Genomic DNA, 62728 nt, shown 5'->3' with positions numbered 1-62728 from the left:
AAAAACTGCAACCAACTTCAGATTGCTGTCATTTCTAAGCCACTCGTCCGACATCGGTTAAAATTATTCCAGTGACAGCTCATTATATGCTTTACAAGTGTACAATAGCATCTTGGTGAGAATTTTCCACAAAAAAAGTTATTCGTCATGGAATTCAAGCGTGATAGTGTGATTTCTTTATATTTGGCTGGAAAACCACAAGTGGCTATCATTAGAGCACTCCAGCATTTAAATGTGAATAATCTTTTGTGGTCTCGTGCCATTGCTCGTTATCGTAATACTGGTAGCGTAGCCCGACGTCAAGGAAGTGGCGGAAGAAAACAGCAACATCAGCAGAAATGGTTCGAAAGTAAAGAAGCGACTTTATCGAAACCCGCGTCGCAGTGGCCGAAAAAATGGCTCGTGAGCTGAATATATCGCAATATTCCATTTGTCAAATATTGAAAAATGAGCTCGGGGTAACGCCATTGAAATTCCAAAAAGTGCAAGAACTTACACCGCAACAGAAAGAAAATAGACTAAAAAGAGCTAAAGAGTTGTTTCGCTTGGCCGAAAGTGGTGAACTGTCGAATTTGGTTTTTCTCCGATGAGAAACATTCGTGTCTAGCAGTTTGTAAACAAACAAAATGATCGTGCTTACTTGCCGAAGAGGTCAGCTGAAAATGTGCACCTTCGGTTGGCCACCAGAACCTAAGCGCCGGCCATGGTGATGGCGTGGGCCGCCATAACAACCGATGGTCGCTCTCCGCTCGTATTAATTTACCGTGGTATCAAAATAAATGCCGAATTTTATCGCGAAAATATTCTGGAGGGTGTATTAAAGCCTTGGGCACGCAAACATTTTGGCCGCAAACCTTGGACATTCCAACAGGACTCAGCACCATCGCACTCAGTACGCGCCAACCAAGAATGGTTGGTTACAAAATGAGGTTGCTCGCTGAATTTCCAGCGCACAATGGCCATCAAAATCTCCGGATACCAATCTGTTGGACTATTGTGTCTGGAGTAATTTGGAAATTCAAGATTGGCACCAAAAAGTGTCGATCACCCCAAGCAAGCGCTTCGCCGGGAAGGGGCCAAAATACCGCAGAGCAACATTCGGGCAGCGTGTGACGGTATCATTGGCCGTTTGAAGGCCATAATTCGTGCCAAAGCTGACCAATTCGAATAAATCTAAACTTATTCTAAAATTTCATTTTCATTCAAAAAAAAAAAAATAAAATAAAATAAAAAAAATGTAAAAATTATGGCGTTTGACTTTGTTGCAGTTTTTTATCTCACCCTACATTGTTGTCTTTAACGTCATTCTCCTAAAGTTATGCGTTGAAGGAGTATTTTGCATAAACTTATATGAAGCACGTCTTTAAATCTTAAATGTGTTTCTTTTTTAATTTTTATGAATTTCTTGCGTTTAGAAAAGACTTAGAGGTTTGACATACTCTGAGGAATATAACAAACAATTTTGAGGTATATGACAAAGGGATTAAAAACTAATAATTTTTTTAAAAACCAAGAAGACCCCTTTGCCTTATTAACATACCTAATACCTAAAATATAAGTATTTGAAGAAGTTTTTATCCAAACATTGTAGATGAGGGGGAACTTGCACTTTGCGATGTAAACTTTCAAAACGCCGATATAAGTGTATTCTTTTTTAACTCTACATTCATAATCTACTGCATGTTTTCATGTAATTATGGAAACAATTGAATTTTGCGCAAAGTGTAATTGGATTTTCACAGCAGCGATGAGAATACTCTCTCTGGGATGTCCTTTCAATAAGTATAAACAAAATTGTGGCTTTGAAAGCTCCCTTCCTCATAAATAATAGAGAGTGATCCTAATATTTTTTTTATTTTTTTTAGCCAAATAAGCGTTTCTTAAAGACTAAATAAGAAGAATTTGCAAAGACCTACAAAAAAACTTAACGCCAGGAAGACAGTTACAGGGACAAATAATTTTACAATATTATAACTTTCCACATACATCCAACATTCCTTCTATTTCCTTCCTATATATTTTTCTTTATATTCTATTTTCCTGTCTCTATTCTCTCTATTTAATCAACTTAGCTTAAGTTTATGAGTGAAAGTTAAACTTAGCCACTAATCCACTTACCCAACACATCCACTTGCTGTCGACATCCGCCCGCAAATTTACTCATTACTTCCGCAAACTTATCATCCTCACATTGTGGCACTTTGTTATTTTGTAAATCGGTTTCTAGATTTTTAACGGCTGAATTCATTTGTCGCATCGATTTTTGTATTGTATCCAAATTGACTCGAGACGCTTTATCGACATGTGACATATCATCGTAGAATGTCAGGGCATCGGGGAATTTCTTTTCCACCACATCGACCAAATAGTGTAGCAGTGTGTGTTATTTTCGGTATCCTTGGTGTTTGTCAATTTTGTCAGATAGGAAATTTCAAAACCGTACGCCAATTCATTCTTGAGCCCGAATTCATGTAATTGCCCATGAGCAGTATTAGTTCTAGAATTTGGAGAATTTCTTGCTATTGCGCACCTCTTCACAGGCCGCGGTGCCGGCCACAATGTCTGGCTTGATGTCTTGGACCATGTCGTTAAAGGTTAGCTTAAAGTTGAGATTATGCAAACGTGGCGAGAGACGTTTAATTTCACCTGAAAAATAAAGAGATCAATAAATTAACATTGACTTCAGCTGTTATTGAAGTGGAATGAATGCCTCACCTATTGTCGCTGCAAACTGTTCGATGGGCGTAGTGGTTCTCCCTTGGCCTTGATTTCTTGCAAACGTTTCAATTGCTCTGGAGGCGGTAGATATTGTATCAATTGTTGCAGAATATTGGAAGACAAAATATCGGTATCACAGCGTAAAAGACATATCTTGATTTGTTCATAGGACAAATGCTTGAGGGAGCCACCCAAAAGAATCAACAAATTCTGGGCCGATTTACCATCCAAAACACGCAAATCAATTGTCTTCTTGGTCAGCGTAGATGGCTTATCGACGCTATCCTTTTGATCCTTTTTGATGGGTTTGGAGGAGAATTTAATAGCAAGTTCGGCAAGCAAATCATCGGAGGCCAGTTTATCCTCTTCACACTTGACCCAAAATGATTTGTCCGACATCTTTTGTGGGACAATGGCTTTCCAATTGGCACGTTTCATGGGATTCTTTACTTCCCATTTCTTTTTGGGTTTAAGGCCATGTGGCAAGACTGGCGCCATGGGCATCATCATTGGTGGTGGTCGCGGACCTCCGGCCATACCCGGCATGGGAGGTGGAGGAGGACCACCCATGCCAGGCATAGGTGGCGGTGGTGGACCACGTATACCACCCATACCGGGCATTGGTGGTGGCGGAGGTGGTGGACCGCCCGGACCCCCTCCCATACCCGGTGGAGGAGGTGGTGGTGGCGGTGCTGGCATTCTTGCTCCTCCTGGCGGCGGTGGTGGCATGGGAATATTCACCTTCGGCAGTTTACTTGGCGATGGAGCCGCAATACCATTCTTCTCCATATCTTTGATTTTCTCCTCCAACAGCGCAACCTTGGCTTCAGCCTCCTGTTTGGCATTTTCCAATTGCTCGATTTTCTTCTCATACTCTTCGGCACGTTGCGACTCTTTGGCCTTCGTCTTTTCCACGATATCATCCAACAGCAATGAGGTATCGATATTGAAATTTCGATTTTCGAAATTCGGATCACAGTAACCTTTGTGAAAGACAATTTGCGATATGCACTCCTCGATCAATTGATAATAGGCTGGCCGGTAGTAGAAGTCATCGCGAATGTACAGCAAATGCTGCATTATCGACAGGAAGTAGGGTTCTGCAGGTGTATCGGTAACTAAATTCTTCACAACCTCAAAGCAGTCCGTCACATCATCCATATTATAGATGACATTGTCGAATCGCTGGATAAACTCCTCGAAATCGTCCTCACGTATCTCATTGAAAATCTTAAAATGTTGTTTCAGCGAGTCATTGTTGCTCGCCTCCACCATGTTCTTGAAGTCGTCGAATTTCGCGTACAGACCCATACGCATGATTTCACAGCGCAGATGGAGGCGGAAATTTAAGTCGCTGGGGGTGTTTGTGAGGGTATTGATGAAAATCAAACTGTGACAGGCCAACTCACGACGCGGATCATATTTTTCCGATATGAACAGCGAGTCGACAATGGGCCGAAGCGTTCACTTGATTTGTACGATGTTGAGGCTGCCGTTGTAATGGCCCTCAGAACCTTGTCATAGCCGTTGCGTTCGGGTACCAAACAGAATGAGGCCAATAGCTTTACAGCCTCACACATTGTGGTCACCTTGCGGGGATCAAGCGATTGTGCCAGTAGCAATACAACCGTATGTTGATCTGGCGTTAGGACCAAATTTAATCCCCATGTATTATTCATTATGGCCTTGAGGCAACGTATGCATTCCAGTTCGATGCGATCCAAGGTTCGTTCCTTTTTACAGCGTCGCATCAAATTGATAATCTCATCGATGCCATCCTCTCCGAATTCCTTAATCCACGACAGTGGATTATTTGTGAGTGCAACACGTAAACTTTCCAGGCAGGCATAGATTTTTGGTTCACTGTGTTCGCCATTTCGCAGGTACTCAATGTAGTCGAGAGGTTTTTCGAATTTCGAATTGGCACGATGTTCGAGGGAATTTTTACCTACGGGAAAAAGATTGAAAAACGTTAGTAAAGTTGAAGTGGGAGATAAAAATATATATTTTCCATGAACTGATGATATCGATGTTGTTTTTAGGTGGACTTAGTATATAATAATTTTAATATCTTTATTCAGAAATACAAAACTGATCAAAAATTTGAGTTGGTCACAATTTCACGGTGGATCATATCCTTGATTTATTTTTTAATTTTTGACAAAAAAAAAACTCCTTAATGGAATCCACTATATTTGTATTTTTACGTTCTGGTGTGAAAAGGATTAGCCCACCGGAAAGGCAAGTCCAGGTCCAACCTGATGTGCTTCTCTTGATGGGATTACTCAATCAAAGTAATATAGTCAAGTTCGACCATTCAATATTCTTCTGAATATATCTAATATATTTCAAATTTCTGAGAGACCTTCATGATACATGAATGGCGGATATCTTCTGTATCTATACATACAGGGTGAGATGAAAAACTGCTACCAACTTCAGACTGCTTTAATTTCTAAGCCACTCGTCCGACAGCTGTTAAAATTATTCCAGTTACAGCTCATTATATTGTTTACAAGCGTACAAAAGCATTTTGGTGAGAATTTTCCAGAAAAAATGTTATTCGTAATGGAAATCAAGCGTGATATCGTTATATTTGGCTGGAAAACCACAAGTGGCTATCGTTAGAGCACTCCAGAATTCTTTTGTGTCTCGTACTATCGCTCATTACCGTGATACTGGTAGCGTATCCCGACGTCAAGGAAGTGGACGGAAGAAAACAGCAACATCAGCAGAAATGGTTCGAAAAGTAAACAAGCGACTTGATAGAAATCCGCATCGCAGTGGCCGAAAAATGGCTCGTGAGCTGAACATATCGCATTATTCCATTCCGCTAATAATGAAAAATGAGCTCGGGGTAAAGCCATTTAAATTCCAAAAAGTGCAAGAACTTACATCGCAACAGAAAAAAATTAGACTCAAAAGAGCTAAAGAGTTGCTTCGCTTGGCCGAAAGTGGTGAACTGCCGAATTTGGTTTTCTCCGATGAGAAAACATTCGTTGTCCAGCTGTTTGTAAACAAACAAAACGATCGTGTTTACTTGACAAAGAGGTCAGCTGAGAATGTGCACCTTCGGTTGGTCACCAGAACTCAAGCGCCGGCCATGGTAATGGAGATGGTGTGGGCCGCCATAACAGCCGATGGTCAGAATAAATGACGAATATTATCGCGAAAATATTCTGGAGGGTGTAATAAAGCCTTGTGCACGCAAACCTTGAATACAATAAATAAATTAATAAATAATTACAACTCTTATAAAATGTGATGTAAAAGTACGATTATCTTCAAATTGTACACATCTCAATATTTTTTTTTTACCCAAGGTCTGGTGTGAAAATAAAATTTATCCGTCCACTCCCTCTGGTACCTCCCACACAAAATGTCGAAATTTCCAAAAATATATATATTTTCTACACAGAAAGACAAAAGATAATCCGATTTTACTCCAACTTTGCAAATCCTAATATTTGCGTCAGTGCTACGTCAGGTGCGAAAATGGACAATGTCGGTCCACTCCATCAAGTACCTCCACCACAAAAAATAATTGTCTTGAAATTTCACACACCACAATATTTTTATCAACCCAAGGTCTGGTGTTAGGGTGCAGTATATCGGTCCGTTCCTTCTGGTACCTCTCCCACAAAGGGTCGAAATTTTCAAAAAATATTTTGCACCGAAAAAGAAACGATAGTCCGATTTTGCTTCAACTTTGCAAATCCTAATATTACTATCAGTGCTACATCAGGTGCGAAAATGGACAATATCGGCCCACTCCATCAAGTACCTCTTCCACAAAGAGTCAAAATTTCTGCACAGAAAGAGAAGCAATAATCCGATTTTGCTCCAACTTTGCATTTCATAATATTTGCGTCAGTTCTAGGTCAGGTGCAAAAATGAAAAATATCGGTCCACTCCATCAAGTCCTTCTGGTACCTGGTACCCCACAAAGGGTCAAATTTGTGAATAGCCAAAACGTTTATAAAATCCGAAATAAGCATCAGGTTTTCTTTATATTTCACACATCCCATTATTTTCACTAACAAAAGATCTGTCGTGAAGATGGGTAATATCGGTCCACTCCTTCTGGTACCTCCCCCACAAAGGCTCAAAGAAAGCGAAATAAGCATCCAACTCTTCTCAAATTTCACAAATACAAACATTTTTGCTAATTCAATACCTGTTGTGCAGATTATATATATCTCTGAGCTCCTCATACATGGTACCTCATTCACAAAGGGTCACAATTTTCAATATTTTTATCTGTCATAACTTGCGGAACAAGTCAGCGATTCTTTACAACTTGCTATATCTGAATAAATCTCTCTTTGCCAGAAACCTGAGAGGAATATGGAATTTATGATTTTCAATAAATTGGATATAAATGTTCGATTTTCTTGTAATATTGCTCATACCATTATTTTTATATGTATTAGATGAAGCATGAAAATGGAATGATTCAATCGACTATATCTGGTAGGTCACGCACATTAACATTTTCTAAAAATTATCATATATGTCATGTAGAGAGAAGGAAGTTACTAATATAGTCCAAACCTGGCATGTCGCAATATTTATATCATATTTATTTAGGTCCGATTATATTGGTCCATTCTTTCGGAACCTACTCCATAAGGGGTTAAACATTAGAATAATCATAACAGAAGTCAAAATATTTTAAGTAATCGTACATTGGCTGAAGATATACATCTATCGGCAAAACCGACAAATACTCTTTAACTTGTTTTTGAAAATGTCTACATATTGTGGGGGGAGGTACCAGAAGGAGTGGACCGATATTGCCCATCTCCGAACTCGATGACAATAATATTACAATGGACCAAGTTTGGATTCTCCCTTCGAGAATTATCATACACACCAGGCAGACAGACGGACGGACGAACATCGCTAGATCGACTCCAAATGTCCTGAAAAGGATTTGGTCCAAAAATACCTAGGGTCAAAAATCGTTATTTCGATGAGGCATGTTTTGGCCGTATCAAATGATATATACCCTCTGAGGCTGAGGGTATAAAAATTTTGTCAAAATGAAAAAATTGTGCATTCGAGTACTAAAAAGGCCTAACACGACCTTAAATGTTAAGAGTGGACTTTTCGCTGACGAAGTATTACATATTTTTAATACGAATGGCATTTTCTAACTCGTGATTAACCACAAACAATCGGTTGTTAGAAAAAGGTACAAAGTATAATCGTACCTGTAATTAAATGAGAGATCTTTGAACCGGACAGTTAGAAGAACTTTCTATGTAAGCTAAGTCGCTTATTGGTTCTACAAATAATAGTACCAACGCAGATTGCAATAACGTCACATTTAATAACTTTTATAGATATGAAATTGAAATGATGATGTGTACATATTGTGTGTAAAAACGGAATATTATGACATCACTAGCCATCAATAAGTGTTAACAGGCTTTAAGTGGCACAACAACAGGTAGATATCAGTGAATGCAGTCTTATCGTTTTATACCCCTTCCAAATGGAAAAAAAACGAAAAATGGAAAATACTCAGATTGCAATATTAGTCATATCTTAGGTGGTTTCTGTTTTGGTGTGTGTAAATCTTTGTGTGTGTGTGTGAGATATTGTTTTTTGTTGTTTTTCTGTTTGCTATCTCTGGTTGGTGTCATTTCCATTTTAAGTAAAATTCGAAAATATATTCTTAAAATAGAGATGTTATCAGAAGTGCACTGGTTGCAATTGTATAGACCATATACAGGGTGAGATAAAAAACTGCAACAAAGTCAAACGCCATAATTTTTACTTTTTTTTAAATTTTATTGAATAAAAGCAAAAAATGTCCAAAATAACAAAAATTTTAGAAAAAATTAAATTTTAGAAAAAATATAGAAATAGAATTATGGCCTTTTAAACGGCCAATGAAACCGTCACACGCTGCCCGAATATTTCTCTGCGGTATTTTGGCCCATTCCCGGTGAAGCGCTTGCTTGAGGTGATCTACATTTTGGTATTTTTTAGTGCCAACTTTGCTTTCCAAAATACTCAAGACACAATAGTCCAATGGATTGGTATTCGGAGATTTTGGTGGCCATTTTGCGCTGGAATTGAAGCGAGGAACCTCATTTTGTAACCATTCTTTCATTCTTGGGTGGAGAGTGCTGAGTGCGATGGTGCTGACTCCTGTTGGAATGTCCAAGGTCTGCGGCCAAAATGTTTGCGTGCCCAAGATCTTAATACACCCTCCAGAATATTTTCGCGATAATAGTCGGCATTTATTCTAATGCCACGGTCAATTAATACGAGCGGAGAGCGACCATCGGCTGTTTTGGTGGCCCACACCATCACCATGGCCGCCGCTTGTGTTCTGGTGGCCAACCGAAGGTGCACATTTTCATTTGTTTACAAACTGCTGGACAACGAATATTTTTTCATCGAAGAAAACCATATTCGGCAGTTCACCACTTTTGGCCAAGCGAAGCAACTCTTTAGCTCTTTTGAGTCTATTTTCTTTCTGTTGGGGTGTAAGTTATTGCACTTTTTGGAATTTCAATATCACCCTGTATATTCGGATTTTTGGTGATCTTTGTCATTTTTTATTACGGAATTGTTTCAAATTTGGTATTCGAAATTTGCAATAGATAATCCTTGTGGTACAGACTCCACACAATGGAACCGCCCACTTTATGGCATACGAATGACTTTAACTGTATTATGAAAAATGGACCTCGTTCAAATATTGAATCTCGATACTTTTCTTGTTAAAGATTTTCTTTGCCTCATTAAAATGTCGGCAGAAATTAACTGAACGCTTTTTACTTGTTATACCCTGGCTAGAAAGGGTATATATCATTTGATAGGGCCAAAACATGCCTCATCGAAATAAGGGGTTTAGACCCTATGTCTCTTTTGACCAAATCCGTTTCAGGACATTTAGAATCGAACTAGCAATGTCCGTCCATTCGTATGTCTGCTGGCTGGTGCGCACGATAACTCTCGAAGGGACTATCCGATTTGGTACAAACTTGGTACGTCGTAATATTATTATCAAACTTAGATCGAGTTCGGAGATGGGCAATATCGGTCCACTGAAGGTCGAAATTTTCAAAACATTTATTTTCTGCACAGAAAGAGAAACGTTAATCCGATTTTGCTCCATCTTTCCAAATCCTAATATTTGCGTCAGAGCTAGGACAGGTGCGAAAATTTCGGTCAATTTCGGTCCACTCCATCAAGTACCTCTACCACAAAGGGTGAAAATTTTGAATAATTATAACTCTTATAAAATGTGAAGAGTCTATTTCTCTTTAAATTACACACATCACAATTTATTTATTAACCTAAAGTCTGGTGTAAAGTAAATGTAAATGGAGTATATTGGTCCACTCCTTCTGGCACCTCCCTCACAAAGGGTCAACATTTTGAATATTTATAATGCTCATAAGCGCGAAACTAACATCCGATTCCATTTAGATTTGGCACATCTCAATATTTCTATCAACACAAGATCTGTTATAGAGATGGTAGAGATCGAACCATTTCTTCCGTTACCTCCCCCACAAAGGGTCAACATCTTGAATATCCATGAAACTCATAAAACGCGAAATTAACATTCGATTCCATTCAGACTTGGCACATTCCAATATTTCCATCAATACAAGATCTGTTATAAAGATGGTAGAGATCGAACCTCCCCCACATAGGGTTCAAGATTTTGAAAAACAAAACACTCAAAAAAAGTGAAATAAGCATCCAACTCTCTTCAAATTTCACACATGCAAACATTTTTGCTAACACAAGATCTGTTGTGAAGATGATATGTATCTGCGAACACCTTCTGGTACCTCACCCACACATTTTCAATACTTTTATCTGTCATAACTTGTGTAACAAGTCAGCGATTTTTTACAACTCGCTATATCTAAATATATCTCTTAGACAGAAACCTGAGATGAATGTGGAATTTATGATTTTGCATAAAAATGGGATATAATTGTTCGATTTTCTTGTAATTTTGCCCATAACAATATTTTTATCTGTATTAGATGAAGTATGAAAATGGAATACTTCCGTCGACTATATCTGGTAACCTCACACACTTTTTAACATTCTCTAAAAATTTTCATATATCTCATATAAAGTGAAGGAAGTAGTCGATATAGTCCGAACCTGGCACGTAGCAATATTTATATCATATTTATTTAGATCCGATACGAAATGGACAATATTGGCCCATTCCTTCAGAACCTACTCCACAGAGGGTCAACAATTTGAAAAATCATAACAGAATTCAAAATATATTTAAATAATCGGACTTTGATGAGGATTATACAACTGTCGACAAAACCGACCAATACTTTTTAACTTGCTTTAGCTTTACTTCCACAATCTGCTGGATTTTCCCTGAAATTATTGGAAAAAACTAAATTTTGTTGCACAGTGTTATTATTAAAATAATAAAGAAAATAGGAAGCCTTAATCGCCAATTTTTTTATTTATTTTTTTATTTTATTTTTTTATAAAAAATTACAACAGTTTCCTATAATTTATAATTACGACTGATACACTTTCTCCGTAACTCTGCTATAATCTGCCATAATCTGCTACATTTTTTCTCGTAGTTATGGAAAAATTAAATTTTGTTGCACAGTGTTATTATTAAAATAATAAAGAAAATAGGAAGCCTTAATCGCATTTTTTTATTTATTTTTTTATTTTTATTTATTTATTTTATTTTTTTATAAAAAAAATTACAACAATTTCCAATAATTTATAATTACGACTGATACACATCCTCCTTAACTCTGCTAAAATTCCCAACACACATGTTAACTGGAAAAATGCACAAATTTATTCCACCAAACGTGTACTTATTTCTGCTTTCCATATAACCCGAGAATAATAGAAAAATACCTATTTTAAAATACAACGTAGTTGTCGCTTTCTTGTTGAGCATTCAAATATTTATTCTGATTGCAGAAAACAAAAAGAAATCCATTCAGATATAAATATTTATAGAATTAACACGTTTCATCCATCACATCAAAAAATTATGACTTTCGAGTATATCTCACTTATTAAATTATTTCTCATAATCTCTTCTCTTTCGCCACAATTGCTCTCTTTCCAAGTTTGAGGTTTAAAAATAAATTAAAAAAAAAAAACATACAATTTCGACGATAAAAAGTCAAGGTCATTGAAAATGGCGGTAAACTGTTCGTGTATGAAGAGGGGACGCAATGGCCAACATATGTTTTACATATTCCATTCATATCATTGTCCGCATATGTGTGTACATACATTAGGGTGTAATGTAAAGGTGAAAAATGGTTTGTAACAAGGAAAGGTCAGATAAAATGAGAGACAATTGGCGTTTTAAGAATAAAAAAATATATATGCTATGCTTCTGCTGAGGAATCGAATAGCAATATCTGAACCTACTTTGATCTGCAAGTTAATGACGTGGTTGTGGTTGAAATTTTCTCTGGAGTGACATGAATATATGATGTTTTAACGAAATTTTGTGTGGTTTCCATTCGGTACTCAAGATTTCCTTATTGCTAAGAAGAGATTCGAAAGTATAATTCGCTGAATCCTGTCCAACTTCTGAAGTAATATCTTATTCCATTAAAGGGCATCAATAAATAAAGACATGCTATTGCATTTCCATACGAAATAGTTAAAATTTATAATTAAAAAAAAATTATATTACCCTATTTCGTCAGCGAAAAGTCCACCTTAAAGTTTTTTACACCAAAAAGTCTTCCAAATCATTCATCTTGAAGTTTACCGAGGAGGATATTTGTAAAACCATTGCATAATGGTCACAAATCTTTTCTTCAAAACAATTTCAACGTCTCCACATGTAAACAACAGTGACCTCAATATCAATCAATGCCAGGTACCTACAGAGACCCCATTATCAATAAATTCTATATACCAACCCCATTTTTTTTAGTACGTATTTCCAAATCTACCGCCTAATGCGAAATTTTAGACTTCCAACTCAATCCTTTCACGCAATACCAAATTTGGTACCATTTAGTACTTTTTATTACGTATTTCCAAATCCACCTCCAAATCTTAACCCAACAGTGATCCTAATGCCTAATATCAGATTTCAGGCATATCCGTTTACGCAATACCAAATTTAGTACCTTACGTACGCTTGCTGAACGCATTTCCAAACCCATCTCTTTAGTATAACCCTACCCACCAACAGAGAACCCAATACCAAAAATCTAAATTTCCAGATCAGTCAGTTCAAGCGAAACCAAATTGTACCGAAGTTAGAACCATTTAGATCAGTTGTTACACAAAATACAAATTTTCCAAAAAAACACCTACTTATATCAGCACTAATTCCCAAACTTAATTTTTATGCCAAATGTCAAGGTTGTAGCTGCATCCGTTTACAAAATATCAAATGGTACGAAATGTAGTGCGTTTTAGTACACCTCTAGTCCGAATTTACAAAAACCCAGCCTTGTCTCACCCCTACCCACCAACATTGATCCACATGCAAAATTTCAATAGTCTAGCTTCAGCTGTTTCGTCTGGACGTTGATGAATCAGGCACTCATTATACCCTCAGCCATATGGTTACAGGGGGTATATTCATTTGATACGGCCAAAATGTGCCTCGTTGAAATAACAGGTTTAGACCCTATGTCCTTTTGGACCAAAACCATTTCAGGACATTTGGAGTCGATCTAAGGGTGTTCGTGCGTCTGTCTGTCTGTCTGCCTGGCTGGTGCGCACGTTAACTCTCGAAGGGAGTATCCGATTTGATCCAAACTTCGTACATCGTAATATTATTGTCAAACTTAGATTGAGTTCGGAGATGGACAATAATGGCAGCTGTTAAAATTATTCCAGCGAGAGCTCATTATATTTTTTACAAGCGTACAGAAGCATTTTGGTGAGAATTTCCCAGAAAAAAAGTTATTCGTCATGGAATTCAAACGTGACAGTGTGATTTCTATACATTTGGCTGGAAAACCACAAGTGACTATCGTTAGAGCACTCCAGCATTTAAATGTGAATAAATCTTTTGTGTCTCGTACCATCGCTCGTTACCGTGATACTGGTAGCGTAGTCCGACGTCAAGGAAGTGGACGGAAGAAAACAGCAACATCAGCAGAAATCATTCGAAAAGTAAAGAAGCGACTTGATCGAAACCCACATCGCAGTGGCCGCTGAACGTATCGCAATATTCCATTCGGCAAATATTGAAAAATGAGCTCGGGGTAAAGCCATTGAATTTCCAAAAAGTGCAAGAACTTACACCGCAACACAAAGAAAATAGACTCAAAAGAGCTAAAGAGTTGCTTCGCTTGGCCGAAAGTGGTGAACTGCCGAATTTGGTTTTCTCCGGTGAAAAAAAAAAAACTTTCGTTGTCCAGCAGTTTGTAAACAAACAAAATGATCGTGTTTACTTGCCAAAGAGGTCAGGTGAAAATCTGCACCCTCGGTTGGTCAGCAGAACTCAAGCGCCGGCCATGGTTATGATTTGGGCCGCCATAACAGCCGATGGTCGCTCTCCGCTCTATTAATCGACCGTGGCATCAGAATAAATGCCGAATATTATCGCGAAAATATTCTGGAGGGAGTATTAACGCCTTGGGCACGCAAACATTTTGGCCGCAGACCCTGGACATTTCAACAGGACTCAGCACCATCGCACCAAGAATAGTTACAAAATGAGGTCAATCCCACGGCAGCGGGTTCTACGATACCGGATTGACCCGAAACAACAAGATTCCAGTTTCGGCCAGCGGCTGCCAACCCAGTATGTACATGTTTGTGTTTGTTTATTTTTCTGCATTGGGAGCAGCATATCCCGGAATGCTTGCTCCGGATTTTATTGGTCCGTGCCGGGATTGAGGAAAACCCCGGACCTTGGTTCTGCTCGGTTTGTCAGAACGTCATCCACCACAGATCTGTCTCGGTGCGATGTAATGGATGCAGAGAGTGGGTGCACTTCAAGAACTGTTCCGGATTAAGGCGTTTGCGAGACTACAGCGAAAGGGATTATGTTGCGACTTGCTGCAGTAACGTAGTCCCCAGCGAGTCCTCTTCTTCGTCGTCCTCGTCAGAGACGTCGTCGGAGTATGGCACTCCACCGCAGTCTCCAGAACAGCAACCAACACCGCAGCACCTAACGCCACATGTTGCTGTTCCAACTCCGGATTGTGCGTCATTCTTGCAATTCAATTGCAATGGACTTCGAGGCAAAATAGATGAGATAGTGGAATTTATGAGTCGGAGGAATATTAAGATCGCAGCGGTGCAGGAAACCAAGCTGAATGAAAATTGCAGCCTACAACGTTGTTATGGTTACAACGTACTAAGGAAGGATCGCACCAGAAGTGGAGGTGGGGGATTAGCGTTCCTGTTACACCATTCTGTTCAGTACAGACCTATCTCGCTTGAGCTAGTCTCTAGTGACCCATACATGGAATGTATGGGGGTAGCAGTCAAGTGTGGAACTGCCGAGGTAGATGTGCTTAATGTGTATATCCCGCCGATTAATAGCTGTGAACCACGTTATTTGCCTGATATTAGCCCATTATTGGTAGGCAATAACCGCCTGGTACTAGGGGACTTTAATGCCCACCATGAGTTGTGGCATTCCGTCCTAGGTAATGACCAGAGGGGATCAGCGCTGACAGAGCAGATTGACTGCTCCACATTCTGCACGATTAACGAGGATGCCCCCACCCGAATAAGAGGAGAGTGTCACAGTTCGCCAGACTTAACCATAGTGTCACCCGGTCTGATAAATGACGTGACTTGGCAACCCGTCATTTCTCTTGGCTCAGACCATCTCCCGATAATCGTCTCCATAAGCAGGTCGCCCGATTTCATAACCTCTGAACGCCGCACTTTCCTTAACCATGGGAAAGCTCACTGGCCAGAGTTCAGAGAATTCACCAACCGCCGCTTCAGAGAACTGCCCAACCCTTCTGATGTTCGGGTAGCAGAAAGGATTTTCCGAAACATCATCAGAGCTGCAGCCGCTCGCTATATACCTGCTGGTCGAATACCCGAGATAAGACCAAACTTCCCAGCAGAGGCAGCGGGATTAGCAAACGAGCGTGATGATCTCCGTCGTACCAACCCTACTGATCCTAGAATCAGTGATTTGACAGTGGAAGTCAACCGGTTGGTACAGGAGCATAAGAGGAAAAAGTGGCTAGACCATCTGAAGTGCTGCAACATTGGAACCGATATGAGTAAGCTGTGGGTAACGGTTAAGTCGCTCTCGAACCCTGGAAAAAAGGATGATAGGACCTCAGTCACTTTTAACGACGTAACGGTGACTGATCCGAAGAGGTGCGCGGAATATTTTAACCGACAATTTGTCGAGCACCCCGAGAGTGATAGGGCGAAGCGAAGAGTACTACGTCGTATCAGATCTCTTCCCGCCGAGGAGGAACCACCACAGTTTACGATGGGTGATGTTGCAAATGTCATCCGTAACGCTAAGTCATCCAAAGCGTTGGGCCCGGACGGAATCTCAATGGTAATGTTGAAGCAGCTGGATACGCCGGGAGTCGAGTACTTAACGAAAGTTCTCAATTTGTCGCTAGCCACCCACATAGTGCCCGAAACCTGGAAAATGGGCCGGGTGGTCCCGCTACTGAAGCCAGGCAAGGATGCCAGCAAAGGCGAATCGTACAGGCCGATTTCGCTCTTGTCGCCAGTAGCAAAGACTCTTGAGGCTTTACTCCTCCCCAGCATTAGAGGAAGCTATACAGTTGCCAACCACCAGCATGGATTCCGTCCACAACATAGTACCACAACAGCATTGCACGCCATTTCCACACATATTAGTAGAGGACTAAACCAGAACAGGCCGTGTGACAGAACAGTGTTGGTAGCCCTTGACCTATCAAAGGCATTTGATACGGTCAATCATGCCACACTGTTTGAGGACGTACAGAGAACTACCCTCCGGCCAAGTTTGAAACGTTGGATAATCAACTATATGTGTGGACGCCAGTCGTACGTGGAATTCCGGAACAAGAAGTCCAAAGCCCGTAGAGTGAAACAGGGAGTTCCCCAAGGTGGGGTGATATCTCCGGAACTGTTTAACCTCTACCTTTCCGGAATTCCTCGCCCTCCAGACGGCATTGAGATCGTAACGTATGCGGATGATTGTACGATCATGGCGTCGGGTCCAGTGGTCGATGACATATGCGAAAGGTTGAACCCCTATCTCGCGGAGCTTGCCGCATACTTCCACGCGAGGAATATGAAAATATCCGCCACGAAATCAACGGCCACACTCTTTACCACATGGTCTGCGGAGATGAGAACACAGCTGAATGTTCAGCTCGAGGGGAATTTAATACCGACCACGAACTACCCCAAGATTCTTGGGGTAACGTTCGACAGCATGTTCAAGTCGTCCGCGCAAGCCACAGCTATCTGCGACAAGATGAAAAGTAGGAACAAGGTCCTCAAGGCGCTAGCCGGCAGCTCTTGGGGTGCGGACAAAGAAACCTTGTTGACCTCTTATAACGCGATAGGTCGGTCTGTGGTCAACTATGCGGCTCCAGTGTGGTCTGCGAATACTAGTGCTACGCAGTGGAAGAATATCCAGACCTGCCAGAACGCTGCCCTGAGAACTGCGACAGGGTGCCTCCTCATGACACCAGTGGACCATCTACATGAGGAGGCGAAAGTCCTTCTCTTACGTCAGCATAATCATATGCTTTCGTTGCAGTACCTGCTTGGGTGTTACCGTGAGAGCCATCCCAACCATCATATGGTGGATAACTCTCCCCCACCCAGGCGTGTCAGGAAGGACATACATGATCTAGAGAGGGAGGTCCAGCGCTACAAGAGAGAACCTCTAGATCAAGAAGCCTATCAGGCAGGTCTGAGTGGCATTCACACCGATGCAGTCGCGGATGCTATTAGCAGTTATAAAGTGAATGCCGTCCTCGGAGTCCACCCCCCATCCATTGCAGCCGAAGAACGTCAGCTGCCTAGACAAACCAGGGTAGTTTTGGCGCAATTACGTTCAGGATGGTGTAGTCGCCTCAATTCGTATTGGGCACGAATTGATGAAGATGTGCGTGACGCCTGCCCGGCGTGCGATACAGGCCCGCACAATACGCTACACCTTTTTAATTGCTCAGCCAAACCTACCCAACTCACTCCAGAGGATCTCTGGCTACAGCCCGTTAAAGTAGCCGAATTTCTAAACCTGGAGCTGGAACCAGATTAGCAGAACACAAACTCACACATGTACTACTGCTACAACAACAACAACAAAATGAGGTTCCTCGCTTCATTTCCAGCGCACAATGGCCACCAAAATCTCCGGATACCAATCCGTTGGACTATTGTGTCTGGAGTATTTTGGAAAGCAAAGTTGGCACCAAAAAATACCAAAGTGTCGATCACCTCAAGCAAGCGCTTCGCCGGGAATGGGCCGAATTAGCGCAGAGCAACATTCGGCGCAGGGTGTTACGGTTTCATTGGCCATTTGAAGGCCATAATTCGTGCCAAAGGTGACCAATTCGTACAAATCTAAATTTATTCTAAAATTTTGTTGTTGCAAAATGGTCTGGCTTTATCCCTTTATTGTTGTTTTTTATAAAAACAACGTTTGTTTATTAGTGGAGAACGATGGTAATGTTTACCAGGGGGTAAGGCAGGGAATACCTAGGTTTCGGAAAGAGCCACCAATCCTCATCAGTTCCCTTGTTTTTGTCTGGGATATTCTCCCCAGAAGTTATTTTAAAAATAACTTCTATGACAAAAACATTTTTTTACCCAAGTGACGAGATCGTAAGCTCAATAGAAGAGGAACCAAAGAATTAAATAAAACTAAAATTCTCTTGGAAAGTCTTCTAAATCTTACAACCGCACTTATAAACATTTACATCTTTCTCCACTTGTTATGCTTTCGTTCAGCCTGAACGAAGTAGCATAACCATGTAAGTTGGTTTTGTCTGTTACAACAAAAACCCCTTCGTCGACCGTGCCTTGTCTATTAATAGAACAGTGTGGCTTGTTTGTTCGGGATACCGTAGTATTTTGTTGTTGCAAAATGGTCTGGCTTTATCCCTTTATTGTTGTTTTTTATAAAAACAACGTTTGTTTATTAGTGTTCTTTGGTTCCTCTTCTATTGAGCTTACGATCTCGTCACTTGGGTAAAAAAATGTTTTTGTCATAGAAGTTATTTTTAAAATAACTTCTGGGGAGAATATCCCAGACAAAAACAAGGGAACTGATGAGGATTGGTGGCTCTTTCCGAAACCTAGGTATTCCCTGCCTTACCCCCTGGTAAACATTACCATCGTTCTCCACTAATAAACAAACGTTGTTTTTATAAAAAACAATAATAAAGGGATAAAGCCAGACCATTTTGCAACAACAAAATACTACGGTATCCCGAACAAACAAGCCACACTGTTCTTTTATACTAAAATTTTAAGCTATTTCCGACATTTTCTGCTTTCATTCAATGAAAAAAACAGTAAAGAAAGTCTTAAAGTCGGGCGGGGCGGTGCCTACACCACTTTGCTAATTTAGTAGAGCTGCGCATAACAATTAAAAGTTTTTTATGGGAGAATTCAATCATAAACGCTATGATTATAATTATAATTTAATGTTCAAAGGACTAACTATGCCGAAGCATTTGTATCTTTTAAATTCGGACTTGTGTTGCCCATTTGGTGCACAATTAATTTGAAATCGGATAAAAATATATATGGGAGCTATATCCAAATCGGAAACGATCTTGATAAAATTTGGCAAAGATATTTCTGAGCTGTATTTGATATATTTCCCTGAATATCGTTGTTACGGAGTGCATATTACGGCTGTGGGTAACAAATATGACAAATCGGATGAACAGTATATATGGGAGCTATAGCTATATCTGAACCGATCTTCACCAAATTTGACATACTAGCTTCTAGACTCAATTCGGTCGTAAGTGCCAAATTTCATCCAATTTGGGCAAATATTAGACGTTTGGTGCACAATCAAAGGTAAATCGGACGAAGTAATATATGGGAGCTATATCCAAATCTGAACCGATCTCGATAAAATTTAGCAAATGTATTTCTGAGCTGTATTTGATATATTTCCCCAAATATTGTTGTTACAGAATGCATATTGCGGCTGCGGAGGACAAAAATAACAAATCGGATGAACAATATATATGGGAGCTATAGCTATATCTGAACCGATTTCGATCAAATTTGGCATACTAATTTCCAGGCCTAATTTGGTTGTGTGTGCAAAATTCTATACTATTCGGGCTGATATTATACGTTTGGTGCACAATAAAAGGCAAATCGGACGAAGATATATGTGGGAGCTATATCTAAATTTTGACCAATTATCTCCAATTTCAATAGGGTTCGTTCTTGGGCCAAACAAATGATTTGTGCAAAATTTCATCTGGATAGGGCAATAAATGCGAACTGTACTTTGTTTACAAAAATACATGGGCAGACGGACGGACGGACGGACATGCATAAATCGACTCAGAATGTGATTCTATGTAGATCATCAAAAGGATCTATAGGTCTATCTCGTTTCCTTTTGCCTGTTACAAATGCAAAAATGCACAAAGACATAATACCCTGACCACCTTGTGGTGTAGTGTATAAAAATAACAAGTAAAAAAGCTGTAAGTTCGGCCGGGCCGAACTTTTAATACCCTCCACCATTTGGTACAAATTTGGCAATTTCCAAAAAAAAAAACCGTTAAAAATTCTGTTAAAATCTTAAAAATACCGAATGCTTATACGACGACGTGGGCCTGAATAGGCAACTTTTGTCATAAATTATTACAATATTTAAATGCGAAACTTGAAGAAAAATCTGTTTATAATGTAGCTAAAATCGTCAAAATACCGAATATGGGGGGGTACCGTTATATGGGGGCTATACGAAGACGTGGACCTGCACAGACAATTTTCTGGCATGGGCTGAAGTATCCATTACGAACTTCACATGCGAAATTTGAAAGAATCCCTGTAAATAATGTCGCTAAAATCATTAAAATACCGAATATCGGGGGGTACCGTTATATGGGGGCTATATGAAGACGTGGACCTACATGGCTCATTTTTTGGCTTTGGATGAAGTATCCATTACGAACTTCAAATACAAAATTTGAAACGATTCCGGTAAACAATGTCGCTAAAATCATCAAAATACCGAATATCGGGGGGTACCGTTATATGGGGGCTATATGAAGACGTGGACCTACATGGCTCATTTTTTGACTTTGGATGAAGTATCTATCACGAACTTCAAATACAAAATTTGAAGCGATTCCGGTAAACAATGTCGCTAAAATCATCAAAATACCGAATATCGGGGGGTACCGTTATATGGGGGCTATATGAAGACGTGGACCTGCACAGATAATTTTCTGTCTTACACTGTAGTATCCATTACGAACTTCAAATACCAAATTTGAAATAATTCCGGTGAATAATGTCGCTAAAATCATCAAAATACCGAATATCGGGAGGTACCGTTATATGGGGGCTATATGATAACTTGGACCTACATGGCTCATTTACGAACTTAACCTGCCTACTGGGAAAATATACATGTGTGCAAAATTTTAGCCTTCTATCTCAATTTGTTCGAAAGATATCGTCATTACAACAGACAGACAGACAGACGGACATGGCTAAATCGTCTTAGAATTTTACGCTGATCAAGAATATATATACTTTGTTGGGTCTGACATGAATATTTCGAGGAGTTACAAACGGAATGACAAAATTAATATACCCTCCATAGTATGGTGGAGGGTATAAAAATTATGGCGTTTAACTTTGTTGCAGTTTTTGTTACACTACGTCTTTGACACACAAATCCGCCACATGCATACAGATAATTCAAAATACCTATTTGAAACTGAAAGTTTTGAGTTCTCAATAAATGTCTCAATTTGGCACCTCAAAAAAAACGATTAAAATTTAAACAAATTGGTTTTCTTTAATTGGAGAATATCCATTTCAATTAACATCAAATCAAAGAAAAGTATTGATTCTATTATGTGTTTAAATTAGGGTTTCCAAATACGGACTTCCTTTTTGTACGGAATTTCAAAATTTTGTATCCGTTATATTTTTGTGTCTGTGTTTTCGAAAAGCCCACATCAACCTGTGACAAATCCCAAAACGCTATTTAAACGTGGAAGCAAAACAAATAATTAATATTTGTTTCGTGATGTCTAGCTTCCAGCAGTTTGTCGTTAAACGTCTTCCTAATAACGACTGTTTGCCAGTCCCCTACCTCCCTCCCTTTGAAATGCGTGTGTGTGAGCGCTCGTGTGAAATAAGGTAAAATAAAAAATATTATAAAAATGCAATAAAATATTAAAATAATGCCAAGACGTTAATAGAATATTAAATTGGAAATGCTGTTTTGTTTTGTTTATTTTTCTTTTTAGCAATCATTTGTCTTGGCATTCATTCATTGCTCATTATTTTGAGTGTTCGTTGACAAAGTAAACAATGAACAAAAAACGCAAAAAGTTAATATATAATATTGTTTTATTTATATTTATTATTATATATATATTTTTTTAAGTGTCTGGAGATGACATTGTTTATATATAGATATTCTTCATATCTGATATATAGGAAAATAAAAAAAAAACATTTCGTGAGTTCATCACCGTGAGGTGTGAATTAACTTAATTCGGAACAAGGCAACACAAAAGTGAAAAAGAACAAATTGAGAATACTTGACGACGACATTTATTTATTTATCAGCAATTAATTTTAGAATAATGTTTTCATAGCGATTTTTTTTCAACGACTGGCAATGACATCGCAGCAAGGTGAACGTTTTTTTTAACTAAGTGGAAAAATAAGATAATGTCTTATTGCTATCAGCTACTAATAATAATGATAAAAAAAGTTTGTTTCTAAAAAAATTAAAAAGAAAAAGTAATATTTTTGATAAGATTTTCCAATGCTGCCGACTGAATCAAAATTTTGCACGAAGGTAAGTCTTAGTGCGTCGGCGTGTGATAGCCAGGGTATTATTTAATTATTTTATTTTTATTTTCGGAACAAGTTAAATGGAATCAGTCGATATTGCCGACAACTACATGCCCTCAGCCAATATTCCGTTATCTAAATATTGACCCTTCATAGGAGAGGTTCCGAAGGAATGGACAAATATTTTCCATTTCGTATCTGACAGAGGTGTGATAAAAAATGTTAAAACGTATCACATTCGGATTTTTCATCCACTACCCGATTCACTTTATATGGGATGTAATTATAATTATAAATTATTTAAAATTTTGACCCGTTGTGGGGAAGGTACCGGGGTCCGATATTGTCCATCTTCTTAACACATCTTGTATTATTAGAAGTATTGGAATGTACCGAGTTTGAAAGTAATCCGAAGCTCATTTCATTATTCCAAATTTTGCCCCTTAGTGGGGGAGGTACTAAAAAGAGTGTTCCTATCAATCCGATATTCATATGGAACTCTTTTTTTCAAATTTTATAAACGTTATATTTGCTCAAAATTATGACCCTTTGTGGGGGAGGTACCAGAAGGAGTGGTCCAATATCTACCATCTTTACACCAGATCTGGCTTAAGTAGAAGTATTGGGATGTATGCAATTTTAAAAGAATCGTATATAGTTGTTGCAAAATGGTCAGGCTTTATCCCTTTATTGTTGTTTTTATAAAAACAACGTTTGTTTATTAGTGGAGAACGATGGTAATGTTTATATATTTGGCGTTTTACGAGCTTCAAAATTTTGACCCGTTGAGGGGGAGGTACAAGAAGGAGTATGCCGATATAATCCATCTTCACACTAGATCTTTTGTTGACAAAGATATTGGGATGTGTGAAATTTGAAAACAATCGGACGAAATTTTGACCGCTTGTGGGGGAGGTACTTGATGGAGTGGACCAATATTTTCCATTTTGTGCACAAAATCGAACGTTATTTTCTCTTTCGATGAGGTAAACTATTTTCTTTTAAAATTTCGATATTTTGTGGGGAGGTACCAGAACGAGTGGACCGATATTGCCCATGTCCGAAATCGATCTCATCGATCTATTACGATGTACCATGATTGGACCAAATTGGATACTCTCTTCGAGAGTTATCGTGCGCACCAGCCGGACAGACAGACGGACGGGAGAACGGACGACCACATTTTAGAACACGTTTAGATTTGCTCGAATTGGTCACCTTTGGCACGAATTATGGCCCTCAAACGGCCAATGAAACCATCACACGCTGCCCGAATGTTGCTCTGCGGCATTTTGGCCCATTCCCGTCGAAGCGCTTGCTTGAGGTGATCGATACTTTGGTATTTTTTAGTGCCAACCTTGCTTTCCAAAATTCTCCAGACGCAATAGTCCAACGGATTGGTATCCGGAGATTTTGGTGGCCATTGTGCGCTGGAAATGAAGCGAGAAACCTCATTTTGTAACCATTCTTGGGTGGCGCGTGCTGAGTCCTGTTGGAATGTGCAAGGTCTGCGGCCAAAATGTTTGCGTGCCCAAGACTTTAATACACCCTCCAGAATATTTTCGCGATAATATTCACTATTTTTTCTGATGCCACACTAGATTAATACGAGCGGAGAGCGACCATCGACTGTTATGGCGGCCCACATCATCACCATGGCCGGCGCTTGAGTTCTGGTGACCAACCGAAGGTGCACATTCTCAGCTGACCTCTTTGTCAAGTAAACACGGTCATTTTGTTGGTTTACAAACTGCTGGGCAACGAATGTTTTCTCATCGGAGAAAACCAAATTCCGCAGTTCACCACTTTTGGCCAAGCGAAGCAACTCTTTAGCTCTTTTGAATCTATTTTCTTTCTGTTGCGGTGTAATTTCTTGCACTTTTTGGAATTTCAATGGCTTTACCCCGATATCATTTTTCAATATTTGCCGAATGGAATATTGCGATATGTTCAGCTCATGAGCAATTTTTCGGCCACTGCGACGCGTGTTTCGATCAAGTCGCTTTCTTACTTTTCTTCCGTCCACTTCCTTGACGTCGGGCTACGCTACCAGTATCACGGTAACGAGCGATGGTACGAGACAGAAAAGATTTATTCCCATTTAAATGCTGGAGTGCTCTAACGATGGCCACTTGTGGTTTTCCAGCCAAATATAAAGAAATCACACCATCACGCTTGAATTCCATCACGAATAACTTTTTTTCTGGAAAATTCTCACCGAAATGCTTTTGTACTCTTGTAAACAACATAATGAGCTGTCACTGGAATAATTTTAACAGCTGTCGGACGAGTGACTTGGAAATGACAGCAGTCTGAAGTTGGTTGCAGTTTTTTCATCTCACCTGTATACGCTCTCTAGCCTTATGACTGAGGATATAAAACATATCAGAGTCAAAAGGTAAGTCTACATGCGTCGGCGTATGATAAGCCTGCGTGTTTTTGGAAAAGAACACAAAAAGTACTAAAATATACTACAAAACAAAATCATTACTTTGTATTGGACAAACGGAAAGAGCTAGAGTTCTGAAATTAAGATTGAGAGTCACTGATGAAGTTCAGGATAAGATATACCTCTATCCTGCACTCCATCAATCAGTGACTCTCAATCTAAATTTCAGAACTCTAGGTTGAAGGGACGAAGCTAGAATTTTGAAATTTTGTGATAAAGAGGTGGGGTCGGAAATGGTTATATATTTAGTATTGGGTGAAGGGACAGAAGTAAAAATTCTGAAATTTGATATTTAGTTTGTGGTTTAAAATGCGTCCCATACTTGTATGAATAGTACTATATGGTACTAAATTCGAAGAAACAGGGCTAGAATCCTCAAATTTGATATAGAGGCCTCGGTTGGTATTTGGGATTGAGATATGTTGGTGGTTTTGGAAATGCATACTAAAATTGTACGAAGAGTACTAAATGGTACCAAATTTGGTATTGGGTGAAGAAATGGAATTGGAATTGATATTGAGGTCACTGTTGGTTTCTTTGGTGAAGATATAGAGGTGGGTCTGGATATACAGTCTCTGATGTTTTGGAAATGTGTACTGAAAATTTAACGAAAAGTACTGAATGGGACTATACTCGATACAGGAAAAAAGGATAGAGTAGAAATTCTGATATCTAGATTACTGAGGCTATCTGTAATTGAGTTTTGGCGATGGTTTGAAACTGCGTCCTATATTTGTACGAAAAGTACTAAATGGTACTCAATTTGGTATTTAGTAACGGCATAGTGCTAGAATCCTCAAATTTGATATTTAGATCTCTGCTGGTATTAGGGATTGAGATATTGAAAGTACTAAATAGTACTAAACCTGGTATTAGATTAAGGAATAGACCTCAAATTTGATAGAGAGGCCTCTGTCGGTGTCTGTGTTTGAGATATGGAAGCGGGTTTGTTATGTATACTAAAATTTTGCGAAAAGTACTAAACCGTACTAAATTTGGTATTGGTTGAAGGAATAGAGTAGAAATCTTGAAATTTGATATTGAGGTCACTGTTAGTATCTGGCAATGAGATGTGGAGGTGGTTTTGGAAATTCGTACTATATTTGTACGAAAAGTACTAAATGTTACTAAATTTGGTATTGAGTGCAGGGATAGGGCTGATTTTGATATTAAGGTATCTGATGATATGTAGGTGATTTTGGAAATGTGTACCAAATTTTAACGAAAAGTACTGAATTGTACTAAATTTGGTATTGAGTGAAGGCATAAGGTTGAAATCCTCAAATTTTGGTATTGAGAACTCTGTTGGTATCTGATGTTGATATCTGGTGGTGGTTTTTCAAATGAGTACTATAAATGTTTTGTGAAGTACTAAATGGTATTAATATATAGCGTGGAGAGATATAAATTATTTTGGATAGACGTACTAAATGTTTCTTAATTTTGATATTGAATGAAGGGATAGAGCTGAAATTCTGAAAATTCATATTGAGGTCACATATGGAAGGAGACATGGAAACAGTTTTGGGCAGAAAAATTGGGTGTGGGTCTATTGTGCAATAATTTAACTAATATCCTCCTCGCTAAAATTTAAAATGAAAGATTTTGAAAAAAATTTTTGGTGTAAAAGGCAAACAACTTGAATAATATATAAAACCTTGAAAGTTTGAGAATGAAGAGAAACGATGTATGCAGTTTTGAGTAAAAAATCCTCAAACTGAAGAGAATGTGCATTTTGAGTACCAAACAAGTTAAAAAGCAGTAAGTTCGGACGGGCTGAACTTTGAATACCCTCCACGAACGAATTTGGAAATTTTCAAAAAAAAATCCGTTAAAAATTCTGTTAAAATCTTAAAAAACCGAATATAGCCGTTATATTGGGGTCTCTACGACGTGAACCTACATAGGCTTTGTTTGGCATAAGCCATTGCCATATTCAAATTCCAAACTTGAAATAAACGGTGAATAATGTAGTTAAAATCATCAAAATACCGTATATAGGGAGGTACTGTTATATCGGAGCTATACGTAGACCTGGACCTGCATAGACAATTTTCTCTCACAGGCTGTAGCATCCATTACGAATTTCAAATACGATATCTCACACAATTTCTGTGAGTATTGTACCTAAAATCATCAAAATACCGAATATAGGGAGGTACTGATATATGGGGCCTATACAAAGACCTGGACCTGCATATACAATTTTCTGTCACAGACTGTAGTTTTCATTACGAACTCTAAATACGTAATTTGAAACTACTCCGGTGAATAATGACGCTAAAATCGTCAAAATACCGAATATTAGTAGGTACCGTTATATGGAGGCTATACGAAGACGTGGACCTGCACAGACAATTTTCTGTCGTAAGCTGTAGTATCCATTACGAACTTCAAATTCCAAATTTGAAACAATTCCATTGAATAATGTCGCTAAAATCATCAAAATACCGAATATCGGGAGGTACCGTTATATGGGGGCTATATGAAAACGTGGACCTACATGACCCATTGACTTAACCTGCCTACTGGCAAAATAAACATGTGTGCAAAATTTTAGCCTTCTATCTCAATTAGTTCGAAAGATAGCGTGATTACAACAGACAGACGGACAGACAGACGGACATCGCTAAATCGACTTAGAATTTTACGTTGATCAAGAATATATATACTTTGTGTCTGACATGAGTATTTCGAGGAGTTACAAACGGAATGAAAAAGTTAATGTACCCTCCATAGTATGGTGGAGGGTATAAAAAAGGCATAACATGAAGTCTTGGAACGAATCTAAAATTTTAAATTGGAATTTTCGCCGACGAAGTAGCGGACATCTTTAGTCTAGACTCCAGAGTAACTGGATGAAGAAATTTGATTAAATCACTCGTGGCCTTAAATACAATGAAGTCATATGCATGCTTATTTTCTACTAATAAATTTGAAAAAAACGTTTATCATAGAAAATTGCGATAAGAAAAACACAACATTTTGCGACAAATGGCCTCTAGACATTATAACCTTTCCCCGCTGGCGTACATTAAACCTTAAATTTTATTTGTATTTATTTAGAGTTTAAAAACAAAATTCAAAACATTTTGTTGACACCACCTAACGCCATGGCCATATTCGATAAACAACAATTTTGAAAATCATGTTTATGCAAAGTGTTTGTTCTATCGAACAACAACGGCGGACATTTAGCACATGATTTGAGTGGACTCGAAAAACGTTTGAATCCCACATGAGTTTACGACATGAACCCTCTACTCAACTACAAACTCTGGACGGGATGTATATTCTTATCAAAATTTTGTTAGTTTAACCACACATTTTTTTTTCTTAAATAAAAATAAACAACATTTGTTTTGAATAAACTTTTAAAGCCAAAAGACAAATTGAAATGGCAAGCGGTTTCTTATCGTGACAGATAAAACTATGAAGTATTGCATAGAATTAACTTTTTTAGCTTAAATAAATTTCGGATGTTTCTTCCAAAAATGAAACAGCACACATTCAAATGGAATTTGGAATATTTTAAATTTAATTAAAAATATTGCATTTGAAAATAAAAATATCAAAATATTTACAATTTTTCTCAAAACGTAGACATTCTTAACAAGTAAAAAACATTAATTTCGGCCGAGCTGAACTATTAATTTCTCCACCTTTGGGTAAAGGAATTCCTTGCCTTACCCCCTGGTAAACATTACCATCGTTCTCCACTAATAAACAAACGTTGTTTTTATAAAAACAACAATAAAGGGATTAAGCCTGACCATTTTGCGACAACAAAATACTATGGTATCCCGAACAAACAAGCCAACACTGTCTTGGAAACTTTTTTATATAAAAGTATCTGAATTCGAGGGTGTTCCACTTTAAACTTCAGATATCAGTAAGGACGTTTGGCTAATGCAGTTAAACTTATCAAAAAAACCATATAGTGAGTGAGGCAGATATATGGAGGCCATACCAAAACGGGTACCTATATAGACAACTTTAACAGGGTGAGATGAAAAAAAAAACTGCAACCAATTTCAGACTGCTATCATTTCTAAGCCACTGGTCCGACAGCTGTTAAAATTATTCCAGTGGCAGTTCATCACATTGCCTACAAGCGTACAAAAGCATTTTGGTGAGAATTTTCCCGAAAAAAGTTATTCGTGATGGAATTCAAGCGTGATAGTGTGATTTCTTTATATTTGGCCATCGTACCATCGCTCGTTATCGTGATACTGGTACTACGTAGCCCGACTTCAAGGAAGTAAACGGAAGAAAACAGCAACATCAGCAGAAATGGTTCGAAAAGTAAAGAAGCGACTTGACCGAAACCCGCATCGAAAATGGCTCGTGAGCTGAACATATCGCAATATGCCATTCGGCAGATTTTGAAAAATAAGCTCGGGGTGAAGCAATTGAAATTCCAAAAAGTGCAAGAACTTACACCGCAACAGAAATAAAATAGACTCAAATGAGCTAAAGAGTTGCTTCGCTTGGCCGAAAGTGGTGAACTGCCGAATTTGATTTTCTCCGATGAGAAAATATTCGTTGTCCAGCAGTTTGTAAGCAAAGAAAATGATTGTGTTTACTTGCCAAAGAGGTCAGCTGGTCGGTTGGTCACCAGAACTCAAGCGCCGACCATGGTGATGGTGTGGGCCGCCATAACAGCCGATGGTCGCTCTCCGCTCGTATTAATCGACCGTGGCATCTGAATAAATGCCGAATATTATCGCAAAAATATTCTAGAGGGTGTATTAAAGCCTTGGGCACGCAAAAATTTTGGCCGCAGACCTTGGACATTCCAACAGGACTCAGCACCAAAATGAGGTTCCTCACTTCATTTCCAGCGTACAATGGCCACCAAAATCTCCGGACTATAAATCCGTTGGACTATTGTGTCTGGAGTATTTTGAAAAGCTAGGTTGGCACTAAAAAATACCAAAGTGTTGATCACCTCAAGCAAGCGTTTCGCCGGTAATGGGACAAAATACCGCAGAACAACATTCGGGCAGCGTGTGACGGTTTCATTGGTCGTTTGAAGGCCATAATTCGTGCCAAAGGTGATCAATTCGAACAAATCTAAACTTATTCTAAAATTTGATGCTATTTCTGTCATTTTTTTGCTTTTATTCAATAAAATTTCAAAAAAAAATGCCGTTTTGACTTTGTAGCAGCTTTTTATCTCACCCTATATATATCTAAAATGCAAGGATTCCAAGAAATCTTAGTTAATTTTGAAATATTTGAAAGAAGAGGGAAATCTACTATTTTATACCCTCCACCTTGAAAAGTAGGAAAATTGGCAAGCACGATAGAGTCCACATTATTTGAAGTAGAGCTTCAAAATTTGGCAGAACAATTTTTATTGTCTAGGATGAAATGAGCCGCCATATATCGGTACCTCCCGATATTCGGTAATTTGATGACATTCGTCACTTTTTTCCATGGATTTGTCTAAAAATTGGTGTATGTAGTTTGCAATGGGTTCTAGCTTCGGTGGCGAAACATTGTATATAAGGGTTTTGGTATAGCCCCCATATAACGGTACCTCCCGATATTCTGTATTTTAATAATTTTTGCCACATTTTTCCACGAATTTGTCCAAAAATTGTTATTTGTAGTTCGCAAAGGGTTTTAGCCTCGGTGGTGGAATATAGTATATATATGTAGGTCCATAACGGCACCTCCCGATATTCGGTATTTTGATGATTTTTGCCACATTTTTTTACGACTTTGTCCAAAAATTAGTATTTGTAATTCATAATGGATTCTAGCTGTGGCGGCAGAACATTCAAAATTTAGGTCCATGTTTTCCTACAGCGCACATATAACGATACCCACCGATACTCGGTATTTTGATAATCCTAATCACATTTACCCACGAAATTGTTTCAGATTTGGTATTTAAGAAGATTTGGTAGATGACAATCCTTGAAGTATAAAATTGTCTATGGAAGGTCCCGTTTTGGTATGGCCCCCATATAACGGCCTCATCCACTTTATAGTTTTTTGAAAAGTTTAACAGCATTTTCCAAACTGTCTTACTGGTATTTTTAGTTTAAAGCGGAACACGTTTGAATTCAGATACTATTATATAAAAATGTTTTCTTTACCCAATAGTCGGTGGAGGGTATTAAAGTTCGACCCGGCCGAACTTAAAGTTTTTTTTTTACTTTTTAGTTCTACTTTCAGAATCTTCTTGAGTTTTCCTGTAATTTTACAGCTAAAAATTACAGCTGCATTAAAGTTTTTATTCTTTGTGACCAGGTATGAACAGCAGATGGCCGATATTATCCATTTTATAGTAGCTTATAATTTTGATCATGAAGTTATACAGACTTTGGTATTATGATATTTGACAACTCCTTTTTATACCCCAATGGGTAATCTAAGTCAATCTTATGTGACATTGGAATGGTGTTAAGGGGTATAATCTTAAAGATTGATTTCCGTGATCCGTGATCCGTGCATTGTAGTATGGGATATTCCAATATGCAACAAGTTTCAAAAAATTACAACCTTTACGAATTAATCTCTTCATTGCAATATGAATTCCAGGCGGACAAAATGAATCATACATTTTTTTTTTCCAATTACACACTTCTCATTAAGCGCCAACAGTATTAACAAAAAAGAAACACTTGTTTCAGTTTCAGCAAAGTGACGAAATTTTTTTTGTTGAATTCTCATAATCTTATCTATGGAATGCGAAATAACAACGAAATGAAGTGAAACATCAGCAATGTTTATGAAGATATGATAAAAAAAAATAAACTTTTTTCTGTTTAACTTACCTTTCAAATGCATGAAAATCATTTTCTGACGTTCTGTTATCGATTTCGATAGCAGTGGCCCCCGTTTATCCTTGGGTATATTCATATCTTCCAGAATTTCCATAAATTTGGCATCCACTTCGGAGTCGCTCAGAGCCCGTATGGTCTTTTCCAGTTCTTGTATATCGAAGGCAACCTCGCCATCTGTAGATGTGGGTCGTCCCGACAGCGTACCGGTACTGTAGTTGTTGCCTTTGGCTTTTGGGCGGCCAAACCAGCTTTCCAAGAGGCCGCCGCCCGATTTGTTTTTGTCATTTTTCGACATTCTAAAAGCAAAAATGTGCATTCTGTTAGTTTGGATTGTCTTTGATTTTAAAAATAATTAATTTAATTAAATATTTTTTTATATTTTTTGGGATGGCTCTTTTTTGGTAAAACAGCAAAATAAGTCTTGGCCGGCAATTTTTTGTTATTTATTGTGACAGACTGACTTGCTGTCTGGCCGGTGGGTGGATGTATTTGCATGAGTGTGTGTGTTTGGTTGGAGAAAAATTCCCAGCTGATATGTAAACCGTAACAGTCATATGTCTAGCCGCACTCTCTTTGACATTTGTTTTCATTTTTGTATTTTTTCGTTCTTTTTAATTTCCCTCCATAATATCATTTGGTTTGGGTTAGCTGTAGATTTGTTTATGTTGGCCGCCATTCAGGACCCCATATGCTGCCACTGTTTCGTTAGTTCTCTTTTTTCTTTTCTTTTTTTTACGTAAACACTGAACCAATGCTATGTTGCCGCAATTTGTGTTTCATTTTTCCTTTTCTTTTTATCACTACTCTTTATTCCGCAGTTTTGCTATGACAGGGCATCTGGAGCTGACTGAATGGCTGGCTGTCTGGCTGGTTGGCTAGTTGCTTGGTTGCATGATGGGGTTTGGAGCAGCGAATGCAAAAAATAAGCCAAATCGAGAAGATAAAAATACACATCTTTGTTTACATTTGTACAGTGTTGCCCTATCAATGTAAATGGAAATGTGGGGAAATTTTGATGGAATTATTGAATACATCATTTAATTTTAGAAAGTCCTTGGAGAAATTTTCTTTAAAAATTATGGAAGTTTTATGGGAGAACAAAAATTCTAAATCAGAGAGTTTTTCTGGGAACATTCTAAATGAAATCATTTTTTGAAACTCGGAAAGATCTAGAATTGACCCTAGAATATACCCCTGAGTAATCCGCGGTTAGAGATAATTGAGAAACCCTAAAGAAATATTCTTGAAAAATCAATGATTACACTGTGCGACAAAATAAAATGTTATCCATAACTACAGGAAGCGCTCGGTAGATTTTGAAAGTAGAGCAAATAACTCTTCGCGTCAAAGGTATATTTTTTTCAATAATTACAGAGAAAATCCGGCAGATTATGAATGTAGAGCTAAAAATAGTATCGGCGTTTTGAATGTTTACACCGCAATGTAACCTAAATTGAGGAGGCAAGTTCTCAACATTTCTTTTTATACCCTCAGCCATATAGCTAGAGAGGATATATATCATTTGACACGGTCAAAACGTGCCTAGTCGAAATAACGGTTTTAGACCCTAGGTCTCTTTGGACCAAATCCGTTTCAGGACATTTGGAGTCGATCTAACGATGTCCTTCCGTCCGTCTGTCAGTTTGTCTGGCTGGCTGGTGCGCACGATAACTCTAGAAGGGAGTAACCGATTTGGTCCAAACTTGGTATATCGTAATATTTTTGTCAAACTTAGATCGAGTTCGAATATGGGCAATATAGGTCCACTCCTTCTGGTACCTCCCCCACAAAGGGTCAACATTTTGAATATCCATAATATGCGAAATTAACATACGATTCCGTACAGACTTGGCACATCTCAATATTTCCATCAACACAATATCTGTTGTAAATGGATGGTAGAGATCGGACCACTCCTTCTGGTACCTACCTCACAAAGGGGTTAAAGTTTTGAATATCCAAAACGACTATAAAATTTGGAATAAGCCTCCAGTCCTCTTAATATTTCGCACATCCCATTATATATACTAATACAAGATATGCTATGAAGATGGAACATATCGGTCCACTCCTTCAGGTACCTCCCTCACTAAAGGTCGAAATTTTAAAAACAAAATATTTTACTGCACGGAGAGAGAAACGATAATCCGATTTTGCTCCAACGTTGTAAATCCTAATATTTGCATCAGTGCTAGGTCAGGTGCTAGAATGGACAATATTGAGACAACTTATCAAGTACCTCCCCCACAAAGGGTCAAAATTTTGAATAATTATAACTCTTATAAAATGCGATTGTCTTCAAATTAAACACAACACAATATTTTTATTAATCCAAGGTTTGGTGTAAATATGGAGTATATTGGTCCACTCCACAAAGGGTCAAAAATTTTGAATAACAAAAACGATTATAAAATCTGAAAAAAAAAACATCCGGCTCTTTTCATATTTCACAAATCCCATTATTTCTACTAACAAAAGATCTGCTGCGAAGATGGGATATTTGGTCCAATCTTCTGGTACTCCCACACAAAAGGTTAAAATTTTGAAAATAAATGAAACTCACAAAACGCGAAATTAACATACGATTCCATTCAGACTTGCCACATCTCAATATTTTCATCAGCACAAGGTCTGTTATAAATATGGTAGAGATCTGAAAATTCCTTCCGGTAACTCCCCTACAAAGGGTGAAAATTTTGAATATCCATGAAGCACATAAAACGCGAAATTAACATCCGATTCCATGCAGACTTGGTACATCTCAATATATCTACCAACACAAGATCTTTTATAATGATGGTAGATCATTTCTTCTGGTATCTCATCTGGTATGAATAACCAAAACGTTTATAAAATCCGAAATAAGCATCAGGTTCTCTTTATATTTCACAAATCCCATTATTTTCACTAACAAAATATCTGTTGTGAAGAAGTGATATATCGATCCACTCTTTCTGGTACCTCCCCCACAAAGGCTCAAAATTTTGAATATCCATGAAGTTCATAAAAAGCGAAATTAACATTCGATTCCATTCAAGACTTGGCACATCTCAAAATTTCCATCAACACAAGTTCTGTTATAAAGATGGTAGAGATCGGTCACTTTTTTGTTGCTACCTGTGCCACATATCAAGTTTTTGAAAAACAAAACGCTCAAAGAATTCAAATTTCACACATACAAACATTTTTTCTAATACAATATCTGTTGTGCAGATAATATATATCTGTGAACCCCTTCTGGTACCTCACTCATAAAGGGTCACAATTTTCAATACTTTTATCTGTCATAACTTGCGAAACAATTTAGTGATTCTTTACAGCTTCCTTTATCTAAATATTTCTCTCCACCAGAAACCTGGGATGAATATGAAATTTATGACTTCGCATGAAATTGGATATAAATGTTCGATTTTCTTGTAATTTTGCCCTTCAAAATATTTTTATCTGTATTAGATGAAATATGAAATGGAATACATCGTTCGACTATACCAGGCACCTCACGCACATTTTAACATTTTCTAAAAATTAACACATATCTTATATAAAGTGAAGGAAGTAACAAATATAGTCCGAACCTGACACGTCGCAATATTTATATCATATTAATTTAGGTCCAATATGAAATGGCCAATATTGGTCCATTCCTTTGGAACCCACTCTATAGAGGGCCAACAATTTGAATAATCATAAAAGAAGTCAAAATAAATTTAAATAATCGAACATTGGCTGAGGGTATATATCTGTCGGAAAAGCCGACTGATACTTTTTAATTTGTTTTTTTTTTTTTATCAAAATTTTAAAATATAAATATCGATGCTCAATTCCGAACAAGGAAAAAATATTCTTAACGTTGAAACTCTGAAAGAATTATATTTAATTTCAATCGTTTTGAGAATCCTTGGAACCGGTTTCTAATGTCTATGGTTATATGCATGGTACAATAAAAAGGTAAGGTAGAGCTACCAGCTGACTACAATTTTTTTCTGAGTGTGCCCGAGTTCTGCCAATTTTGTGTATGCATTTATTGTTTTGAAAAATGAAAACAAAACATGAGGAGGGAATAGCCTCAGAGCTATATTTCTGTAGTTTTACGAAGCTGTTCTACCTCCTTATTGTACCATGGTTATATGTATGTCTAATAAGATGTTGCATTTAGAAATAATCTGGAAATGTACACGGTTATATATCTCGGAGGGTATCCCTTAATTATTTCTTTCTCTCGGTGATACGGAGGTCTTCAGCTAAGGCCTTTTTCCTCTTTGATTCTTTTCCATTTTTTAGTTGCTAATTATAAAAAAATAAATAAAAAAAACCATCGAATATTCCGTTTTAATATCACAATAAATTAATTCACCTAGACCCGCTGATGGATGTGTGGCAGAGCGAGTGCATTAACGTTGCATCAACAATGCAATACAAAAATTATAAGAGCATAACAAATTTCGATGCACATAATTATTTTACCACACATGTGTTGCAACAAGCGCAACAATGCCGTTTTCGGAAGCAATGAATTAATGCCCAACTATCTAGCTACGCTGGCGGCCAGTTAACGTGGAATTGAATATTGAATGTGTGCCGCGGCCCTCACCGCTCATTGCTTACCGAAGCATTACCATCAATCCCTTTCCCCCGCCCCCTTGTAAACTGTAAATAAACAAAGCGGAATTGGCGGATAAAAATTCTAATAAATTATAGCTGAACAAAAAGCAAAACAAAAAAAAAAAACAAAGTGGAAGAGATGTGAAGTGAAAAACAAAACAACTACCCGGTACCTCCTATAGACGGGGAAAGGAAATGTGTTTAAAATCATTTGAATATTTACATGGAAGTGTTGCGGAATTAAGTAATGGTAGAAATTATTATACCATAACTAATATTAATACCATTAGCCATGTGGCTACGGATGGTATATATCATTCGATATGGTCAAAATGCGCCTCGTTCAAATAAAGGTTCAAGGTCCTAGGCCTCTTTAAATGAAATCCATTTAAAGACATTTTGGACTCGATCTTTACGTCTTTCTTTCTTGCGCATGGTCCAGACATGTTAAATCATAATATAATTATCAAAACGTAGATCGAGTTTCGATATGGGCAATATCCGTCCACTTCTTCTGGTACCTCCCCCACAAAAAGTCAAAATTAAAAAAAAAGAAAATAGTAAGGAAAGATCAAAAGTTGGGCGGGGCTGACTATACGGGTATTTAAGTAGATCATACCAACTACGAACCTTATTTGAATACGTATCATGGCTTCAGAGTAGTCACAATTTGGGAACTATATCCAACTCTGAATCGATTTTCAACAAATTTGACGGAGGCTTTTGCACCTCTACTGCCAAATAACATTCTGTATAGTACATGATATGACTTCGATAAGAATTTTATTAAAAAATATTTATTGAAGCAATTAATATACCGGACCGAGTTTCGCGGAATGGAAAAAAATCTGTGGACAATAAAAAAATCGATCCAATTTGGGCTGATAACCATACCAGAAGAAATGGTCCGATCTTGCCATCTTTATAAAGATCTTGTGTTGACAGAAAAATTGAGATGTACCGAGTCTGGAATAGAATCGGATGTTAACTTTGCGTTTTATGGGCTTCATGGATATTCAAAATTTTGACCCTATGTGGGGGATGTACCAGAAGAAATGATCCTATCCATACCATCTTTATAACAGATCTTGTGCTGATGGAGATATTGATAAGTACCAAGTCTAAATGGAATCGGATGTTAATTTTGCATTTTATGAGTTTCATGGAGGTTCAAAACGTTGAACCTTTGTGGGGGAGGTACCAGAAGGTGTATGCCGATATATCCCATCTTAACAGCAGATCTTGTGTTGATGGAAATATTGAGATGTGTGATATATAAAGAAAACCTGATGCTTATTTCCGATTTTATAATCGTTTTGGTTATTCAAAACTTTGACCCTTTGTGGGGGAGCTACCAGAAGAAATGGTCCGATATATGTCATCTTCACAGCGTATCTTGCGTTGATGGAAATATTGAGATATACAAAATCTGAATGTAATTGGATGTTAATTTCGCGTTTTATGAGCTCCATAGATATTCAAAATTTTGGACCCTCTGTGGGGGGAGGTACCACCAAGGAGTGGCCCGATATAGTCCATATTCTAGCCAGACATTGAGTTAGTAGATATAATGGGATATGTCAAATATAAAGAGAACCGAATGCTTATTTCGGATTTTATAATCGGTTTTTTTATTCAAAATGTTGACACTTTGTGGGGGAGGTACCAGAAGGTGTGAACCGATATATCCTATTTTCACAGCGGATCATATGTTAGTAGAAATATTGAGATGTGTCAAGTTTGAATAGAATCGGATGTTAATTTCGCGTTTTATGAGCTCCATAGATATTCAAAATTTTGGACCCTATGTGGGGGGAGGTATCAGAAGGAGTGGAACGATATAGTCCATATTCACATCAGACATTGAGTTATTGTAGATATAATGGGATATGTGAAATATAAAGAGAACCGGATGCTTATTTCGGATTTTATAATCGGTTTGGTTATTCAAAATGTTGACACTTTGTGGGGAAGGTACCAGAAGGTGTGGACCGATATATCGCATTTTCACAGCGGATCATGTGTTAGTAGAAATATTGAGATGTGTCAAGTTTGAATGGAATCGGATGTTAATTTCGTGTTTTATGAGCTTCATGGATATTCAAAATTTTAAACGCTTTGTAGGGGAAGTTTCCAGAAGGAGTAGAGCGATATATTTCATCTTCACACCTGACCTTGGGTTAATAAAACTATAGTGATGTGTGTAATTTGAAGACAATCGGACTCGGACTAATTATTCAAAATGTTACCGTTTTAACCATATTTTCAAAAAAGGACCAAAGAGACCCTTTTGCGATAAAAAAAATAATCCTCCTGTTTTTATTTACAATATTGGCAAAGATACTATGTACCTAAAATCAAGGGATTCCAAGGAATCGTAATCCGAAAATTTCAAAAAACGTGGAAGAGGAAGGAACTTGCCCCCTCTTTTTTTGGTAACTTTACGGTGTAAATTATCAAAAAACGCGATACATGTGTCTTCTATTTTTATCTCTATTTTCATAATCTACTGCATTTTCCCTGTAATTATTTTATGTGTTGCACAGTGTTATCATTTCATTTTGACATTTTTACCTTCAAAGTCGTATTCTCAGAGCGAGTTTTATATTTATTTCTCTTTTACAGCAAATACCATCACGAATACTAATTCTGTCATTATTTTGCAGAGCTACAAACATCTGTTAGATCTCACCCAGAAAAAGTTTTCGAAAAACCGTTAATGTTAATTGTTATATAACCTTATTTGTCTCTTCGGTTAATGTTCTTTTTCAAAATATTAGATGAACCGTATTAAATTTTGTCAGCCATTCCCTTCTGCGCTCCAACATGTCTGAAGCTTTGTATTTCTAAATAAACAAAAAACCCAAAACGTAATATAAACACAAAGCGATAATGAATTTGAAAATACAATGTACAAACGATTCTCGATCCCCTTCCAACCTCTAACATATATATATGCGATTTAAAGAAATCTAAACAATAATAACAACAACAGCGAGAACTTAAGCTAATGATAATGACATCATAATTGTGTGGAAGCGAGAGTATTTTTTTTTTTTTTTGAAAAAAAAAAAAAAAAAAAAAAAAATAAACAAAAGTGCAAATTATATTAGAACAAAATTAGAAAAAAAAACAAAAAAATACTAATACAAATAACCATTGGCATTCAATTATTTCCATTTAAGTAAGTCATGAGGAGCAGCGGCAGCAAAACAGCACATGAATGCAAAGGAAGAAGATGACGTGGTGATGACTATCGCCATCACCATCAACATCTGTTCTTGCCTTGGTTCCCATGGAGATGATCAATTAATCATAAATAGATTCATCGCTACCGCCAGCCGAAGGTGTGAGAAAATGCACTGTAGTCGCCTCTTAACAGCTTATTACAGATATAATCAATTATTGGAAAATTATGTAATGTGAAAAAACATCAATTTTCAACAAGAGCCGATTTTTTAGGAATTTCCTCCAAAAATTTTCCCATTTTTTTTTGTTTTGTAAACTCTTTTGATGTCTACAGCTCACTCACACCTGTTGGAAACTCGTGGTGTCGGAGTTGTTCATACCTCTGTAGACATCAAAAACATGACTACAAACGCTGACAGACACGAGTCTCCACCGACACCTAATCAAAATTTTTTTTGTTTATTATTTTTGAAAGTTGTTTAATTCGCATGATTAATGATCGAATAAAAAAATACAAGCATGTTGTATTCGTAATGAATAAATTTTCATACTTATGTTGTAACCAATTTACAAAAAAAATTGTTGATTTCCAATATAAATTTCGAAATTTTACCTAAAATTGCTTTGCCATTACACACTCTGTGACAAAGTTTTTATACCCTACACCACAAGGTGGTCAGGGTATTATGTCTTTGTGCATTTGTTTTTATACCCTCCACCTTGGAAAGGAGGGTATATTAACTTTGTCATTCCGTTTGTAACATCCTTAAATATTCGTCTTAGACCCCATAAAGTATATATATTCATAATCAGCATAAAATTCTAAGTCGATTTAACGATGTCCGTCTGTCTGTCTGTCTATCCGTCTGTCTGTCTGTCTGTCTGTTGAAATCACGATACAGCCCACATTATTTGACGTAGAGCTCCAAAATTTAGCAGAGCTATTTGCATTGTGTCTAGGATGGTTGGTATTGAAAATGAGATATATCGGTCCACGTCCTGGTATAGTCCCCATATAACGGTACCTCCCGATATTCGGTATTTTGATGATTTATGCCACGTTTTTTCAGGAATTTGTCTTAAAATTGGTATTTGTAGGTCATAGCAGGTCCCTGAGCGTGTGGCAAAACATTGCATGTATGGGTCCAAAATTTGGTATAGCCCCCATATAACGGTACCTCCAGATATTCGGTAATTTGATGATTTTTGCAACATTTTTTCACTGATTTGTCTGAAAATCGGAATTTGTTGGTCATAATGGGTTCCAGCTCCGGTGGCGAAACATTGCATGTATGGGTCCATGATTTGGTATAGCCCTCATATAACGGTACCTCCCGATATTCGGTATTTTGATGGTTTTTGCCACATTTTTTCACTGATTTGCCTAAAAATTGGTATTTGTGGGTCATAATGGGTCCTAGTTCGTGTGGCGAAACATTGTAATTATAGGTCCACGTTTTGAAATAGCCCCCATATAACGGGACCTCCCGATATTCGGTAATTTGATGATTTTTGCCACATTTTTTTCACGGATTTGTCTGAAATTTGGTATTTGTTGGTCATAATTGGTTCCAGCTTCGGTAGCGAAACATTGCATGCATGGGTCCATTATTTGATATAGCCCCCATATAACGGGACCTCCCGATATTCGGTAATTTGATGATTTTTGCCACATTTCTTCTAATGTTTATTTTACCCTAAGGTGGAGGGTATTAAAAGTTTGGCCCGGCCGAATTTAATGTTTTTTTACTTGTTTAACAGATAAAAGGAAACTAGATATAGACCTATAGTTCCTTTTTATGATCTGCATAGAATCATATTCTGAGTCGATTTATGCATGTTCGTCCGTCCGTCCGTCTGTCTGTCTGTCCATGTATTTTTGTAAACAAAGTGCAGTTCGCATTTATTGCCCGATCCAGATGAAATTTTGCACAAATCATTTGTTTGGCCCAAGGACGAACCCTATTGAAATTGGAGATAATCGGTAAAAATTTAGATATAGCTCCCATATATATCTTAGTCCGATGTGCCTCTTATTGTGCACCAAATGTGTAATATCAGCCCGAATAGTATGGAAATTTGCACACACAACCAAATTAGGCCTGAAAAAAGTATGCCAAATTTGATCGAAATCGGATATAGCTATAGCTCCCATATAAAATGTTCATCCGATTTGTTATTTTTGTCCTCCGCAGCCGTAATATGCACTCCGTAAAAACAATATTTTGGGGAAATATAGCAAATACAGCTCAGAAATACATTTGCTAAATTCTATCGAGATCGGTTCAGATTTGGATATAGCTCCCATATACAACTTCGTCCGATTTACTTTTTATTGTGCACCAAACGTCTAATATTTGCCCAAATGGGATGGAATTTGGCGAACGAATTGAGTTTAGAAGCTAGTATGCCAAATTTGGTGAAGATCGCTTCAGATATGGCTATAGCTTCCATATATATTGTTCATCCGATTTGTTGTATTTGTTAGCCACAGCCGTAATATGCACTCTGTAAAAACGGTATTAGGGAAATATCTCAAATACAGCTCAGAAATATCTTTGCCAAATTTTATCGAGATCGGATCTTTATCTGATTTCAAATAAATTTTGCACCAAATGGGCAATACAAGTCCGAATTTAAAAGATACAAATGCTACGGCATATTTAGTCCTTTGAACTTTAAATTATAATTATAATCATAGCGTGTATGATTGAATTATCCCATAAAAACTTTTAATTGTTATGCGGAGCTCTACTAAATTAGCAAAGTGGTGTAGGGTATCATAAAGTCGGCCCGCCCGACTTTAGGACTTTCTTTAATGTTTTTTTTTTTTTTTTTTTATTTTGAATTGTCCATATAATTTAAGGTTTGAGGATTCTTTCATGTATTTGTAAATTGCGACCGCTCCTAAAAGGGTCCATCTGCTTTGTCCAATTTTCACGAATAAATGCTTCAACGTTGTCTTCGAATGTATCAATTGAAGCAGCCTCGTCTGTATAGACATGAGCTTCAATATAGCCCCACAAAAATATTCTAAAGACCTTAAATTGCACGATCTATGCGGCCAATGGAAGGGTCCAGAACAAGAAATTAAATGTTCACCGAACTCATTACTACGTGTGGCAACGTCTTGCTGAAACCCCATGTCATTCAAGTCAAGCTCTTGCAAAATAAAATTGGATATCATCTCACGATAGAGCTCACAATTCAGTTACCTTAAGATTGGCGGTAACTTTGAAGAACTACGGTCCTATGAGGTCACAAGCCCATAAACGGCACCAAAATGTGACTTTTTATACCCTCCACCATACTATGTCATTCCGTTTGTAACTCCTCGAAATACTCATGTCAGACCCAACAAAGTATATATATTCTTGATCAGCGTAAAATTCTAAGTCGACTTAGCGATGTCTGTCTGTCCGTCTGTAATCACGCTATCTTTCGAACGAATTGAGATAGAAGGCTAAAATTTTGCACACATATTTATTTTTCCAGTAGGCAGGTAAAGTTTGTAAGTGGGCCATGTAGGTCAACGTCTTCGAATAGCCCCCTATATAACGGTACCTCCCTATATTCGGTATTTTGATGATTTTAGCGACATTATTCACCGGAATCGTTTCAAATTTGGTATTTGAAGTTCGTAATAGATACCACAGCCTAAGACAGAAAACTTACTGTGCAGATCCAAGTCTTCGTATAGCCCCCATATAACGGTACCTCCCAATATTCGGTATTTTGATGATTTTATCGTCATTATTCACCGGAATTGTTTCAAATTACGTATTAAGAATTCGTAATGGAATCTACAGTCTGTGACAGAAAATTGTCTATGCAGGTCCAGGTCTTCGTATAGGTCCCATATATCAGTACCTCTCTATATTCGGTATTTTGACGAGTTTAGGTTCAATACCCACCGAAATTGTTTGAGATGTCGTATTTGAACTTTGTAATGAATGCTACAGCCTATGACAGAAAATTGTCTATGCTGGTCCAGGTCTTCGCACAGCTCCGATATAACGGTACCATCCTTTATACGATATTTTGATGATTTTAGCTACATTATTAACCGTTTATTTCAAGTTTAAAATTTAAATATGATAATGACTTATGACAAGCAATACCTATGTAGGTCCACGTCGTATAGACACCAGGATTTTATTTCCAAATTCGTTCCAAATGGTGGAGGGTATTTAGAGTTCGGCCCGGCCGAACTTACTGCTTTTTAACTTGTTCTGTATGCATTGGTAGCTTTTGCAATACTTCGGCCTGATGTTCATTTCAAAAGCAACAATTGTGCTTATTTACGCACGTATTGAGCCAAAATGGAGTTTCGTCGCAGAGCACAGTTTAACGGAAGAAGGGTGCGATGAATTCTCTTAAAAGAGGGCGCATTTTTAAAAAAACACTGTGCGACAAAATTATTTTTCTTTTCAATAATTACAGAGAAAATCCAGCAGATTATGAAAGTAGAGCTAGAAATAGAAGACACATTTACAGGGGTTTTGAAACTTTATATCGCAAAAAAACCCGAATAGACGATGGAAGTTCCCCCTATTAAACAGTTTTTGAAACTTTTGGATTAATATTCCATGGAATCTGTCGATTTTAGGTATACAATGTCTTCGGCACCATTGCATATAACATGACGAGGACGAGGTTTGTCGAAGTATATAACCCTCAAAGGGGTCAACAAGGGGGGCCCTCTCTTTGGGCCAAATCCGTTTCAGGACATTTGGAGTCGATCCATCTGTCTGGTTGTTGCGCACAATAACGATACTCGAAGGGAATATCCGATTTGATCCAAACTTGGTACATCGTAATATTATTATCAAACTTAGATCGAGTCTCGCTCTCCAAAAAAGGTCGAAATTTTCAAAATTTTATTGCACAAAAAGAGAAAGGATAATCCGATTTTGTTCCAAATTTGCAAATCCTAATATTGGCACAGTGCTTTCTGTCTGAAACGAAATTTTATGTCATTTTCAGGCATCAACTCGGAAAAAGGCTGAGGAAAAATGTATCAAAAAATTAGACTACATTTTGGCAGTTTTTGGCAACATTGATAAAGGTGCTTTCTTGATATAGAATAGAAGTAGAGATTTCTTTTCTTTGGTGACATATAGTGAAATTTGATGTGGAATATTTTTGTATTTGACGTCATCCTTATAAAATTATTCTTTGTGGGAGAATTTTGCATAAAGTCACATAATGTGCGGTTTAACCCCAAAATGTGTTTTTAATATTTTTGTATTCCCGACGTTTACGAAAGATTTAGAATTTTGACGTCTTCTAGAAGAAGTAGAATTGGCAAACTAGTAAGTGCCCGCGACTTCGTTAGCGAAATGTCCACCTTAAAATTTTAGATTCGTTCGTGTAAGGCCTTATTAGAACTCAAATACACAAATTGTTCAGTTTAAGAAAATTTTTTAATCAAAACTTCATAGATGTACTGTACATGGTTATAAACCCGTTTAAAATGGGATCCTAGCAAGTCAAAATATTCTACAGAATTATTTGCCATACGATTCTACTATGGGTCCCAGAAGACGTCAAAGGTCTGTGTATGGCCTTTTGATACTTTAGATTGCAAAGTAACCTAAATGGAGGGGGCATGTTTTCCACTCACCCACAATTTTTGAATTTTTTTACATTAAGGTGCTTTAGAATACTTATCACACCAACACGAGCATATTTTGGTAAAAAATTTGAACCCTCTTTTCGATCACTTTTTCCCAATGTGGTTTAAAATTCGCTTTACACGGGATTGTAGCAAGCAAAAATATTCCACAAATGTATTTTCCATAAAATTCTATTATAAGCCCTAGAATACACCAAAATATTCCACAAATTAATTTTCCATAAAATTCTATTATAGGCCGTAGAATACATCAAAAACCTATATGTTTCTTAAACGCCAGGAATTCATATACAGGTTGAGATGAAAAAACTGCAACCAATTTCAGACTGCTGTCATTTCTAAGCCACTCGTCCGACAGCTGTTAAAATTATTCCAGTGACAGCTAATTATATTGTCTATAAGCGTACAAAAGCATTTTGGTTCGAATTTTCCAGAAAAAAAGTTATTCGTGATAGAATTCAAGCGTGATAGTGCGATTTCCTTATATTTGACTGGAAAACCACAAGTGGCTATCGTTAGAGCACTCCAGCATTTAAATGTGAATAAATCTTTTGTGTCTCGTGCCAACCTTCGCCTGGCCAAAAGTGGTGAACTGCCGAATTTGGTTTTCTCCGATCAGAAAACATTTGTTGTCCAGTAGTTTATAAACAAACAAAATTATCGTGTTCGTACTTGCCAAAGGGGTCATCTGAAATGTGCACCTTCGGTTGGTCAGCAGAACTCAAGCGCCAGCCATGGTGATGGTGTGGGCCGCCATAACAGCCGATGGTCGCTCTTCGCTCGTATTATTCGACCGTGGCATCTGAATAAATTCCGAATATTATATTCTGAAGGGTGTATTAAAGGACTCAGCACGCGCCACCCAAGAATGGTTACAAAATGAGGTTCCTCGCTTCATTTCCAGCTCACAATGGCCCCCTAAATCTCCGGATACCAATCCGTTGAACTATTGTGTCTGGAGTATTTTGGAAAGCAAGGTTTGGCACTAAAAAATACCAAAGTGTCGATCAACTCAAGCAAGCGCTTCGCCAGGAATGAGCCAAAATACCGTAGAGCAACATTCGGGCAGCGTGTGACGGTTTCATTGGCCGTTTGAAGGCCGTAATTCGTGCCAAAGGTGACCAATTCGAACAAATCTAAACTTATTCTAAAAGTTGATGCTATTTCCGACATTTTTTGCTTTCATTCAATAAAATTTCAAAAAAAAGTAAAAATTATGGCGTTTGACTTTGTTGCAGTTTTTTTTTATCTCACCCCGTTTATACTTTGTCTAAAATTATTAATTCGATGAGTTACGGAAAACGGAATGACGAACTTAATATACCCTGCATACTATGTTTGGTGGAGGGTAAAAAAAACGGCGATACGCGTGTCTTCTGTTTTTATCTCTATTTTCATATCATACTGAGCTTTTCCTGTAATTATCGATAGTATTAAATTTTGTTGCACAGTGTAATTGAATGAAAAAGTTCCCCACTTTATTGAATTAAATGATTACATTTCTATTTTTCCCGCTTTTTCATGTAATCCTTCTTTCTTTTAAATATATTAGTCAGATGACCGCTTCGCTTAAATCATTGATTATCAGTTTGAACTACATATTTTTTTGCATTCCCACAACAGCCTCAGAGCGTGCTGTTTCTCGCTTTCGATTAAGTGAAAAAAAGTACAGAATCATGTGAACCTAGAAATGATAAGACTAGATCGACTCTTTAGCGACGGCGAGGAGAACAACTACAGGCAGAATATTAAAACGATCATGAAACAATCATTGAAAAACTACAAAAAAAAAAACGTTTATATATATGCAAAACTAGCAACAATAAATAAGAAATATAATAAAAACAAAACCCAATAACGACAGAATGAATCATTGCAAAAAAAAAAAAAAAAAAAAAAAAAAAACAATAAATTGTAAAGGCCATAGAAACAAATACAAACAACACCAGAGACATATGTACATTCCCCTCCAAGTGTGTGTGCGCGATTGGAGTATTAAACAAAAAATGTCCAGTTCGGAATAAAAACCAAATTTGAGGAAATAAATAAAATAAAGTAAATCAAAAGCAATGGGGAAGAAATAATCGGCTTTGACAAATATATGTTCAATACATCAAAGTGTGAGACATGACCGAAATTTGAAATTTATGGAGATTTTTTTGATGATTTGAAGAAGTTTTCAACTGGGTTAGGAAGTCGAAATGGAAACAGGTTCGTGTGCCGCGTTTTTAAGCTAAGCTATGATTCACCTAAGCCTTCTATACGAAGTTAAATTTCAAGATGGGCAAAGGTCAATGGGGATTCACAGGGCAATGTAAAGTACAGGGTGAGATGAAAAAACAGCAACCAACTTCAGACTGCTATCATTTCTAAGCCTTTCGTCCGACAGCTGTTAAAATTATTCCAGTGACAGCTCATAATATTGTTTAGAAGCGTACAAAAGTATTTTGGTGAGAACTTTCCAGACATAAAGTTATTCGTGATGGAATTCAAGCGTGATAGTGTGATTTCTTTATATTTAACTGGAAAACCACAAGTGGCTACCGTTAGAGCACTCCAGCATTTAAATGTGAATAAATCTTTTGTGTCTCGCACAATCGCTCGTTACCGCTATACTGATAGCGTAGCCCGGGCAGGAAGTGGGCGGAAGAAAACAGCAACATTATCAGAAATGGTTCGAAAACTAAAGAAGCGACTTGATCGAAAGCCGAGTCGCAGTGGCCGAAAAATGACTCGTGCGCGGAACATATCGTAATATTCCATTCGGCAAATATTGAAAAATGAGCTCGGGGTAAAGCCATTGAAATTCCAAAAAGTGCAAGAACTGACACCGCAACGGAAAGAAAATAGACTCAAAAGAGCTAAAGAGTTAGTGGTGAAAGTGGTGAACTGTCGAATTTGGGTTTCTCCGATGAAAAAAAAAAAACATTCATTGTCCAGCAGTTTGTAAACAAACAAAATGATCGTGTTTACTTGCCAAAGAGGTCAGCTGAAAATGTGCACCTTCGGTTGGCCACCAGAACTAAAGGGCCGGCCATGATGCTGGTGTGGGCCGCCATAACAGCCGATGGTCGCTCTCCGCTCGTATTAATCGACCGTGGCATCAGAATTAATGCCGAATATTATCGCGAAAATACTGTGGAGGGTGGGTACGCAAACCTTGGGTACGCAAACATTTTGGCCACAGTCCTTGGGCCTGCCAACAGGACTCAGCACCATCGCACTCAGCACGTGCCATCCAAGAATGGTTACAAAATGAGGTTCCTCGCTTCATTTTCAGCGCACAATGGCCAATCCGTTGGACTATTGTGTCTGGAGTAATTTGGAAAGCAAGATTGGCACTAAAAAATACCAAAGTGTCGATCACCTCAAGCAAGCGCTTCGCCGGGAATGGGCGAAAATACCGCAGAGCAAAATATGGACAGCGTGTGCGGTTTCATTGGCCACTTGAAGGCCATAATTCGTGTCAAAGGTGACCAATTCGAACAAATCTAAACTTATTATAATAGTTGATGCTATTTCCGAAATTTTTCGCTTTCATTCAATAAAATTTAAAAACAAAATTGTAAAAATTATGCCGTTTTACTTTTTTGCAGTTTTTTTATCTCACCCTGTATATCCCACCATACCATCTTCGCTAGATATTACATGCCTACAACATTAAATAATAATTAAATACGAATTGTTGGACTTAATCCTTTTCTGGTTTCTCAACAATTGGCCACAATAACTGGTTTTCTAATTTAAAGTTTAAATCAACAGAAAACTACAAAAATAATAACAAACGTAATGAGCTTCTCGGCTAAAAGTGAAACTGAATTGCGTGGTGGTGGGTTAGGTTAAAACAACCGGCATAGCTGGCTGGTAGCCTGGTTATATGGAAAAATGCTAGCGGTAACCGTTGCTGGCTGGCATAAAAGCTGTGCGCCTGACTTACAACAAATCTAAAAAATAATATTTTTCAGAAAAAAAACAAAAACTAAAAACAAAAACAAGCACCAAATATATATTTTACAATAAAGAAGTGTAATCAAAAACGATGGGGAGTGGGGAGAGAGGAGGGAAGAAGAAACCTACTTAACCATAAATGTTATTTGGCCAAAACAAAACATAACAAACAAAAAAGAATAATAATAATAATACAAAAAGAAAAAAGACGAAAGACGAAAGGGGAATGAAGTGTACAAAAGAGTTAAAAAAAAAAACACAAATTGAAAGGGTGTGCTTAATGTATTTTTGTTGATGGAGTTGGAATGCTTGTTGCTCCCAACATAAGCATCATCATCATCATCGGTACCGTCATGAAATGAGAAATTTAGAAGTTGCTTTTTGTTTACTTTACCATGATTCATCACATTATAACCATGTGGACCGTCATAATGAGCCATCTGTATAGCCATATTCGATTCGTAGAACACTCAATAATTTGATTCATTCATTCATTCCTCATACTTATCGAATTGATGTACTTTTGGAGATGAGAGGAAAGAAATGCCACAATTAAAGAAAAAACGTAAAATTTACTAAAACAAGTTAAAAAGTATCAGTCGGTGTTGCCGACAGATGTATAGCCTCAGCCAATGTTCGATTATTCGAATATATTTTGACTTCTGTTATGATTATTCAAATTATTGAATTATTGGAGTAGGTTCCAAAGGACGTGTCAGTTTTGGACTATATCGACTGCTTCCCTCGCTTTATACAAGGTGAGATAAAAAACTGCAACAAAGTCAAACAACACAATTTTTACATTTTTTTTTTTAAATTTTATTGAATGAAAGCAAAAAATGTCGAAAATAGCATCAAATTTTAGAATAAGTTTAGATTTGTTCGAATAGGTCACCTTTTATGGCCATCAAATGGCCAATGAAACCGTCACACGCTGCCTGAATGTTGCTCTGCGGTATTTTGGTCCATTCCTGGTGAAGCGCTAGCTTTAGGTGATCGACACTTTGGTATTTTTTAATGCCAACCTTGCTTTCCAAAATACTCAAGACACAATAGTCCAACGGATTTGTATCTGGAGATTTTGGTGGCCATTGTGCGCTGGAAATGAAGCGGGGAACCTCATTTTGTAACCATTTTGGGTGGCGCGTGCTGAGTGCGATAGTGCTGATTCCCGTTGGAATGTCCAAGGTCTGCGGTCAAAATGTCTGCGTGCCCAAGGCTTTAATACACCCTCCAGAATATTTTCGCGTATTCGCATACTCGGCATTTATTCTGATGCCACGGTCGATTAATACGAGCGGAGACCGACCATCGGCTGTTATGGCGGCCCACACCATCACCATGGCCGGCGCTTGAGTTCTGGTGGCCAACCGAAGGTGCACATTTTCAGCTGACCTCTTTGGCAAGTAAACACGATCACTTTGCTTATTTACAAACTGCTGGACAACGAATGTTTTCTCATCGGAGAAAATCAAATCGGCAAATCGGCAGTTTTCCACTGTCGGCTAGGCGAAGCAACTCGTTAGCTCTTTTGAGTCTATTTTCGAACATCTTTTATCCAATTTTGTGCGAAATCATAAATTCCATATTCATCTCAGGTTTCTGGTGGAGAGAACTATTTAGATATAGCAAGTTGTTTAGAATCGCTGACTAGTTTTGCAAGATATGACAGATAAAAGTATTAAAAATTGTTACCCTTTGTGGGTGATGTGCCAGGAGGGGTTTGCAGATGAATATCACCTTCACAACAGATATTGTGTTAACAAAAATGTTTGTGTGTGTGACATTTGATGAGAGTTGGACGCTTATTTCGCTTTCTTTTAGCGTTTTGTTTTTCAAAATTATGAACCCTATGTGGGGGAGGTACCAGAAGGTATGGACCAATCTCTACCATTTTTATAACAGATCTTGTTTTGATGGAAATATTTGAGATGTACCAAGTCTGAATGGAATCGGATGTTAATTTCGGGTTTTATAAGTTTCATTGGTATTCAAAATTTTGACCCTTTCTGTGGGGGAGGTACCAGAAGGAGTGGACCGATACGTTTCATCTTCACAGCGGATCTTGTGGCAGTAGAAATAATGAGATACGTGAAATATGAAGGGAATCGCATGCTTATTTCGGTTCTTATGATAGTTTTGGTTATTCAAAATATTTACCCTTTGTGGGGGAAGTGTCAGAAAGAGTGTTCCGATCTCTACCTTCTTTATGACAGATCTTGTGTTGATAGAAATATTGAGATGTACCAAGTCTGAATGGAATCGGATGTTAATTTCGGGTTTTATAAGCTTCATTGGTATTCAAAATTTTGAATCTTTTTGTAGGAGATGTGCCAGAGAGAGTGGACCGATATGTTCAATCTTCGCAGAAGGCATTAGGTTAATAAAAATATGGTGATGTGTGTAATTCGAAGACAATCGGGCTCTTACATCAGTTTATAAGAGTAATAATTATTTATAATTTTGACCCTTTGTGGGGGAGGTACTTGATGAAGTGGACCAATATTGTCCGTTTTTGCATCTAACCTAGCATTGATGCAAATATTTGAAGTTGAAGCAAAATCGGATTATCCTTTCTCTTTCTGTCCAGTAAAATAATTTTTTTTTGGAAATTTCGACCTTTTGTGTGGGAGGTACCAGAAGGAGTGAGCCGATATTGGCATCTTTGAACTCAATCTAAGTTTGACATTAATATTACGATGTACCAAGTGTGGACCATATCGGATACTCCATTCGAGTTATGGTGCGCACCAGCCAGACGGACTGGCGGACTAACATCGCTAGAGCGACTCCCAATGTCCTGAAACGGATTTGGTTCAAAGAGACCTAGGGTCTAAAATCGTTATTTCGGTGAGACACCATAAGCCATATAGCTTAAGGTATAATCAGGATAGCCAAATTCATATTCAAGCTCTGACTTGTCGTCGAGAAACCAAAATATCAAGCCGGTGTGTAATATATCTCTTCTAGTTTTTCTTTTTTAATAGAATATATATAATTTATAACTATTTATTCCGAATTGAGTAAATATATAGGGTATAAAAGCGACTATAGGTCATTCCACTTTTATTTATTTAAAAGGTAATTTTATTCATTTATGCATTTCAAATTAAATTATGTTGCGAACGGATTTTGAATAAATTTATGATTGTTCAAAGAGTGGCCAATGACTGTATGTTACTAGACAGATAATAATTTTCAAGACTTCCACCATGGCCCAAAGATTTTTTTTACCTTTACAATATTTTTCCCGAACTAAGGCAATGTTATGTGCGTGGTAATTTTGACAAATATCCAGATCTTCTGTTCTTTCATTGACCTTGGCATATTGGTTGATAACTTTTACTACTCTCGGCAATGTATCATGGTAATAGTATTATATCATCCGCCCGATGTACAAGTACCTCATAAGGACATTGATACAACTTTTGAGGATTTTAATATGGAATTATCTATAGCCCACCCATTAATCTTTGCCATAAAATTCCACTAGATTCCACTTATTATATCAGACCCTGACCTAGTCACTCACTAGTTCCTCGCACCAGCTAACATCAAGTAATCTTTGACTCAAATTAACTCGACACAACAACTATCCATGACTAAGCTAACCTAGACATCACATCTAGCAGACAGACAGAAAGACAATACACATCTCAATTTACAATCCACTGCAATTTCAGAATGCCAAAGCCACATAAAAATGCTGTTGGAGGGGGGAGGGAAAGATTTGCAGTACCCCTTAAAAGTACAATGACTGATGGTGGATGGAGCGAACAATTGAGAAGCTGAACAGAATTGTATCTCTGTTTACATTCTAAATGCCGGTAGCCGGCAAACAGAATAGAGAAAAAAAATAAACAATCGAGTGAGGGTGACAAGCTAAGGGAGAGAGAGTATAAGGGACAACAATAAAGAGAATGATCGATCAAGTGGGGGTGATGTACATATTGAGAGTGGAAAAAAATAGAGGGGAATTCAGCAACATACGAATAAAAAGTTATTGCTGTTGATGTTCCGACAACATCAGCGTATGAGATATAGAAATTGTATACTATAACAAACACTGTTGTCAAATGGAGTAAGGACACTATCATTTCAAAAGGTTTTTATACCCTCAGCCATATGGCTAAAGAGGGTATATATCATTTGATACGGCCAAAGCGTACCTCATCGAAATAACGGTTTAAGTTTATTTGGGTCTCTTTGCACCAAATTCGTTTCAGGACATTTGGAGTAGATCTAGGGATGTCCGTCCGTCTGGCAAATCTAAGGCTGTTCTGGAATGCAGAAATGCTTTGGAAAAGTTTAAGACATCTGTCAAACTTTGTTGGCTCCCTGGTCATTGTAACATATCTGGCAATGAATTGGCCAGAGGCGGATCTGAGTTAGTAGATCTAGAGATCCACAGCTCAGTGACGCCACCATTGTGTCACTTCTTCCAAGTATTACATAAGCACTACCTTGGGAATGCTGGCTGATTGGAAGGGGATTTAATATCTACAAAAAAAATTGTCAGTGATCTCCAAACGGAGACAAATATCCAGATCTGGAGAACTTATTCTGTCACTGTCCAACTCTTTATGGAGTCAGACAGAGGTTACTGGGCATGTAAATTCTACCCAACTTGTTCACTTTTTCTGAAACCGAGACAGCAGTTATGCCAGAAGATTAAAATGGCTAAAGACAACACGCTGATCACAACGTGGATACACTTTAACCCTCTTCGTTTCTTCTAACTTTCCCTTTTCCTATATTTTCTTATTTTACCCTCATTCTACATTGAACTTCTTTTCTAAATTGTTTGGACACCATGGACCAGCAGGTCTTCGAGTGGAGTGGTTGTGTTTTAAACAACCACACATCAGTTAACCTAACCTTACCTTACCTAGCAGGGAGACATGCCTTAGCAAGAAATGCTTTTAGCAAATTTGTGAGTAATGCTGGGACCGATGTCTGCCAAATAGCCCATGTATATTCAACTTCACATAGTCTAAAGTAGCCAAAAACATTGTTCTTGACTTTAGATACGTGAAAAAAAGTCAAGGTAGAGATCGATTGGAAACAGCTTCGAGCTAATTCATCAGACACTTGATTACCCTCTATGTTGCTATGTCCTGGAACCCTCAAAATCTGGATTTAAATATATAATTCCATGAAAGATTTCGATTAATTCTTATTCGATTCTTGGCTTATTTGAAACCCCCCGATTTTCATATTCCCCAGCATGATAGTATTTCTTAATACGCTGACATTTAAAGCAATTTCCCTTATTTAAGCAACCCAAAGTGTAACAAATTCCCTGCCGCTGCATTATCATTATACCGCTTATTATCATTATTATTGTTGTTGATAGTTGATAATATGCAGATCACGAGCCAAAGAAACACTGAAAAGGAAAAACAAAAAATACAAAAACTGCAACAAAATAACAGAGCCAACTACACCAACACTATAGTATTCTTATTGGCATGGTGTTAATGGTCTACGCCCTATGCCCCAAGACAACCCAGAAATGTGGTGAGTAGAGATAAAATAAAAGTAGAAAGAGCACAAAATGAAGTAGAAAAAACAACGAAATGAAAAAAAAATTAAGGTAAACAAAGTAAAAGGAAAAACTCCTAACAGGATTAGTTCTGTTTAGAAACGGTCATATTTGTGTCAGCACAAACAAAAGTTTGGTACGAGGACGTCGATCTTGTATTTCAACCCCTCTTTTGGAAGCACACACAAATACATCGACATAAGTACATAGAAATGTTTCGAAACGTTCTTGAAGAAACATACACGCAAACGGATCAGCTTAAAGGAAACGTAAAAAAGATGAATCGACTGAAATGGGGTGGTCTTAAGAAATAGAAGCTGAAATTACAATTTGTTAAGGGAATGGCTAATTTATTAAAAAGTCGTTTAATTGTCAATAAGGAAAATACGGAAAATCCGCTGGCATGTTTCAATTTTTTGTAAATTATATGCAATAACCATATTCTCTACCAATGATCAATGTCTCAATGTTCAACTGAACAGGTTGAGATAAAAAACTGCAACAAAGTCAAACGCCATAATTTTTACATTTTCTTTAAATTTTATTGAATGAAAGCAAAAAATGTCGGAAATAGAATTAAATTTTAGAATAAGTTTAGATTGGTCACCTTTGGCAACGAATTATGGCCAATGAAACCGTCACACGCTGTTACTCGGCGGTATTTTGGCCCATTCCCGGCGAAGCGGTATTTTTTAGTGCCAACCTTGCTTTTCAAAATACTCCAGACAAAATAGTCCTACGGATTGGTATCCGGAGATTTTTGTGGCAATTGTGCGCTGGAAATGAAGCGAGGAACCTTATTTTGTAACCATCCTTGGGTGGCGCGTGATGAGTGCGATGGTGCTGAGTCCTGTTGGAATGTCCAAGGTCTTGGGCCAAAATGTTTGCGTGCCCAAGGCACCCAGAATTTTTTCGCGATAATATTCGGCATTTATTCTGATGAGATGAGGGCTGTTATGGTGTTTACAAACTGCTGGACAACGAATGTTTTCTTATCGGAGAAAACCAAATTCGGCAGTTCACCACTTTCGGATGATAACAGATTTATTCAGGTTGGTACTTTTTCATTGATGGGAGAAAATTATATACCTGTAGTCAGGCAAACGGGAAACATGGTATTAACTCATCTCATTTTTTGGCCTACTTTTTGAATTTGAAATTTTATGGCCTACTTTTTAAATTAAAAATTAGAGTGTTGCGTTGAATAATATGAAAATTGTATTGTTTTAACGGTGTTTAAACCTTGAACTTCCATTTATTATTCGCGTTTTTGTTTATTTATAAACAATTGTAAATAAACAAAACAAACTTGTTGCACATTTATTTATGGTAATTATGACGCATATTCAGAGACCAATAGGCAGACATTATATGATGGGAAGAAAAAGAAATATTTGGCAATTGCGAGAGAATTCTTAAATTATTTTATCTGTTCAGGCAAAGCCTGATATAGTCCATTTAAATATGATTAAGGTGTCACTAACTTATTATTGACTTTTTACTGCACTATTTTTCTTCTCTTTCTTTTTCGAAAACTTCAACTCTTATCATTCAAGCCATGATTTTGATATATGTATGGATAAAATGGACAATAACAATGGACAAAAAAAATCTCAAAGTTAAGTGGCGATCGATCACATGTTCGCGAGCTTAAATCCAAATGAAATGTAAAGTCGGTTAGGGGGAGGTAAGATGAAGGGAAAATTTTACGGTATGATGACTATTGAATTATATACATGTATATGGGTTAACCCACTGGATTTGGATTAACATTGTCATATCCATTACTTATACTTCAAATAAATCCTATCAAAGTGGGTTAACCCTACATAAAGTTCTAACGTAAACATGGCATATGACAGAGATTCACAATCGGCTACACGATTTAAGGTTGTCACATATGAACAGTTTAAAAATTCGGCTACATGTTAAAATTATCTTCAATTAAGAATTTCGCCAAAAATTCCCAAAATTGATCTTGGCTTTTAAATGTTCACCTAGGGTGGATTCGTAACCATTTCTAAGTGGCACTCAATGGAGAAATTTGTAAACAATGCACTTCTAGTTGCATCCGCCTGTGTCCAAATGACCAGTATGGATCACCTGAATGAGGAGATAAGTATGCTGTCATTCGGATAACATAAATCGCTGGCGAGCCTTCTGACCTGTTATACCAGCTATCACAGAGTGATGGACACGTTCGTCATTCGGATAACATAAAGTATTGTTAACTAGGCTGTTCCTGCTGGCGATCTTTCTGCCCTGTTATCCCAGTTATCACAAGGTGATGGAAGATCCACGACACAACCGCCAGATGCTATCGCAAAGGCACCCAAAATATTATTCATATCGGACGTCAAAAGGTCGTCGATAGCGAATAATATGTAAATAATGAATCATCAATGGGCATTCTCAGAAGCCCATTTATTATACATGCAATGAAATCCTAGATCAATATCCTCCTGCAATATCGGAGCTGCAACTTTCTTCCTGCTTTAGTCCAACTTCAGTGGGGTATAGTAATATCCTCAATTCTTACAGAGAATGATTTCGATTTCTTTTGAACCCATGCAAAAGTACTCGGGAAACCATACTGCTCCTTAAATCACTCCCAAATAATTTTGCTGGGTTGTTACGGGTTAGTAATATCTAGACTTCTATGATGATTAAAGGCTATCGTCTGTGGACAGACTCTAAACTGAACGAATAATGAAAAATTCCGTTAAAATTATAAGTCTGCACAAAGTTGGACTGTCGTTGACACAGATTTTAAATTTTTACCTAAAACAGCTTAGGCCACCAAATTATACATTAATTTGGAAATGAAGTGCCGCAACTTTAGAGTTCCATATAGGCATAAGTAAACATAAACATCCACGGTCACAAATTCGTACATTTTCATTCCGAGTTTCTATAATCAACATATCCTTCCCAGAGCATATACTATCCCTTGCTATATGCAGATATATTATGCCCTCTGTATATTAGAAATTGTTCTTATTAGTAATGCTACTTCCATCTGAACTGAAGAAGAAACATCCAATACGTTTAGCTGTACTTGTCAACAAAGATTCTCAACTTACCTCTGTGGAATGCGTTATTTTGCTTATGGTTTTTTTGGTGGCCTTTTAATGCTTGTTTTTGCTTGAACTTATCAATAAATTTTGTTTTGCTGCGGTTGCTGTTTTTCTAAAAACTCAGGGTTTACGTCATAGATACCAAAATAAAATAACATCAAGAACCAAACATTGAACATTCCACTTACTCAAACCGGTCGGGTTGATCGGTAGAAGTCCCCGATTGTTTGTTAGTATGCGGCGATGCGACGAAAAAGGCAGTTATAATCTTATGGGGAATATTATTTGCAAAGGCCAGCAGCAGAGGGGGATGATGGCAGTAAGATAAAGCCTTTTAGCCTAGGTTCGTTCGTTTAACAAATTGAAATTTAACAGTCAAATTTTGTTGTTCCTTCTTTTGAGTTATTTGACTTTGAATTTTTTTGTTTGCATAACCAAAATACTGTGTGTGTTTTTTTTTCTCATTTCCTTCAATGATCCCTCTCTTCTGCTCCTTCGTTTTATATTTTGTTTCTCACACTCTCTGATGGAATGATAACGATTCTCGTGGATGTTTTATGGTTTTATGACACAAGTCATAAGCTTGTCTTGAATTCTTCTGCACCACACAAGAGAAAAATGAACACAACAAAACCAATGACAACATCAAATCCAAATCTGTGTTGTTATTACCGATGTTGCCTCCTTACTCTGTAGTAGTGGTAGATTTGATGCTTATGATGGTATTTGCCACAGCTTACACAAGGTATTTAAGCAACACAAAATTAAGAAAAAGAAAAATTATTGGAAAGAAAAAGTCAGTCAAAATGATGACTGTTGGTCGCGCTCTCCACACACTCAGCGAACACACTCAATCAGCCAGCCAGCCAGCCAGCCATTAAAAAAAAGACACCAACACTCGTTGTATTTGGCACAAGCAGCCTGTTTTTTTTGTTTTATGTGTGAACAAAAACAAACAAAATTAAACAAACTTGATTCTACAACCAAGCTTCCATATAATTTAACAAAAAAAAATGCGCTGTTTCAAGCGTTTCCAATATTTTTTTGGTTTCTTATCGAATAATTTATCAGCCAATGACACTTTTTTATTTAATTTCTTTGCAATTTTTTCGTTTTTTTTCTCCAACAACACCACACACACTTTCTTGCTTACTTTGTATATTTGCTGCTATATTTTATTGAACATATAACCCACTTGTTGATTTTGGGTTTTCTTGTTTTATTCTTATTCTATTGATTTTAATAAACAAAGTATTATATTTTTTTTTCAAACAATCACTATTTTCAATACCTCGTTTACATTCGTTTTTTATAACTTTTTTCTGGCTACGTCTCGTCGTTGCGTTTTACTTTACTAAAAAAATGTGAGATTTTCAGATCTTTTGCGACAAAACTTTCCGTCGTGCTGCTTTGCGTGTATTTCTAGTATTTCTGTTATTTCGTTCAAATGTCAACATAGAGTTCATTCACAATTATCGCTGAGTGATCTAATTCCCCTCGATCATTCACAATGTTAACTGTGAATTATGGATTTTCACCACAATGACCACCATCAATTAATGGATAACGTGACGTAGCCCATGTAAATGGTTATTTGTACATTTCGGAGATATTTTATAATCTGCGCCTTTATACCATCGTTTACATACGAAAGTTATAAGCAGCCAGATATCTAATCTAATTTAAAAAATTTGTCATAGAAATAGAAATAGAAATAGAAATTTTGACAGCTGTTTTACTGAGAGTTTCCAAATTCTTTCTAGACAAATTTCTTCTTGCAATCACTTGCAACTCTTCTTCTACCGGTTATTTATATTTGGGCAGAACAATTTAAAACATGTTTATTTTTGAAATCACAAGTCTAATTGTATTGTTTTTCGACTAATTTTTAATTTTTGCTAGATTTATTTATTTTTATAGCAGACGAATTGTTTTTTGCAAGTTTATGCAGGAACATTCCGTCAGCTTACTTTTCAGAGTTTTCTTGCAAAAAAGAATAAAATTACCTTACTCTCTCAGAAAGATGTTGCCGAACAATTTCTGCAGGAAAAGTATTTACACCAAAACTGTCAATTCTGTTATGACTTACCTTCGTTAATCACGAAATTTAGAGGCGTGGATGGAGAGTGCATTTCTGTGTCAGGATTGAAGGATTTACCATTATTAATCTTAATCTATTATGATTTGACGAGTCTCACATCTAAATAATTAGAATAAATAACTTTTTGTAAAAAGGGAGTAAAAACTCATACCCTGAGAAATATAAGCATGGAACAATTTCCCGACTTGGGATGTGTATCAAATAAATTTCAAACATTTTTCCATTTCTCTCAATCATTATTTTTTATTTCTTACAGCATTAATTCTCATCAGTTTTTGTTAAAATCTCACAGCCATCATCGGTAACCAAAATTGTGTGTTCGAATTGTGCACTCCTTGCACCATCCACACTCATAGCCGTCCAACCATCTTCTTGGATTTCAATATCAGGTCCACCCAACGTCAATATGGGTTCAATTGTAAATGTCATGCCAGACTGCATGGTGCCGGGCACATTATTTTTGAAATGAAGTATTTCTGGTGGACCATGAAAATAACTGCCAATGCCATGACCAATAAATGCTGGAATTGTATTGAGTCCCGTTTGTTTGCAGAATTTTGCTATAAAATTTCCTATGGCTTTGAATTCGACCTGTGGCCGACACAATTGAATACATTCATGTAAACATTCTTCGGTTTTTTCCACCAAATAGCGGCCTCTCTCATCGACATCGCCAACCATAAAGGTTTTCGAACAATCTCCATGATAACCGTTGAGGAAAACCGTAATATCCACATTTATAATATCGCCATCATGCAGAGGACGATCGTCTGGTATGCCATGACAGGCAACATTATTTACCGAAGTGCAGGTTGATTTTGGAAAGCTGGCATAGCGCAGTGGTGAGGGATATGCATTCGCTGCGATGATACTATTATGAACAAATTCGTCAATTTCATCGGTAGTGACACCAACTTTAATAATATCGGTACAAGACTTCAGTACCTGGGCTGCTAACTTGCAACTGTTGCGCATGCATTCAATTTGCTGTTGATTCTTGATTTCCGGCTCGCCCAATGTAAAGCCGGGCGGCATAGGTTTATAGTAATAATCTGGCTTCACTATGTGCTCCGGCACCTCCCTCTCTTCGGAGACATTACCAATTTCCACTGTGTTGCAGGTGCCAAAATTTGGTTTGTTCTTACTGAAACGTTGCATAAAATGCCTTACGGAATACTGGAGCACTTTGTTTCTCATTTCTTTTTTTATTAAAAGAATCTAAAATCCCCAGGAAATCTATCTTCTTACGTGAACGTTGACTGACCATTCACAATGGTTTGGTGTATTGGTGTAAAAGGAATTGTCGATAAAGATCAAGAAACAAAACAAAATCACCAAACACACCAAAGGGTAATAGGGGTTTTAAGATCGACAAAACGCAGGGGTATGGAAATCGCAAATAGCCAAATTTTTGAAGTAACAACGGTATGATAACCATTCACAATAACTAATTAATTAGAAATAGCAGTTAAAGTGCGCTTACAGTGTTGTAGGTTAATGTCATGGTAGAAGAATACAGGAACACATCGACACAGCTGCTGAGACAATGAAAGGTCAAACCGGAAAGGTCAAACCGAAATTTGGAATTGAAAATCTTGAATGAAAAATCATTGAAATTTGTAAAAATTTTTGAAAAAAATACAAATCCTCCGATTTGCGTCGTATAAGAAAAGATATAAAAACCTACTTATTTTTTACAAAACATTTTAAAATCTTTGACATATCAATTCTACCATGGTGTGTTCTATAGATCTGGTGTGTTTACATAGACCCATGGTAGAAGAATACAGGTAGATGCATCCATGAACAGATTGATTACTTTTGACAAAAAAATCCGTAGTTTTTGTTCTATTGTGATTTCGTTTTCATTGAATTTCAAATCACAATAATGTTTTTGACCGCACACTTGGTAATCAGATAGGTTTACTGGCCGAACGTATATGGGTTTTGGTTTGAAATTCAAATGGAGTGAAACCACAATAGAGCACAAACTATTATGTTTGTTGTCAAATGTAGCCTTCTTGCCTGATCTTATTTAGGCCTTGAATCGGTGGTTCTTTCAGCTCGTCTTTAAAGATTAAGTTCGTCTATAAATACTTTCTTTCCACATAGAATATAAAGATTCCCTTTCAGATCGTCGATAAAGACTCAACTTGTCTATGAACACTCCTTTTCAGTCCGTCTACAAAGATCCCTCATCTTTTTAGAAGTATCCCCTGATATTCGACGATTTCTGCATTCCAATCGTCATTGTTCATCTGCAAACTCTATACGTAAGTCTGTCATATAAACTCCCAATTAGCACTGGGGCCTACGTTGAACAAGAAAATTAACATATTTTTTTTAAATTAATTGTAAAATTATAATTGCAAAATATTTAGTGAAATAAGTTCAATGTATTTATTTACATAAGTATGTACGCATGGGATTTGTAAATGAATATTCGATATGAATATTTATAAAAAAAAATAAAACTGAAATGTTATTCATTAAATACTGTAAATGGGATAGTAATGATAAGTATATTCTTTGAAGGCCCGCTTCTCTTTAGATATTTTTCTTTCATTTGACAGTGGGCATTGGTGTTGTTTTCATTAAAAAGGAAGCCGTTTGAGATCATCATTTGCTACCTTAAATAAATTTTTTTCTATTATTTTATGTAATGCTTAAAGCTTATT

General features: G+C 37.3%; 3 protein-coding genes across 4 annotated transcripts in view; all 3 read right to left on the bottom strand.

Moving 5' to 3' along the window:
- Nucleotides 1–2083: 2083 nt before the first annotated feature.
- Nucleotides 2084–32835, bottom strand: LOC105261990 (protein diaphanous). Its single transcript, XM_059124616.1, is given in 9 exon segments — nucleotides 2084–2385; nucleotides 2388–2459; nucleotides 2462–2503; nucleotides 2506–2646; nucleotides 2716–2745; nucleotides 2748–4175; nucleotides 4178–4666; nucleotides 31942–32246; nucleotides 32687–32835. Coding segments are annotated over 9 exon segments (2838 nt in total). The 5' UTR covers nucleotides 32731–32835; the 3' UTR covers nucleotides 2084–2098.
- Nucleotides 32836–60256: 27421 nt separating this feature from the next.
- Nucleotides 60257–61368, bottom strand: LOC101898972 (methionine aminopeptidase 1D, mitochondrial). The gene has a single exon (XM_005188917.4). It carries the CDS (start codon nucleotides 61245–61247, stop codon nucleotides 60309–60311), a length of 939 nt encoding a protein of 312 aa, XP_005188974.3. The 5' UTR covers nucleotides 61248–61368; the 3' UTR covers nucleotides 60257–60308.
- Nucleotides 61369–62426: 1058 nt separating this feature from the next.
- Nucleotides 62427–62728, bottom strand: part of LOC131803434 (probable ATP-dependent RNA helicase spindle-E) — a 2612-nt gene continuing 2310 nt past the window's right edge. For both annotated transcript variants that reach the window (XM_059124727.1, XM_059124728.1), the window contains exon 3: nucleotides 62427–62728. This exon is cut by the window's right edge. In XM_059124727.1, the coding sequence (XP_058980710.1) occupies nucleotides 62717–62728 (12 nt within the window). In that variant the 3' untranslated portion in view covers nucleotides 62427–62716.

The sequence above is a fragment of the Musca domestica genome, unplaced genomic scaffold (assembly GCF_030504385.1).
Source record: "Musca domestica strain aabys unplaced genomic scaffold, Musca_domestica.polishedcontigs.V.1.1 3, whole genome shotgun sequence".
In the NCBI taxonomy this organism is placed as follows: Eukaryota; Metazoa; Arthropoda; class Insecta; order Diptera; family Muscidae; genus Musca; species Musca domestica.
Note: the sequence above shows the minus strand (reverse complement) of the source record. Positions and strands in the feature narration are given on the sequence as shown.

Bases quoted from the DNA above. Each gene is read 5' to 3' on its own strand.
- LOC101898972 (XM_005188917.4), bottom strand. From the start codon at position 61,247: ATGAGAAACAAAGTGCTCCAGTATTCCGTAAGGCATTTTATGCAACGT.